The 72089-nt window shown below is 29.9% G+C and overlaps 1 non-coding gene across 1 annotated transcript; it reads left to right on the top strand.

Moving 5' to 3' along the window:
* Window positions 1–53077: 53077 nt before the first annotated feature.
* Trnat-agu lies at window positions 53078–53151 on the top strand. The gene has a single exon. It is a non-coding gene; the product is annotated as a tRNA-Thr (tRNA).
* The last annotated feature ends 18938 nt before the right edge of the window (window positions 53152–72089 follow it).

The following is a 72089-nucleotide window of genomic DNA, read 5'->3' as shown; positions in this document are numbered from 1 at the left end:
TTTTTTTTTTTTTTTGTAGTATAAAAATATTTATCGTAATTTTTTCTGTATGTCGACTTGACTGTGTGATGACTGTACACTGTAAACACTGTAAACTAAGTAAACGTCGCCCTATTAGCTAAGTTGGTTAAGGCGTAACCAATCTCGTCTTTGTATGCTTGGGGTAGCGGGTTCGATTCTCGTCGTCACAACAAAATTAATTTAATTAATGAGCATGCTTTAATTTCGCATGGCAAATTTTTGCAGAATCCCGTTTAAAAAATGCTCCTAAACGTTACATTTTTACGTTTCTGATGGGTTACGGGGTAGATATGGCTTAAACTAATTTTTTTTTAAACAAATAAGTGATTTTGACCGAATAGCTTCGGAAGTATCATATAACAGGGGTCAAAAATTTTTTCTAAACCCTCCAGTTTTTGTGTTAAACATAAGCAAAATTTGAAAAAAAAAAGATTTTCACGATGAAATTTTTATTTGTACTGTAAAGCTTAATCAACAATCGGGGTTGCGTTGTGAAAAATGAAATTTTTCGAACTCTTAGTACTTTTTTTTACAGTGTAAGTATGTGTGTGTATTACACATATGAATGTATATACCTACGTTTGGTAAACTTATGTGTATAAATACAAGCGAGTAATTACAACCCCGTTCTACAGGATAATTTCTCGAATCCGGTATCTCGCTGCTACACACACGTCTGTCTAACGTTATTTTTCACATATTTATGTAAACAAACTCATGTATACGGTAGTTTTTCGTTAAATTTTCGACATAAACAATTTAAGGATTCCGTACCTACTTGGAATAAACGTTCGAAAATAAACTCTTCATATAAACCCACAAATATTAACCACTAACAATGGAATTTTAAGATGTCCTCTCTCTCTGCGAGGGTGCAATCCATGCAATTTTCTATCATTCACTTTTGGAATATTTTCTGTGAAAAAATCCATGTATTGTGTGCGGGGTACATGGTCCGCTTGGATTCAAAGCCACAACCTCGCAGTCTAAGTAGTCAAACGGCTAAAGTCGGTTGTGCCTTTACTCGTTCGGCCACTTATCCGTTTCTATCTGGGCGAAATTCTGTAAGGATGAACATAGTAGCCTTATTTTGTTAAGCGTCCTGACATAACAAAGTCAGCGGATAAGCTCGCATGGGATCTGTAAGTGCGAAAGTTTGATTATATATCTATGAAAATCCCATGAAATAAAATATTGGTCCTTTTATCGTTGTACCGAACCCTTAATTTTTTACATTTGCAACACAACTTTTTTATTTTCTGGTAGCATTTAAGAACAGTATAAGCTTCTATTTTAAACTTTGTAATTTTTCCCTTTTTGAAATTAATTACATTAAGTTTGTTTTTAGCATCATAAAAAAAAAATATTTTTTCATACATAAAAAAATTAATTCAAACAAAACTTCTCTCATATTCTACATATCATTGTTTCCTGGATAATCGAATCAGCTTTTCTTTGTATAATTTACGAATTCACCTTTCTTGGAATAAAACCTATTTGGAATACTTGGGATAATTAAAACCTAAATATTCTTGGCTTTTATGATTATTTATATATCAAAATGAAATATTTTGGTATTAAATTTTACAATTACAGTTTTAGGAAACCACAATCCGAAAATTTTCTAAATAAATCTATAAAGGATAACATTACCGAAGGCTATATTATAAATTAAAGAGGGTAGTAGAACCGAAGCGGTGGGTTGAAAGCTATTGGGGAGATATTGTCTATTGCATATACAGGGTGTTTTGTTATTGACTGCAGATCGTTATCCTGCAGAATAAGCTCATAAAGACGAAGGAAAAAGTTATTTTCCACTTTTGGATCTGAGCCCTAATTTGCGAGATAATTAACAAAATAAATTAATATATCTTTAGCGAATCACAGTTCAATAACATTTTGAATGAAAACAATACTTAAAGAGAGGATGTGTTTTATCATAGTGGAAGGAAAAAACTCTATTGGGCTACTTTTGTTATAAAAACTAACCCATTAAAACCTATATATACACTATGTTTCTTGGTAAATTAAGTATTGTACGCAACTAATCGTGCGAATATCACATATGTAGGCATATATTTGGCAAGACGGACAATTGTCCGTTTTGAGAATTATATATGCTGAGATACAAATACACCGAGACAAACCAAAGTATATATGTTGTGTGTTGAAGTTGTAAAGTGAGACAATGTTTAAGATTTTGTGTTCTGTATTACACAATTTATTCCCCTCATCCCGGACTTATTTTAATATATAATTTGATACCTCCCACATCTAACTGGCTATTGGTGAATCATATTTTTGATTTCTTTATAAATAATAACAAAATATTTTTTTTAGTATTCACTACCCAATTATTGTTTTATGATAGTCCCCTCTATATTCTAAATTGACACCTACTAACTTAATGAATTTGATAGGTCTGTGAATTCATAAATCTTTCTATTTTCCCATAGTCACATCTTCCGCATCAGGCCTCAGATAGAAATTTGGTATAGAGCTTTTCCATATGTCTTAACAAGCTTAATTTAGGGCTATCAATAACAGAACACCCTGTATATAGTCCATTTTCGGTTGTCTGTCCGTCTGCCCGTCTGTCTGTCAACACGATAACTCAAAAACGAAAAATGATATAAAGCTGAAATTTTAACAGCGTGTTGAGGACATGAATACATCAAATAGTTTTGTTATGCTCATCAAATCAATAATATCCGTAACATCACTAAAATATATAAAAACTAATAGATAACATATATAAGAAATTTTAAGGGTCCATCATCGTATGTCTATTGATCACCAACACCAACACGTCAAAGTTCCCAGATGAGATTAAGTGTCGTCTTATGTAAATAAGTACATTAGTTAATAGTTGATACCACCTGGTGTTTGGTGTAAATTTATAAACTTCATTCAATTCATCACCCTTCACTCTTCTCTCTTATATAATCATTTTTTTTCCTCTTATGTTTTGGACATCTACAGAATGTTTTTGTTTAACCCGTTTAACATTCGCGTTATGATCACTTTGATCACGCACGATTTAAAACTTTATTTTTCAAGTGGTTGATATAATAATATAAATATCAAAAATGTAGTAATATAAGTATATTAGAAATTTGCACATTTTGCACGAAAACTATCAGTCAGTTTGTTTTGGCATTAATCCTTAAGTATCTATCAACTTTAAATCATAAGGTACAGACAATTTTACGCAAGCATGACTCGAACAAATCGAACAAACATGGTAAATTCTGCACGAACGTGACTCAAATAGAACGAATATAAAAGTTTTACAACTGAATTCTTATCGTGATACCAACAAAATAAGCTGAAAAGTCCTTTAAACACTGAAATCATGAACAAAATCAATTCTCACTACTTTAGTTAAATACTGAAGTCAAATCCATCGTGGTGGAGATTCAGCAATCATAATGCTAATTTTTGCTTTTTCGATCCTGAATACCCGGTGGCCCGAGCAGCTGGCCTCCCCTATATGTAATCATCCAATAATAGTACAATTTTAATTAATCACCAAGGTATTTATATATTCATGAAGTTTTGTCGCCCTATTAGCCCAGGCGTTACCAATTTCGTCCGCGGTATGCTTAGGGTAGCGGGTTCGATTCCCGTAATCGCAACAAAATTAATTTCATTAATAGTTGTGATGGGCTGGTGTAGAGCATGGTATATGCATAAAGGAGGTGTACTCAGCCTCTGAAATTGAGGACCTAATAAATGAAATTATCAGCGGAAAGGTGGTAAAGCACATATATATGGTATCACAAAGGTTCTCTATAGCCTAAGTGTGTCCTTCGTGGACAGTCAATAAAACCTAACTTAACCTAACCTTCATGAAGTTTGGGCTTTCTATATGTTTGAACAGAGAAAAATTTTAATATTATGTTTTTAAAGACATGCTGTATATATAGATTCTTTTAAGAAGTTCAAAATAAATGGTTAAATAAATGAAGGTTTCATATATTTTTATGATAATTAAGTTTATTAATAATATGTAAGTCTCACAAAACTATGTTTAAAAAAAAAATTAGTGATGATTGAAACTTTTCAAAGGATTTTCAAACAATCTTAATTTTTAAAACATTTCAAAAAGTATATATAGGTAGTTCTAAATTCAAGCAATTTTTTTTGTTCTTACTTAAGGTAGTACTATCGGTAATAGACTTTGCATTCAAAATTTAATGAAACTTTGCATAGTTGTCCATTATTATATCATAATTAACGAGTTACATTTTTAGGGGCCTTCAGAGAACTAAGAATTTGAACGTCCAGTTTTGTGAAATAAAATAAAATCTGTGATTTCCCATAAGGATCAATGTTATAATATCTTCAAAATATATTTTTTCCAGTTCTCTGAAGGCCCCTAAAAATTTAACTATGCCAAGTTTCATTAAATTCTGAATGCAAAGTCTATTACCGATAATACTACCTTAATTTAAGTATTTGCTGACTTTTTTTCTTGTAACATAAAAAAAATTTGATATACAATTTTCCATCTCAGTGACGAGTTTATAAGTTTGTAACATTTTGGGTTTTTCTGGTAGTTATGTAAATCGATATTTTCAGATGTATTATCGTAACATATGCAGTATTTTTTCTTGTGTGGTTTTCTTGTCTTCTTAGTGAGATTGAAGGGGTTTCTGAACTCTTATCTTAACAATAAAAACATAAAGAAAATTTAAAATGTCTTGAATTTTCATCCATTATTGTTTCTTCATTAATTTTTCGTACTAATATTCGCACGCTTGTCTTTACCTCGTATCCATACTCTCGCGGAATATCCACGTCGAGTATTATGGCTGGTATCGAAGTGGCAACCGCTGCTACGAAACCTCTCTGTGCGCAAGCTACTACACAAACAAAGTAATGGCGATAATGTGGAGATTATGCTAGCCTGTAACAGTCTGAGTGCCTAATGTTCTCATTGAGCAGGTCAGATACCACAAGTATCACCTCCACATCATCGTTCCTCGCACGACTTCGTGCTAGTTCGCGAGATTGCAGACGAGGCTTTATAATTTTATACTCACAGTGGCTCCTGGCCTATGAAGAAAAACAAATCTTGTTTTATGAATTTTAGCAAATAAAACTGAGGCATAGCCTCCAAGTTAAATTTTCCGGCTACGCCAGTGGTGAGATAGGCCTAGAAATGATTGTTTTAAGAAGGAAAACCTTTTTTAGATTTTTGGACAGTTTTTGGAAATACCAATCATAGGCTGTACTTACCCCTGTATGTACCCCTTAATCCCTTAGAAAGCTTCTGGATTGAAATAATGATGTCTGCTAGGCACAGATTTTCAAAGTTTAATTAACGAAGTTTGAAGAAAATTACGGTTACCATTGCTTAGGTACAAGATGTTTCAGTTATGTCTCTTCATTTCTTAATAAGAATGGTGAACGTTGTACATTTAAGTAAGAACCTCTTATAATATTATTTAATGCCTTTCTATATTTGGGTATAGAAAATATGTGTGCCAATATGCAATGTTATCCAAAATATGGTAATAATATTGCAACAACAATAAATTAAATAACATTCATATATCATTTCAATTTCATACTTTTGTATAACAAGCAAGGCACTACACAAATCTATATACAGTCGAATTCGACTATACTGACATAGTGACATCGCTTAGAACGACGAATTGGATCGGTTATTATCACGAATTGGCAAGGTCCTGAATAAATCAAAATATAAATATATAACAGGAAATGGAAAACAGTGCTAAATCACATTCTGTTTTTATACCATGTATATGAAATATATCAAGGCATACTAAGTTTAGTTCCAAGTTTGTAACTCTTACAAATATTGATGCTGCGAACAAATTTTTGGTATCGGTGTTCATAAAATCATCTAATTAGTACGTTTTCGATTGTCTGTCCGTCTTTCTGTCAACACGATAACTCAAAAACGAAAAGTGAGGTTGAAATCGTTAATGAGTCAAATAGGTAATTTGGGTCCGTAGGACCCATCTACTAAACGGTTAGAGATAGAACAAGAGTTTAAATGTAAAAAATGTTTCTCATATAAAATTAAACAACTTTTGTTTGAAATGTTTTTTCGTAAGCATCACTGTTTACCGGCGAGGGCGCAAATTTTTTAGTATGTATTATATGGGATTATCAGTTACATGTGTGTGCCTATCTGTGTGGATGATATCTTTCTTTATTTACATGACGTAAAAAAAAAACGATTGGATCATCAACACTGTCTATACATGGTATTTCAACAATAAACTCAGTCAATTGTTTCTTTTCACTTGTTTTTTTCTGTAGTGCCTGACAACCCAAAATGAATTTTGAACATAGCGTTGATTATTTAATGCTCTTGATTCTCTAGAGATCCTTTAATGTTACTTTTTGTTTTTGTTTACAATTAGTCATGTATACGATATTTATTTACATCATGGTCTCGATTATAATTGATGATTTTTAATACGATACATACAGCGTAAACTAAATATTGACAAATATCTTGTCTAGTAATCTTAATTAAAGAGAATTGCACTCTGTGTCTAGAACTCGAATGGCCCAATTGAATGTATTTTTTTCAATCCTTTAAGGATGTATGAGCATGGCAGTGAGGGCACAAATTTAAAAATAGATATTTTCAATTTTGATGATAAATATATATTATTACTTGACGATATAAGACGAAAAGTAAGAATAAAATTTTTCGATATCTGGTTTAATTTTCAAAATATCGAAAATTGAAAATTTTGTTTAATTATTTAGCTTTCGATATTTCGAAAACCAAGACACATATCGAAAAATTTTATTCTTATTTTTCGTCTACATTCATGAAGTTATAACAAAATTCATCATCAAAGTTGAAAATAAGATAAAAATAATTTCAACCCTTAATCTACCCTGCTCTTACATCCCTTATATGGACGGTGACACTTACTTTTTTTCTTTTCTAATTCATTGCTAATATGTTTACTTTCTATTAAAAAGTTTTTTTTTAAATTTGTTTTCATGCATTCCAAATGAAAATTATCAAAAACTTCCAAAATATGTCGTTTTTTGAGATTCCTCCATAAGAGCAAATGTATTTTATATCGATTTTTAATGACTTTTTTCTTAAAAATTTGCATGGATACCTAAGCTGAAATTTTAACCACATATTCTTTGAGTAAAAGACTACCTACAAACAAATTTTGAGCCTTTAAATCAAACATTGTTGTCATGCTCATACATCCTTAATATCTTTAAAACTAATTTTGACTGTAGCATATAATTCTACTGTGTAGTTCTACGAGTACATCGCATTGGAGTCTACGACACAACGATATGTAGCATTAGATTGTATTGTAATTTATGTTATTACATCTAAACTTGACTCTAGATATTAGAATATATAAATTCCCACACTGATATTATATGAACCATTCAAGAGAAACAAAGACACTTTTGTGACTGACAGACAGACAGACATGTAAGTTATGTAATATTGTATATGAGATGAGGATGGATACAATATGTTTTGTATAAAATACACGATATATATATACTTCTTCGTATATTTTAGATGGAAACAAATGAGCAATCAGTGTCTCAGACATCTGATTTTTTTTTGCATATATTGATAAAAAAATTATGTAACCTAAAAAATTATTTAAAATGAAAAGAAGTTAGGAGTAAGTCTGAGAAGTCTTATTCCTGAAATAGGTAATGTATCCTTTCAATGTATCTTTAGTTGTATAGATGGAAGATCTGAAATCAAAATTATAATCATAAACAAGTGAAAACAAACAATTGACTGAATTAATTGTTGAAATACCATGTATAGACAGTGTTGATTACACAATTATGTTATGCAAAAATTGATTTCACAAGATGTTTTGGCTCGATAACGAACGTCCTTTTTAACCCGTGCAAGTTTACCTTTTTTGCAAGTTTTACCGGCCCCCGTGCAAGTTTTACCCGTGCAAATTTTACCGCTCTTCACAGTCTTCGAAATTTTTTTGTCTTTGAAACATTTTGCTTTGCTTCTCGATGGTTCTTCGAACACGTTTTCGATTTTAGTATTCTGTTTCCTGCGTGTATTATCATAAATTAGTCGGGTATCGTAAATTTATTGGGATAAGATCAACTAGCGATTTCCAAGACAGCTGGAATTTCCGTTTTTTAAAATTATTTTTGTAAGAAAACGTAACGAGGTAGCCTTTTTTTACACATTATCCAATTTCAGTGGATACAAATCCATAAGAAACAGTTTAAAATCCTATGTAGTTTTTGAGTTGCAAATCTTCAGTAATTTTCACCAGATTGCAGAAAATATGAGAACAATTCTTAAGAATCATAATATACGTATATCATTTTCCGAATTATTATATATATCATTTCTATTTCGAACAAACAAATTACGAAACCCATTATAAAACTTTTGTTAACAAGTAATTCAAAATTAATACAGTGTAATCGAACATCGAATCTCCATAGAATGGCCGAAATATATTCACGAACTGTAAAGTTTATCATGGTTCGACTATATTGTATATAAACAAGTGAAAACAAACAATTGACTGAGTTAATTGTTGAAATACCATGTATAGTGTTGATTCTTTTACCTTTTTTTGCAATTTTTTGAAGGGATACCCCAAGGAAAAAATCGAGAAATTCAGAAAATTTTTTCTGTGTCATTGGGATATCGACAAAAATCGATCCAAGGACTCATTTTATTCAAAATCTACTAACTCAATCGATAACAACCTAGGATATTTGAATAGTTTTTGATTTTTCACCGTAGAATTATTAATTGATAGCCTGAAATCATCCAACCAATGGGCATGAATATGAGTCATATGCTTAGGATTTCTACATAAGAATGTATGTCAACTCTTTAGCTCGAAATGTTTTCAGAATATGTATTTCTAAACAAAGTATAGGTCTGTTAGATTTTTTTATCTTATCTATTATTATCAATTAATCTTAGATTTTTCTACGACTTAAACGAATAAAAAAAGTGCATTTTTCTAAGTAATTAGTTTTTGCAATTTTCATAAAACAGTATGTATAATTTTTAAGAAGAACAGATCATTATTACAACACAGAGTACGAAAAAAATTGTAGCAAAAAGTATGACTAACAATTTGTGTAATTAAAATGGTGAAATAAATGACTTCGCACGTAAGGCTCATTTGTATAGTGTGGACGTTAAAAAATTTTTCCTTTAGGAACATAAAGCTAATTAAAGTTTATTTTCTTTTTATTTTTTGTTATCAATTTTCTGTGGATGAAGTTTTCGAAAGTGTATACGAACGATATATCGAAATAATTTTAAAATTTCGCTTAAGAATTCGATTTTTCCTTGTGAAGGTTTTTCAAAGAAAAGTCGATGATATTATTATCGACAATTTGACCGAAAACATCGTTTTAGTGCTGACAAATAGCGATTCTTAAGATATTGATTTTTCAGCAATGAAATTGAATATCATAGGAATCAAGGATCTCGTATTGTGAATCGGGAAAGTCAAACATTTAAATAAACCTGATTTTCCTAACTTTGGGGTCAAAGTTACCTTGTAAAAGATTTTCAGTATCTATCATCGGAATCAAAAAAATGTTTTCTCTTTTTCTCTTTTTCCTGCGTTAATTATAACTGAGATTGTTGTTTGTCTGTAGCACCATAAGCGGATTTGGAAGATCATCGCCAATTTTTTGGGTACTTTAAATTACCTTTCAAACGAAACAAAAGAAATTAAAGTCGGTTCATACGTTTAGGCTCTACGATGCCACAGGCAGACAGACAGACACACATACATAGCGGTATTAATAACACACCTTTTTTTTAGTTCGGGGGTTAAAAAATAAACAAAGAACAAAATTAAAATACAACTAAATGTTAACTTTTCGCACTTGGTTTTATTCTTCATTGATATAATATTTTATTTTATTTTTTTTTTTCGCCAAGTATTAAATATCAAGTTTAAGCATCTTAAAAATAAAATCTTTTTTCTTTTTTTTTTGTTACCTTTAAAAGTCAATATGTTGAAATAAATAAAAATAATAATTCAAAAAGTTGACTGACTACTATTTAGGTGACAAAACTGCTTAAAATAGCCCAACATATATAATAAAAATTTATCAATTGAATTAATTAATTCTTTTTTTCTTGAAAGACGACAGCTTTCGACAGTCGTACTACACTACACATGTATAAAACATATGTATACTGCTTGTGACTGAAATATTATTCAAGACAGTTTGGCTACATTCAATAGGGTATTATCGTTAGTCAAACATAAATCATGAAATTTGAAGAAAGTTAAAATTTATGTAAAAATATACTTCAATATTCTGATTTCGGGTCATAAAAGCACATTTTTCTTTTAAAATATTAAAATTAAAAATCGTTATTTTTAAACTGTATATCACGTGACCTAAAACGCGGGTAAGCCCTGCTGTGATGTCATAGCGGTATGAGTCATAGAGCATCAGTTAGTTCAGTGTAGACAGCTGGGTATAATATATACATAGATAATAAGTATTAATATTTACTATAATCAGATGTCTATGAATATATCTGTCAGACTTATTTGTGTTATTTCGTACAGTGATACCCATATTACGTCATCAAATTGGATGCCCGCGTTTTTGATAGTTTAAAAAAAGGTTTAAAATTTAATTTTAGTTTTTGGAAGAAATTGTGTGTATTTTTCCGAAAAAGATTTTTAGTGGCTTTTTATTTGCAAAATCAACATTTTGAAGTACTTTTTCAAAAATAAAGGAATACCCTATTTTTAAAAATAAAATATTTCTTGAGTTGTTTCGAGTTAGCAAGGAAAATTAGTATAGTATAGTGTATAAAGAGTGTATTAATAATTTAGTATTTTAGTTCTTATTTCACTTTTTGTAAGTTTTTATTACTATATTTTTCTATAAATATTCTTACCCTATTTATTTTGTTTTGTTTTAGGTAAGTCCAGCTTTTATTAAAATTACTTTAACGTAGTATTCAATCACGTAAGTAAGAAAATTTCTCAAAAGTTTTGACGCTAATTCTTTCCTATTCCGACCAACCATGGAAGATAACAAATCAAAAACGATAAGGAATAGTAATTCTAGAGAAAAAACTTCATTTAAATTTGTAAATAGGCGAAAAATAATCAATAAATTTTACCAAATAGAAGATAAAAGACACTCTGTACTTGAATAATTGTAATATTAGTTTAAAAAGACATATTTCTGATTTAGTAGTCAACCCAATATGTGCCTACATTAACCGCAATTTGTTTGATTAGGATATTTAATATGATATAACATAAATTTTTGCACTTACTTTAAATTATCTCTATTATGTTTAACTTCTGATAACTCACTACTCATTTTTTTGAATATATGTTGTACAAAAAATACAAATTGACGTATTATAAAATATTTTTGCATATTCTCAAAATTCATGGCAAGCTGAATTGATTAAAAATGTTTTAATTTTCGAGGTCACCTCGGATTTTCGGGTCGTTTTTATTTGTTGCATTTTTTTGGTTTTACCTTCAAACCAGCAAACAAATCATAACGTGCGATAAGAACATAATGATAATAAATGTGGAAAAGTGTTGAATACACAACGAGTACATATAATAACATGGGTATGATGTTATATAGCAGTTAGCTATCACAACTTGAAATAATTAATAATATAAGATACACTTACACAAATACAGTCGATGACACACACCAATGACATTAAAAAACTGCGTGTCAACACAACAAATAATACTCTTGTATAATGTATTTTATTGAATAACAATTATAAATGTGTCTAGAACATAAGATAAAACGGTATGTGTCCGTATTCAGTATTGTTTTAACTTTATTAACTAATATACCCATTTTATAAACCCATGTATTGTGAAAACATTACTGTGACTTATGAACTACCAGCTGGCCCGGCAAACTTCGTACGCTCTGACAGTCAATGAATATCGTGTTGCCGTGAATGACGAGCAATTTCAACTTTAAAAAGTAAGAGTATCGCTCTATAGCCTTTACTTACACAGCCCTCACCACTTCCCTCGTGATTTTTAATTTTTTGGTGTTGGGCCCTAATTTTTTTAGATCATATAATATTGCCCATAATATTTGTTGACATCGTTTCATTCTATAGGCGAAATAATTTTTAAAATCGGTTGAGTATCCATACAATCGATTGATTTTTTATACAAACTTTCAACTCTGGCCCTCCCCCTCTTACTCCGAGGAGGAAGAGATTTGCTCGTTACTAATTACTCTCCTATTCGGGGCAGTGGTGAATCCAACAAGTTATAGATCCTTAAAATCGACCCATTAGTTCTTGAATAATTTTAAAAGAAAAATCAAAATAATAATAATCATAGTCATTAATTATACTGAAATGTATATTGAATTAATTCTTTGCCTATTAAAAATGACGATTTTATTTAGAAAATAAATATACTTAAAGGCTACGTGCTAGTAAGAATGCTTTCAATAAAAATTATATTATAAATAATTCTACTAGTAACGTCATCTGCATTTATTAAACTTACTAATAAAATTAATTATTAATTATTATCATGAGCGTGGGCAAGATACTCATAACAGGAGGGTAGTAGGGTTGATATCATGAAACAAATGAACTATATCGTGTCCAAATAACATTATTTTTTACAATTATTTTTCACAACAACAGACCTTGACCATGGTTCAACTAACATACGTAAACAAATACATAATTGATAATGAACCAATTGTTATCCTCATTTATAAATAAAATAAACTGAATTAATTTAACATAACAAAATAAAATATTGTTAAAAACAATGCATAGATTACACAAAGCTACTAAATAACATATTAAATTCATTGTAATTAGATATTGTTAACAATTGAACAAAATCATGGTAGAAAAAAAGTGTTTTCAAAACAACAAACTACAGAAAAAATCTGGTTAAAATAGTCATACAACCTCTGTACATAAGTTAATAGGTCGTTTGAACACTCGAAATAAATTCATTTAAAATAGAATGAGTCTTTCTGCTAGTAGGTTAAATAGGGTATTATCGTTAGTCAAAAATAAATTATGAAATTTGACTAAAGTTAAAATTTATGTAAAAAGATACTTAAATATTCTGATTTCGGGTCATAAAAGCACATTTTTCTTTTAAAATATTAAAATTAAAAATCGTAATTTTTAAACTGTATATCATGTGACCTAAAACACGGGCAAGCTTTGCTGTGATGTCATATCGGTATGAGCCACAGACCATTAGTTAGTTCAGTGTAGACAGCTAGGTATAATATATCCATAGATAATAAGTATTTATATTTACTATAATCAGATGTCTATGAATATATCTGTCAAATTTATTTGTGTTATTTTGTATATTGATACCGATATTACGTCACCAAATTGGATGCCCACGTTTTTGACGGTTTAAAAATTAAATCGAATAATAGTTCTATTTCCTATCTACATAATCAATTATAAATATTTATAGTTTATATAAATTTTGAGTCCCCCGAACCAGTCCGTTTTTTGTTTACTCCTGCGAACTAAACATAGAGGTAAAAACAAGACTCAGGCTCCCACTCACAAAAAAAAACAATATGTTGATTAATTATGCAAGAAATTTGTTGTTAAACATTAATTATTCGAACTAGATTTTATATTCATCAATTTTATGAAAATAGTTTACAATAAAACAATATTTATATGGGGGTAAGGGGGTATAAGAGGGGCATATGGGGGTGTTGGTGGCTTGCTGAATGGATAGATGATTGTTAAAAAGGTAGAAACGTGTGAGTTTATACACCATGTTTATTGTAGGTAGAGAAGGTATTTATTATTTGGTCTGAAAATATTATTTATAGAAAAAAAACACTGGTTATTGAAAATTTACAAAATACCATCATTAATCATATCGATCAAAAACTTTTACCAGTTTTCCCTATATACTATGAATAATAAAACATACTTTTTCATATTCGGAAGGTTTTTTAATAGTTTTTCATATGGTCCGTAGGGTTAAAACAAACAACGTTTTAACTCGTTTATTGAATTTGTTAAATTCAAAATTGAATTTTTTAGTAATTTGTCGATTAAATTGTAGTAATATCAAGTTGAAATTTTTACAGCGTACTCAGGACGGAAAAAGTGAGGTCATGTGCGTAAATGAGCAACATAGGTCAATTAAGTCTCGTAAACCGTCAGTGATAGAACAAAAGTTTAAACATAAAAAAAATTTCTTATAAAAAAATAACTTTTGTTTGAAACATTTTTTTATAAACATCACTGTTTACCCGTGGGGGCGCAAATTAGGCGTAAATTGTATAGTATGTATTATATGGGAATATCAGTTATGTGTGTGTGACATGTATGTATGTGTTATGTGAGAGAGTAATAGTCACTGTCTATACATGGTGTTTCAACAATTAACTCCTGGATCGTTGAATGTAGTCTTTCTTCATCACTTTTTCTTCTAATATATTATTTTCTATTATTTCTTATTCCGTTTCGTGATTGTTATCTGATTATTAATTTGTGTAAATATAATCAAAAAAAAAACCTACCATCGTATGCATCGACCGGATGATTCATGAGTTTAAATTAACTTTCAAAAACGAATTTCATTTGATACGTAATCGTTATGGATCAGCTTTAGATATAGATGATCGTCAGATCTAGGGTTACCACCTTGGTCAGAACTTTCGCTTGCCACATAATGAAGTTGGTTTTGTGGGGGGGGGGGGGGGTTGTGTGGATGCAATGAGAAGAGGAAAATTCAAGTCCAATTTCGTCATATTTAATTTATTTCGACTACATTAAAAATATAAGTATACAGGAATATGCATATATTAGAAATTTGCACATTTTGTCCATCATTTTGCACGAAAACTATCAGTCAGTTTGTTTTGGCATTAATCCTTAAGTATCTATCAACTTTAAATCATAAGGTACAGACATACAAAATTTACACAAGCATGACTCGAACAAAACGAACAAACATGGTAAATTCTGCACGAACGTGACTCAAATAGAACGAATATAAAAGTTTGACAACTGACTTCTTATCGTGATACCAACAAAATAAGCTGAAAAGTCCTATAAACACTAAAATCATGAACAAAATCAATTCTCACTACTCTAGTTGTTGAGGTCAAATCCATTGTGATGGCGATTCAGCAATCAAATGCTAATTTTTGCTTTTTCGACCCTAACCACGCGGTGGCTTGGCCCGAGCAGGTGGCAACCTTAACTAGATTTGTTTTAGTGATTGGATTCGCATTTGATATTTTAAAACGAAATATTTCGATAAAAAAGAATCCAATGAATTTTTGGTTATCATACTAAACTTCCTTAGGATTTCGTTAAGATAAGACAATAGTGTTTTAAATAAACAGAGGACGATAGTTATCATAATAATAATAATAATGGGGTTTAACCTCCGTTTATTTGACATATACACCTATAAGAGAGGCCACCCACATTATTATTTGTTAATCTTTATTTATTAAATTACAAACATATTTACAATTACATTTTGATGTGGGTGGAGTCGGTTACTTCGTTCTTATCCAAGCGACGACAATCTGATCAATTCTGCACTCCCATTAATTATAAATTGTTCACACTGCCGCTGCCTGGATTCGAACCCGCAACCTAAGTCTAAATGGACAAACAGACAAAGACAAATGCCTTAGACGATAGTAATTATTATTTAAGAAAATTGCGTATTTTGTGTGCCACCTTGTACGTTATAAATACGAAAACGATTAACTGTTATTTAATTAATGAAGTGAATTTTATTGTCAATGTTTGAGAGTGTTTTGTAAGACAGTTAAATGACAAATTAGAGGGTGAAATATTAATTGAATTAAAATCAGATCAGCGATTACAAATATGTTGTGTTCCTTGTTCCTTATTTAAATTTAATTTAATGCCTTTAAACATTTTGATGTAGATATAATAATAGTTTTGTTTGACAAAGTTTTGTGCTTTTAAAACTTTCTACATTTGATACAGAGTCACTTAGTTATGTTTCTAAATGCCACATGGCATTGTAATTTTATCTAGTCCCTTAAAAAATTACAAGAAATTCCAAATTATTTTCTTGCTGTTTTCGAAATAAGCAGGGTATTTGGTTAAAAAGCACAATCGTTTATTTGAACACCAGGTACCCCTTAAGAAAATTGCAAAAAATCGAAAAAATTTTGATTATTTCCGATTTCGATAAAACTTAGTTTATAATGTAATTTTGACCCAAAAATTACGAATATCGTGTTTATTTTCCGATTGGATGGATAGTTTTCGAGATATTGCATGAAATCTACTTGAAATGAAGGATATCTTAAAAACTACTCGCCCTATCATCAAATAAACCCGATTTTTGAATTTTTTGGATCAAATTAGCCTTATAAACTGAGTTTTATCGAAATCTGGAACTAAAAATTTTTTCCGATTTTTTCGATTTTTTCTAAGGGGTACCCCTTAAGAAAATTACAAAAAATCGAGAAAATTTTGATGTTTCCGATTTCGATAAAACTTAGTTTATAAGGTAATTTTGACCCAAAAATTACGAATATCGTGTTTATTTTCCGATTGGATGGATAGTTTTCGAGATATCGCATGAAATCGCTTTGAAATTAGCGATATCTTAAAAACTACTCGACCTATCATCAAATAAACCGAATTTTTGAATTTTTTGGATCAAATTAGCCTTATAAACTGAGTTTTATCAAAATCTGAAACTAAAAATTTTTTCCGATTTTTTCGATTTTTTTTAAGGGGTACCCTTAAGAAAATTGCAAAAAATCGAGAAAATTTTGATGTTTCCGATTTCGATAAAACTTAGTTTATAAGGTAATTTTGACCCGAAAATTACGAATATCGTGTTTATTTTCCGATTGAATCAGTATTTTTCGAGATTTCGCATGAAATCGCTTTGAAATGAGCGATATCTTAAAAGCCACTCGCCCTATGATCAAATAAACCCGATTTTTGAACTTTTTGGATCAAATTAGCCTTATAAACTGAGTTTTATCAAAATCTGAAACAAAAATTTTTTTATGATTTTTTCGAGAAATCCCTTTTTTATATTTTGACCGGAAATTTGGTATAAATACTCCACTATGTTCCGTTAAGAAAGCACCAAATACATGTATCGATTACAACACTGCAGTTCAGGCTAAAAAAAATGTGTAACCCATAGAATGATAACAATAATTAACATACGATGAATAGAAAGAAAAAAAAAAAAACATTTTCACTGTCGGTATGTGTGAGCAGAAGAAATGGAAGTCGGAAATGATGATTATTATGATAATATTATTCTCCCATTCGCAACAATAACAACAACACCAACAAAGAGAGAATATTCTCTGGCAGAAAAAAAAAGAAGTTGAATACGAAAAATATTTATTCCTCCCCCGAAAGTAACAAATTTTTATTAGAATAATCTATTTAGTACAAAAATACTACATGATGACTATAGATATATGTATAGAGGAAAAATTTTTATATAATAAAAGCGAAAAATGTTTTGATGTCATTAGCAGGTGTTGAATCTCATAAGTGTTTTATTTTTTTTATTTTTTTTTTTTTAGACATATTTTCTCTTAAAATATAAACTTATGTTGTTCATAAATGGTCAACAAGGTGGATGGACGATGTATTATGATCCCCTTTTAAGGATGAACTTGTTTTTATACCATGTATATGAGATATATATACCAAGGTATACTTAGTTTAGTACCAAGTTTGAAACGCTTAAAAATATTGATACTATGAACAAAATTTTGATATATGTTCAAAAAATCACCTAATTAGTCCATTTTTAGTCCATGTCTGTCTGTCTGTCGCCCGTCGTCTGTCGTCTGTCCGTCTGTCATCACGATTACTCAAAACCGAAAAGAGATATCAAGCTGAAGTTTTTCTAGCGTGCTTAGGTCGTAAAAAATGAGGTCGAGTTCGCAAATGAGCAACATAGGTCAATTGGGTCTTGGTTCTGTAGTACCCATCTTGTAAACCGTTAGAGATAGAACAAAAGTTTAAATGTAAAAAATGTTCCTTATAAAAAAAACATACTTTTGTTTGAAACATTTTTTCGTAAACATCACTGTTTACCCGTGAGAGCGCAAGTTTTGGAATAATAAAAATAATATTTGTATCACGTAAATGTTTTTAATGCTTTAAATATATCGTAAAAGATAAAATTTGTTCGTCAATTAGTTTTTTTATGTTTTTTATTTGAAAGTGCCGTAAATCTAATTTTTTTTAAAATTGAAATATTATAGATTTACGCGGTTTTTTTTATATTCTTCGAAAATTTGTAGTAAGTCTTGTTAGTTTACTAATGTCGTCTCCTCGACTCTTCTTACCGCCTTTTTATGTAAATACTTTCATGTGCCCGAAAACTAAAAAATTGGATAATAATAATCGCACCTAATAATGAGAAGTACCCAATGAGGGAGAATGTAACTTTAGGGATGGAGCTCTGTTTGCTCGCAAGTTTTATTTTTTTGAATGTTGGTAGTATGCATACATACAAAAGGGTTTTGGTGTGCGCGTTCTCACTGCTTGCTTGTTCTCTGTGTTATATTTCATCAATCAAAAAAATAATAATCGGTAATAATATGGAAAAAAATATAAATTTTTTTTTTTGCATATTATGAATAAAAGAATGTTTTTTGTGATTATACATCCATGTCGTCTTGAAAAATTACAATATTTATACCTTATGTTTACATCGTATTCGTTTTTATGTTTGAACGCTTTTCTACAATATGTTTTAAGGTTATTCGGTTACTGTTAAAAAGTACTAAAAAGTTTGTAAAGTTGAACGCATAACAATTAAGTACAAGTGAAATTTACAAAATTTAAAAAACCCCCGAAATATTTTCGGTTATGGACCCCTAAACTCGCATTGGAACTTTATTTATTCTTCCAAATCAATTTCATCGAAACGCTGGTTGTAATCACTTTCCGGGAATGCCTTCAGTTCCGTCTTCGCTGCGGCTTGAATCTCCTCTATCGTATCAAAACGGTGTCATCGTATCGGAGCGGTCTTTTGAGCTTGCTGAACAGCCAGAAGTCGCACAGCACCAGGTCATTGCTGAACGCTATGGGTTGAGTTTTTAACGAAATTATTACGAACTATGAGTGCAGTATGGGATGGTGCATTAATTGTCCGAAACCCTGAATTCTCAGTCATAAATGCAATCCATACAATTATATATGCATCTATACATTTCAATAAATAAAGTAGTGTATCGTTACCATGGAAACGCCTCCTATAAAACTCACGCACGGTGCGAATAGGTTTATTGTGAAATTAAAATTTACAAAAATTCTGCTCATTTAACTCATAGAACGAGTATTTTAAGAAATTGTGTTAAGTTCAATGTGAAGCTTCTCGAAGCCAAAAACAAAACCTTCTTCTTACTTGTGCTTTCCAGTTGTTACATTTGTAATATTTTATGATATATAAATGTTTATGGCTAAACTGAAATCCTTTAAAAAAATAAGTTTACGGATGAAGTACTTGATTTCTAAATCTGTAAGTATTTAGTACGGTAATCATTTCTTTTGATTCATTTGATCAGAATGCATTGTCGATAATGATAACATGCCTTTAGCATAAAATATAAAATGATTAACCATCAGTTAGTAACAGAACAAGTTAAACTTATGATTTGTTCATTTTCAAACATACATATATGTATATATTTATCGATATACAGTCTAAATCGGCTATATTGACATTGAAAGGACCAACACTTCTTGTCGTTATAACCGATAATTCTTCATATGTTTACTATAACCGATATATAAGTTATAAAAGTTGCAAAATAAAGTTAATAAAACTCAAAATAAAGTAATAAATAGTGTTCAAAGTTGTATAATAGTTTATTTCATAAAAAATATACAAATTTGTACATGAAAATTGTCAAAGAAAAACAGAGTTTTACATATCCAAAAATTCGCTACCATAATAGTACTACAACCGTTTTTTGTTTGACTGAAAAAGTATGCCCATATAATAATATGTTTGAATATCCTTGGGTTGTTATAAACGATATGTCGTTATATTAGATACATTGACATAATTTTTCTCGAATTTTACCGATTTTTCAACGGGACTTCTTCAAAACATTTCAGAAAATCGTAAAGAAAATTTGTCCGGTTTTGTTATAGTCGATATATTAATGTAATTTTTCCCAATTTTAGCTATTTTTTAAGGGAGTCCCTTTGAAGTTTTCTACAAAATCGTAAAGCAATTTTTGCCCTCGATCACAATGAAATTCATTTTCTTAAGAAATTTTGTCCTAAAAATTACAAAAATCACGTTTATTTGAACGACTGATTTTTTATACCATGCATATATTTAATACTATGCTTAGTCCCAAGCTTGTAACGCTTAATAATATTGATGCTATGAACAAAAATTTTGATATAGATGTTCACAAATTCACCTAAAATAGTCCATTTCCGGTTGTCTGTCCGTCCGTCTGTGGACACGATAACTCAAAAACGAAAAAAGATACCAAGCTGAAATTTTTACAACGTACTCAGGACGTAAAAAGTGCAGTCGAATTGGTAATTTAGCAACATAGGGAAATTGGGTCTTGGGTCCGTAGGACCCATATTGTAAACCGTTAAAGATATAACAAAAGTTTAAATGTCAAAAATATTCCTTATAAAAACAGAACCAACTTTTCTTTGAAACATTTTTTCGTCACTGATTACCCGCGAGGGCGCAAATTAGGGGTAAATTGAATAGGATGTATTATATCAGTTATATATGTGTGACATGTATGTATGTGTAATGTGATAGAGCCATCAACACTGTCTATGTATGGTATTTCATCAATTAATTCAGTCAATTGTTTGTTTTCATTTGTTTTTCTCAAAATATCAGTTCCTCAATTTTATATATTTTGGAATTTAGTTGGTACCTACAATGGGTCGCTTAGTCTTTGCCTAACCAAAATGATGTTTTTATCCAATTTAATGACAAATAAAGTTTTTCTCGAATTTTAGCGATTTTTTTAAGGAGATACATAAACAAATTCGGTCGGAATCTTTCGTTGATATATTTCGTCGCTATAAGTGATTTTGACTATACATAAATACATATGTATATATATACAAAAATATATATTTATAAATATATAGATTATTCGATTCAGTAGTAAAACTAGTAATTAATAGATATATATTTCTATTTAGTAATTTATGCTGTAAATATTATTTCATGTTTATGTTACATACAAGCGTAAAATTTTATATTTAATTGATAATTTGCTAAGCACGAAGTATAATTACCAACGGGAGTTGAATAACTTGTAGCCGTCTATTTAGCAAACTATACAAAATGATCCAGTAAGATTCCATGTATTTTAATAGGTTTATTTAAAAAAAATAGACTTCTTCAAGTCGAATTACTATTGATTTTAGTGTTCTAAGTCTACAACTTAACCAACTGCGCTATCGATGCTAGTTACATGTGTACCAAAAAACATAGTAAATCTTATAATTATGATCAATATGTTTATTTCAAACTCTCTGTTAACTGGTTACAAAAAACTTCATGAAGTTGCCTCAATCCCATATAGACTAGACATCATAGATATGCGACAAACGCAATGATACGTTATTTTAATTTGTATATTTGTTTTATTTACACGATTATATCAACTAAGTACATTTTATTTTACAACAATAAAATGCATTACTTTAAACTAAAATCAATCTCTTTCATAGAAATAATGATTTTGTTTATTTAACTTCAGTGGTTTTGTATCCATGAATTCATATTTTAAATTCAATCCCATTCTATTGTAAATAAAAATATTTAGCTGTACTTGTTCCAATCATAAGGAAATTGTTTTAAAGTATTTTTACTTTATTTCAATATGAAACAGCCAACTTCGGAATGAGGTTGTCATTATTTTAATTTTTTTTCAGAGTATCTTCAGAGCCAGTTTCTGGTATGCTTAGGGTAGGGGTATGCTTAGGGTTTAATATTTGTGATAGGCTGGTGTAGTGTATGATATATGCTAGAAGGAGGTGCACTTAGCCTCTGAATTTGAGGAGCTGATAAATGAAATTATCAGCGGAAAGGTGATAAAGCACATATATGGTATCACAATGGGCTCTATAGATCTAAGTGTGTCCTTCGTGGACAGCCAATATAACCTAACCTAACTAACCATCTTCAGAGCCACGATGCAGATCGCATTATTAACTGTTCGCAAAAATGATCTTATATCGATATTTTTGTTCAAATTCATAAAAACTTAATTTTTCTCGATTTTGTTTGATGGTTTTTTTATAATCATTATGTCTAAAATCTAAAAAGTATATCATAAAGTGTATAAAACAATTTTATGTTTATACATATTTGGATTTGGTTGATTTTGAATGACATTCAGTCGTACCAACAGACACACTTTGTTTACCAAATACACCAATAAGAGAAAAGCCATTATATATCAACACATAAATCAAAGCATATTTTAAAGCTTATAGTATGGTGGGTAATAAAGATGATGATAGAAGTCAATGTCAATTCTAATTTGTCATTTTCTCAGAAATTCCCCGAAAATTTTGTGTATATTTCTAGTTATAGACTGGGTGCGATAGACGCTGACATTCAAAAATAAATTTAAATTGAATGTTTTTACTGGAATCAAAACTGGAGGTAGTATCGATTGTGGGTCTATCAGTACATCGATGATTATTGCAAAAGCTGTAACATTGGAGGAGGAAACGATTTCTCATCTTCTCTGCCACTGTCCACCTTCTTCCATGAGAAAATGGACTCATTTATTTGAGTCTGTCTTTCTTTTACGACCTCTCCGACCTCAAGTCCGTTGACGTCAAACACTCCTGCTGTTGTAAGACAGCTCCAAATGAATCAAGGAGTAGTGGCTGGGGATGGGCCAATCCTCCTGGGGATGGACAGCCACTAATACTGATTATGAAAATCCAGACGGTACGATTATCTTGGACACTGTTGTGAAAAAGAGGGAAGAGTAGGGCTACACCTCAAAATAAAACGTACAAATATTAACCAATTGGATGCGTTTTAGACTACTTTTCTTATAAAATCCTAAGCGAACGAGTGAGTGCATTATGTGGGCTTAGCTACCAAAGCAAATACAAAATTTGATTGTATTTTGACACGTGACATTCACTTGTTTTTAATAACATAAAATTTAATTATTTGATTGTGACCAAATAGTACATACATACATTTAAATTAAATGATGTAATTTCTGATATAATTCTAATAATTATTTCAACGAAAATTTATTTCGAAATATCAGTGTCCACATCATTTAGTCTAAAACAAATCACCCCACATCATTCCAACACCATTTTATTAATCTTCCCGCATACATAATATATACAATATATATATATATATATACTTCACACTCGATGATGGTGAAATGCAGCATGGATCATCAGCTTTTTGGAGGTAAAATCTATTCATTTTAAAGTAGATACCTAACCTACTTCCATCGTATATACCATCTACCTTCCATGTTATTGTACGAAATTGTGGAAAAAAAAAATTGAAAACCAATATGTTATGTAACTTTGATTTAAAATTGACAACGAAATACTATTGGCAATATTACTTATAAATATAATCCCTATGGAATATGTGAAGATGTGTTGTGTATACGAAGTGAAAGGTGTTTGTAAATAATCCTCCCATTAGTAAGAAAAACGTTGAACATTTGCTTTAAAAAGATCGAGGGGAAAATGAGTTTATTGCAATCTATGATTGAATTTAGCAAGATAGTGTATCGCCTCGTCTCGCTTCGTGTCACATATGCAAGGAGCGTGATAAGGTTTAAAAAATTTTATACTCGTTACTAATCAAAGGGAATTGTACCAAAAACGTCGCCTCGAGAGGTCGAGACGAGCTAAATTCGAATTTGGATCTCCGGTACCTACATGAATCAGACTATTAATTAAACAAACACATTATTTAATGTTGTATAAACAATACACAAACGTAAAACCATTATTATACAGATTATGTTTGCTCCATTTCCACATCCCTGTTAAATTATAATTGAACTACAAGTTGCATATTAATTTTCAACCACTTTTGGTCATTTTAAAATAAAACAACGTATCTAATTTCAATTTTAAACTTAAACAACTGAAAACAAACAGTTGACTGAGTTAATTGTTGAAATACCATGTAAAGACAGTTTTGATTACTTTGTCACATCACACATACATACATGTCACACATATATAACTGATATTCCTATATCAAATATATATATAATACATACTATACAATTTGCGCCTATTTTGCGCTCTCACGGGTAAACAGTAAACTCTAACGGTTTACAAAATAGGTCCTACGAACCCAAGACCCTATGTTGCTCATTTACGAACTTGATCTCACTTTTTACGTCCTGAGCACGCTATAAAAATTTCAGCTTGATTTCTCTTTTTGTTTTTGAGTAGTCGTGATGACAGACGGACAAACGGCAGATGACAAACGATTTTATGAACTTCTATACCAAAATTTTGTACCTAGTATCAATATTTTTAAGCGTTACAGACTTGGGACTAAAATTAGTATACCTTAGTGTATTTCATATAGATGGTATAATAAAATTATTTGCTTTTAGCCTTTATGAAACCAAAGTTTATGAAACCAAATACAGTGAATTTTTTTAAGGTAATTATTTTTAACATTTTCGTTAAAAATTAAATTCGTAATGAGGCGAATTCCCTCAAAGATTGAAAAAAATAACACGTTTTTCTTAAAATCGAATAATATAGCATTTTTAGTTTTCCAAGAATCTTTATTTCGAAAACTGTCGAGAGAAAAGCGTCTAGAGAAAAAATCGCAAGGGTAATTTAGGTAGGATCATATCTATTAGGCAGGATCAATGAACATTTGAAGAAATTTGTTCTAAATTTCATCTTCAGTACAAAAGCAATAGCTTCATTTCCTTCGGCAATAGGGAATATACATATGCTGTAGTTAAGTTTAAAAAAATATTTAAAATAGTGAATAATTTTGAGATGTTTAAACGCAGTCCTTTTGGTGCTCTCTGTTGATGGCATATTAATATGTGAGCTGTCAATTGGTGACAGTTCAATGTAGAATTTACACATTAAAAAATGAATTTACAACACGGAATTTACACACGTTATTATTAAGTTTTCTAATAAAAAGCCGTAGAATAATATAACTCGATGTAATATCAAACAAAATATAAGTAATTAATACCATACAGTATGTCAACAAATCTGACAAGCCACATACTATGACGTCAAGTCAGTTTAAAAATTTGAATTTCCGTTTTAGAAATTTGAATTTCTCACTCTAAATATGTACTTTTATTAATTAATTTTAAGTAATTAAAAATATATTAATTACTAAAATAATGGTTTAGTTGAAATGTCCAACCAATAAAAAAACGGAACAAATTTTTTTAACCAAATTTATATTTCATGAATATTCTCTTATTTAATATTATATTGATTTTGTTCTTTAGTTTGTAGAACAACCCGTCTATGAATATTTTTGCAAAACACCCTGTTTTAGTAAGGTATCTATACATACTCCTCCTTCCAATACGGTATATACGAACATATGATTTAAAAACACATATAAACATATTTTCAATAGACGTTTGTGTTCTTTAAAGTTCTTATTACAAGCTAAACGTTTAGTTGGTTGCTTGCTTCTTGCTTGTAACCATTATTACCCGCGACCTATAAATACTTGCGAACGAAACTTTACTCACAACTGTAATTAACTCATTCAAGACTCACACATACATATTTCTTTGTTAATGAACTTCTTTGCTCAACTCCTCAACTCATTCCATAATCAGCAAACTACTTCTCTTCTCGCATGTGTTATATTCATTTTCTAAAGTATTTATTGCTTTGCACAATTTACACAAATAACAAACTTGCCAATATACAGGATTGGTCTACATCTATTATATTATAAATGCCAAAGTAAGCATGTTTGTTTGTGTGTTTGTTTGTTTGTTACGTTTTCACGCTAAAACTAGCCAATGGTTTTTAATGAAACTGTGCAGCAATATAGCTCATACTTCAGAATAACACATGAGATATAATTTATGAAGAAATATTTATAAAAAAATAATAAAAATTTAATTTAATTTGACATTTGAAATTACCATAAATTACAGATTTCTGTAAAAGTATTCATTTGACATTACCATAAATGACAGGTATAAAAATGTAAAAATAGTCAATATAAAATATTTCACGGCCATCTTTCTGATATACTCAATGAATAATTACTATTATACATTAAAAAAAATAAAAAACTATACACATATTTTCGTCATTCAATAAATACTAAAACTGTCTAGAAATATTCGAAGTTCATGTTACGCTATAAGTACCGTCGCGTCGTCCAGGTCTGTTTTGACTGCTTCCCGGTCACTAAAATATGCACGGAGTCAAGCAAACTGACAAGGCTGATAGATTAGATTAGAGTGGTTATTCTGAGATGGAACACAATCAGACCATAGGGTTCATTGTGATACCACCAAAGTGGGCCCATCCACGCCCACTACTCCATGAACCATTTGGAGCTGTTTAAGAATGCTTTGACGTTAATGGACTTCAGGTTGGAATGGTCATCAATATATAATTGACTCATATGACTTCATCGCCTTTAAGACATTTCCCTCCCCTTTGTAACAGCTTCTGAAAGAATTCTTAAGGGGGTACCCCTTAGAGAAAATCGGGAAAAAACTATTGTTTCCGATTTCGATCAAACTCATGCATAGTTTCTGAGAAAATCGCTCTTCGTGTCCAATTTTGGATTATATCTCAAAAGCCCCACATCTAATCATTAAATAAACCCTATTTTTGGATTTTTTGGGTCAAAATTATCTTAAATAATGAAATAATGCAATTTTCTTAAGGGGTACCCCTTAGAAAAAATCGAAAAAATTGGGAAACAATTTTTGTTTCCGATTTCGATAAAACTCTGTATATAAGGTAATTTTTATGTATCGATTGGATGCATAGTTTCTGAGAAAATCACTCTTTGTGTCCAATTTTGGATTACATTTCAAAAGCGACTCAGCCAGTCATCAAATAGACCCGATTTTTTAAATTTTCTTTCAAAGTTATCTTATATAATGAATTTCATCGATATTGTAGACAAATTTCTCGATTTTTTGGAAATAACTTAAGAGGTACGAAGGAAATCTTATATTCCGTAGGACCATTAGAGATAGAACAAAATGTAAAAAATGTTCCTTATAAAAAAAAATAAACAACTTTTGTTTAAAACATTTTTTTCGCAAACATCACTGTTTATTCTCGAGTGCGCAAATCAAGTGCAAATTAAATAGTTTGTATTTTATGGAAATATCAGTTCTGTGTGGCTATCTACTTACATGACTTAAGAAAATCAACGATTTCATAATCTGTCTTTACATGGTATTTCAACAATTAATGCAGTCAATTGTATGTTGTCACTTGTTTTTATTTTGAAACTTGAAATCATAATCTATGTTCTTAGAAACACATTATTACTTTTAAAGGGATTTTTTATTATTTTGTAAATAATTTAAATCTAATTTTTATTGAGTCTAGGTCCACTCTGTATCATGTATAAACAAAATAATGTATTATATTGTAATATTATGTGTTCTTTGTCTATTTACGAATTGACTTAATAATAAAATATTTGCTAACTTTTTGTTGAAATTCTTGCCGCCAGAAAAGGATTACGTTTCGTATAATATTGCCGGTTTTTACTTTGAAGAATAGCGTTGTTGTGATGAGACAAGATGTAAGATTTCTAGAAAATAACTACTAAGTAACTACCAACTACGTAAAGTAATTACTTAATGAAAATAAGGATTAAAAACTTTGCATAAGATTCAACTTTCATTTCAAAAGGTATACCATGTTAACTTTGCATCTTTATCGAACTTACCCCTTTCAAACTGAACGAAAAAAACTACAAGTTTTCATATTAGCATTTTATACTCTGTATACATGTGATATATTAGGTGGTTAAGTTTTTACCGCTTAGAAATATTATTGGTAGAAACAAAAGATACAGATACATCCATGAATACGATAACTCAAAAATTAAGAGATAGTGAATCGTTGAGGTGAATACGAATCTGTTTTCTAATCCCAAGAAAATGATTTCCTGAGTTTTGGGAATTTATGATTCGTTAGATTAGAGCATCTACAGTGAACTCCTTTTGACCAAATAAGCTGAAATTCACCATAAAGGATTCTACATTAGGAAGAAATATGCTATAAATCGATTATTTTCAGCAATCTGGTAGATTTTCCAGGGGAAAAAATTAGTATTTAAGACGTTTTAGTGGCTTTTCGCATCTCCACAGTCCTTCCAAATTAAGATACATTGTTGAAAATTTGTATGCAGGCTCAGTTAGTTTAAATAAAGCGTCTTTAATGAGAAAAATCGTTTAAAAAATCAACAAATTCAGGAATTCAGAAATTGATCATAACTCGGTAAAAATAAACATTAGAAGAATGCATTTTCAAGACAAAACAGGTAAATTGACAATTCAGGGGTTATTTAACGTCCAATTCAATTTCAGGAATTAGGATCATTCCTGTGAACTCTTTCAATTAATCGAATTTCCGACTTTTTACAAGAAAATCTGACGTGATATTATTCGTTGTGTGCGTAGTCATGGTAGGGACAATAAAAACGATGCCAGCGTTTCCAGTGAAAAATTTTGGCGATAAAGGAGTCTGTTATTACTAATTTGCAATTCTTTACATATTAATATTATAGAAAATGTTAAATTAAAATTATTGAAAAACACTAATTAAATAAACTTAATTAATGCATTAAAAATTGTTAAAATAAGAAATCAAAATGCATAAATATTATTTTTCAAATGTAAATTATCATAATTATTTATTTAAATTCGTGAGACAATAATATTAAATTTTCAATGTAAGTCATAAATGCAATACATACAATTCTATAATTAAAGTAGTGTATCGTTACCATGGAAACGCCTCCAATAAAACTCACGCAAATACCAAATATATACCATGCAAAAATAACCAATTTTTCTTGCTGTAACCGGTCTAATAAGAAATATTTAATAAGAGTGAAAATGATCTTTTACTTTTTTAGTATAATAACAGTAAATACTTGAGCGAAGCTGCGGATGTGACATGCTAATTGACGATAAATAAAGTTTAGTTCGTGCATCCAGGATGTAATGCATGCAAGCAACACAAGGTATATAGTTTTTTACACTATTTGAATTATCGTATAAATAAATTTATAATTGTTATTAATATTTATTAATACAAAACCGTACATATTTTATCAAATAATTTACAATTAAAAATATCGTGAAACATCCTGCCCACTGTGTTATTTGTTACTGACTGATGATGTTACTGACTGTGTGGTTCAGGGTTCAAATCATATAATCATTTTCCATACACACATTATATTTTAAACTGTCTGAAAGGAAAGTTTATGTATTCGCCCGGAAAGCCTTGGTAAATACCTTCACCGGTACCACAAAAATAAAACGAAACTCCAAAACTATTTTGGAGTGTATCGAATCACTAAAAATCTGGGTAAACATATCAAAGTCATAATTAGTTGAGTGCTCGTATGGCTCGAAATCGGTGGGAACGAACAGGCTAATAAACTACCCAAAATAGAACCAATTCTTGGAGTATCGAAAAGCACAATTAAAATGACCAACTCTATGAACTAGAACTTACAATCTAGACTATGAGATTTTTCATGGATAAAGGTAAGAGATTTTTTTGCAATATTTACTGGCCACTGTAAACGGAATAAGCACATGTACAAAATCATTCTCACAGTGAACTTTTGTAGATTTTTCCATGAGAAAACTGGAATACTCATTCTGTGTGAATGTAAAAGCCTCTCTCGCAAACGATACCTTCCCTTGGAATAAAAAAGATTTCCTCTCAAGTGAAATAAATGATGCGTCACCCAGGAATATCCTGAAGTTTATTAAAGCTGTAGGGTCTCAGGAGCGCCTTTGAAACAAAAGGAAGTGCAAGGAATCGAACTGGTGGCAGCACAAAAGGTCTTATGTTACAATGTTATTTCTCATAGTACTCGGAAGTTCAGACCGTAGACCACTGATTAAGACAAGTCAATCTATGTCTAGAGATCATATAACCGAACAGGAAAAGGCGCTTGGCATGACTCCAGGAGGTCCGGATTCGAATCCTGGTGCGAGTGTATTTTTTTCAATTCTCTTTTACTAAGGATGTACGACCACCAAGGTAATTTTAAAGAAAAAGCTTGACTTTTTTTTGTATGAAATTGCATGAGGGGGCGGGGGGGTTGTTAATAAATAAATGACTTCAAAAATAGGCATATTTAACATTGGTTTTATGGTACAACGGTAGCTGGATGATATGTTTTCATAGATTTCTCCAAAACTAGTCGGTGAAAATTAAAAAAACTATTTAAATTAAAGTTAAAACCTTAATAAGTTATTGAAAACAAAAAAACTCGTTGTGTCCGACTAATTAAGGATGTATGAGCACAGTAGTGGGGACACAAATCAACAAAAATTTATTTTTTTAACTTTGATGGGGAATTATGTTATAACGTGACAATATAAGACGAAAAGTAATATTAAATTTTTCGATATTTGAAGTTATTTCCAAAATATCGAAAATTTAGTTTCATTATTTAGCTTTCGATATTTCGAAAACGAAGGAAGATATCGAAAAATTTTATCCTTATTTTTTGTCTACATTCATAAAGCTATAACAAAATTCATAATCAAAGTTGAGAATTGGTACCAAAAAGTTACTGATCTGACTTGTGAGCTCATGTCCACAATTTTATTACTAGATAAAAGTGATGATTCGTTTAATTTTAAAATTTATATTCTGATAAAATTCTTCGTAAAACCGTTATGTATGTACAACATATACACACACATATAGCACAGAGGTAACCATTTCATAATAAACATAACAACGCAACGAGTCAATATATTTGAGATCAAAACATATAAATTTTAATAAACACATTTTGCAAACATATGAGTAATAAATGATAGGACGTATTAGCACGATTGTTTTGAGGCATATGAAAATATACATTGAGAAAAAAGATATTTTGAGTCAAATGAATTGATGTTGTCTCAACTGCGCGGCAGAGTTTTATACGGCGACGCCCGTATAGACACTTACTTAATAAGGAATCCGTAAGGAATTGAGATACAGTCAAACTTGGATAAGCGACAGTTCAAAGGAGCACAATCTCATTCTCGCTTATAGAGGTTTCTCACTAACCCGAGTTTCTCGCTAATGCAGGTACATGGGTAGCGTTTCTCTCTTATAGAGGTACGCAGCAATAACAAGCCACAACAAGTAAGAATGTAGTAAATATGTCTCCTAAATAATATAAATAAATAAAGCTCGACTGTCGCTTATCGTAGCAGTCTCACTTACAGAGGTCCATGAGGGAAAAACGACTCTCTCTTACAGAGGTTTCTGTTTCTCGCTAATAGATGTTTTGTGAGCTTAAAATGGCGGGTCATGGCTATTACTCTCACTTATAGAGTTTTCTCACTTATCCAGTTCTCACTTACCCAGGTTTGACTGTATATCATTAGCGGTTCATCCTAATAATTATTAATTTAGTTTCATTATTATTATTATTGATTCAAAAAAAAAAATTTGGTTCTATTGAAGAAATGTGTTCAATTAAAGTTATTTTTGCAACAAAATATAATCCAATCGTTGGTAGCTTTGTTTTGAAGCGAAAGCATTTGACGTTAATTTGGTTCGATTTGAAAATCAACTCTCGGAGTTCTATATTTCAGAACTGTCTTTATTTGTGTTATTTCGTATTGTGATACCCATATTACATCATCAAATTGGATGCCCGCGTTTTTGACAGTTTAAAAAAGGTTTAAAATTTAATTTAAGTTTTTGACAAGAAAGCGTGTGTATTTTTCCGAAATAATTTTTGCTGGCTTTTTATTAGTAAAATCAACATTTTGAAATACTTCTTCAAAAATAGTAGAATACCCATTTAAAATTTAGTGGACTGAAGCCCACCTAAAACTTAACTTCAATTCCCTCATGCAGTTGGTTTAAAAGAAGCTACATAGTTACTTTGATTACGATAGTAATTAATTTGTATGAATCATAATTCAATTGACTCAACTTCCAATTTGTCAATCAGTATATCAATTGAACCTTCCAAACACCAAAATCATTACGTATTCCAACCCCAACTTTCTTGATCAATGGTTTTCGAATTTGAGAATGAATAAAATTAAATAGCCTATCCTGTGTAGGCATATACATATATTTATATATGTATGTAAAACAGAATTTCTATTGTTTCTAAATGAATCTTATATACCTTTTTCCATTTATTTAATTAAATTTTCAATTATTAAATACTATTGTTCACCGTATTGTCGGCACAAAAAGTTTATTCAATTGAAATTTTATGGTTATATGTGTAAAACCTATTTACCCTCTACCTATACGAGTATTTATATGAATAGTTGTTCATATGTTTTCATCATACATAGACATAAAAACACGTGAGCAGCATGGTTCCATCAATAAAGTCACATTACTCCCCCCCCCCATCCCCATTTTAATTAAACTTTGTCTATTTCAAGAGATCCGGTTGCGAGTTCTGATATGAGTGTTTTCTTCAAAAAATGATAAAGTTCTGTCTATCTGATTTTAACTAAAGCACATCTTCCCTCAATTTTGTGAAATAATGCTTATGCAAAATTTGAAGTAGATTGGAGTAAGGAATCAGGTTATCTCATACAAAGTTTACCCTCCTTTTTCTTCCCTTGAGGGATAGAATTTCATAAAATCCTTTCTTGTCGGGAACTAACGTCATATAAAGAACACATCCTCCAAGTTTCAGCGGCTTAGACTGTGCGTTGATCTGTCAGTCAGTCATTCAGGACAAAGCATTTTATATGTGAAGATATATCAAGATATACTAAGTTTGCGGTTGTCTGTCTGTCTGACAACACGATAACTCAAAAACGCAAAGATATCAAGCTGAAATTTTTATAGCATGGACGTAAAAAATATAAAAAAAACCAGGTACCCATAAATTGCCTTTTGTGGGTAATAAAAAGGATTTGTAACACATCGCTACCCTTCCCCGTTAACCTTCGATTACATTTATAAGTATATGTTTTCGGGGAAAGTGTGACTAAAAATCGTTTAACACTAAAGTCAAACGGATATAAATTTATGATTTTTCAATCGAAATATATTTTCATTCACAAAAAAAACAGTTCGTTTGTAATTGAAAAGTTCACTTGATTATCTATTCGTAATCCGTAATTTATTTGATCACCTCTCTAATAAAAATTTATCAAGAATTAGTTCTAAATTATGATTGGATGTTTATCCAGCCTTAAGACAAGTAAATAAATCAAAAATATTAAAATATTGTCTTTAATAAATAAAACTTTATTAGAAAACAGTTCGAAATAATTTTTCTAATAAGTTTACCACTTCCAAATTCCGTTAAGTTTTTTAACTGAACTCAGGAGCTCAAATTACAAAATTATTAATATTTGGCCAATGGCGGATTTGTTTCAAAATTTTATCAAAGGGTCTAGCCGGATTTTCATAATAAATATTGACTAACATAATACGTCGAGTTGCTAAAATTGAACATTTTGTCTGGATCATATAAGGTCATGACTCCAAGAAACACGAAAATTATCACAATTTTTAACATTTTGTGAAAATGTTTTTGCATTCTAAAAGAAAATAAGTTTACGGGCGTACTACCTTTGTCTGTTTTGCATTGAAACAAACAAGAAAATTTGTATGACACAAGAACACATTTTTAAATTAATCTCTTTCATGACCGTCGGTGAACCTCCAAAAAATTTGTATATAAACTAAACGATTCTTACTTTCAAGAAACACAATACCCCGCTTTTCATGTGATCATAATTCATATACGATATTAATTTAAGTGCATAATTTAACCATTATAGCACGAAGCTTTTATAAGCTTCACTGTTATAGTATCTAAAACACAGGTAGTTAGGAACCCCAAATTGAATCACATACAAAAGTCTACTTGAATTTATGTATACGAAAAGCTATTAACAGCAAACTAATATATGAAATACGGAAAAACTAATTTTAGCCTATACACAATTTTAGTATCTTAAAATATTGCTATAAATTATAGTGGTTTTAATTTTCTAATCCTAATTTTCCGTTCCCAATATACATTGAAGAAAATACTTACTGTGTTCCTGTATTATATACATTTTATATACGATAAATTTTTTAAATATTTTGTGGTCCTTACTCCAAATTTTCATTTAATACTTGTCTATTTGAAACGAAACGAAGAATTTTAAACGTATTAAATTATTTTATACTCTTTAGGACAGTAAAAGTATTTTTTATTTAAATTTTTAATCGAAAACTTAATATCGTATATACAGGATGTTCTATTATTGATAGCAGAAAATTATACCAGTAAATTAAGCTTATCAAGACAAATGGAAAAGCTCTTTACCAAATTTCGATCTGAGGCCTAATTAGAGGGATGTGACTATGGGAAAAATAGACGAATTCAAGCATTCACAGACTAATCAAACTCATTAAACAAAGTAGGTGTCACTTAAGAATATAGAGGGGACTATCATAAAACAATAACTGATTTAATTGGATAGGCAATACTAAACAAAAAACTATTTTGTTAAAATAAAAATAAGCTTTAAATGTTACATATTTATCAAATTATTTCACCAATACAGAGACACTTAGATGTGGGAGGTATCAACATACGGAGGAGATTAAATTGTGTATTTATATTAGTACTTGAGTACTGGTTTAAAAGAAATTGTTCGCATTTATGTTTTTTAAATTTGACTACGGACCATATTAATCGAAATTTTCACAAAATAATTGTCAACAAAACAAAAACGAGGTAAAACCATTGAAGAGTATATTAATAGTTGAATATTGATTAAAATTTTATGATATTCCAATTAAAATCAAACATAAATGTACGCGTATGGTTTACGTATGATATGATAGATTTATTTAAAAGGAGTACAAGCAGGCTCCTACCACCATACACCGTAAACTCTTAACTCGTTCTCATATATTCATGTATATGTTACCAGTAAATCACATAACACAGAAATTCTTAGCAATTTTTAGTCATGTTGTAAGTCGTATCCACCAAGTTTCAACGTCTTTTAATGAATTTTTTATTATTTTACAAGTACGTTTTTATCACATATGTAATACTGTCTCACATGTGGACAGCCAAGAGAGAGGCTCGATGAATTTTCTTTCCTACTGCGTATCCTTTTGCGCATATTTTGACAGTTCTCATATTTAGTATACATAACACATTCATATAAATGTGTCTGGCTATCTTTTTACAAAAATATATAAAATGTTGTGTGAAAGTGATGCTTATAGATTTGATAATATAGATATCGCTCTTCAATCATCCATACTCTAACTATAGTCGTCTCTGTTCATCAAATGATGGATCTTCGATGAACTCATAGAATTAAAATTTAGTTTTGATATCATCGACAACCTTATATTTGTATGGTATTATTATAAACTACAAGATTGTCTAAATATTTTAGATAGTTTTTTATCACACTCTCTTGATTTTTTGATATAGAAATATCCGATGGAAAATGATGACCTACATGATTCATCGTTTTTTCAACGCACTTTGAACGATAAAAAAATTAATAAAAAGTCCGATGACCTAGAAATTTGTGATTTTTGGAAACTTTCTTAATCAAAAAATATATTTATAAAGTTTTATTGAAATCCCTCGTATTATCCAATCCCTGCATATCTCCGTAAATATTGTATGAAATAAATAATATTTAACAGATTGCCTGAACGTAATAGTTATGGTTGTATATAATTCCGCATTATACATATTGACGGTAACATATATCCTATAATATGTGTTAGAAATACACATATATTTTCCTAGGTAAAATTTATATATAAGCCGCCACTTATAAACACAAAAGATATGGGGAGATGATAGGTGTTTTACTTTTGATATAAAATTAATTAATTAACAGCCAATGTAAAAAACAGATTTTCACTTAAAAACAACAACCTGTCAATTCCATGTTATACATGAATTCATAATTAATAATATTTTGTTGTTATTGAAATATTATTATTTTAAAATATTTAAATGATTGGTGAAATATGGAAAATATAAATTATTATTAATAATCAAAAATATGGTGGTAATTATTCATACTTCCTCTATGTACGAAAATTATGAAATCAATCAAGATTAAACTTTAACCTTAGCATTATTGCAACCAACTCTGTAAACTATCGAATTTAATAACACTTTAATTTAATCTTTCCGGTGGCTCCAAGTATATGAGGATAATAAGAGATTTGTCCCAAATTTGTATTTGGACCAAATATATTATAAAAAATGATCAATCAAGTTTATTTCAAACCCTCTGTTAACTGGACACAACAATCCTCATAAAGTTGGCCCAATCACATATGAACTAGACATGATAGATACGCAATCATCATAATCAAATTCACTATTTAAGAGGCTGTTAATTTGCAATTCTTTACATGTTAATGTTATAGAAAGTGTCAAGTAAAAATGATTGAAAAACAATAATTAATTAAACTTAATGCATTAAAAATTGTGAAAATAAGAAATCAAATTGCACAAATATTATTTTTCAAATGAAAACTATCATCATTATTTATTTAAAGTGAGATAATAATATTAAATTTTCAATGTAAGTCATAAATGCAATCCATACAATTATATATGCATTCATACAATTCTATAATTAAAGTGTATCGTTACCTTGGAAACGCGTACAATAAAACTCAAGCATGGTGCGAATTAGTCGATGTCTCCTAATTACTTAAGTTTGATACATAGAGGTAAGAGTTTTCCAGTTGGTCGAGGATACCAACATAAAATGATTAAATGATTTAACAGTTCGAGTTTATGTGTTTATGTTTTGTATTTGTTGCTTTTCTCCAACAAAATTATTCTGATATTCAAAACTAATTGTTTTATTTAGAATAAAATTTAAAAAAGTTTTCTGTATTACGTACAAGTCAATAACATGCACACTCCATACTTGTTTTATGTTAAACTTTTAGTTTGTGAAAAGTCATAAATGTTAATAAACTACCTTGCGAGAAAAACTGTATTTTATTGGGAAAAAATACTTGCTTCAATTATTCGAATATTTACCTACAAATGTTTTTCATTCTTATTTTTTAGACAGAAAAAAAAATAGTGTTAGTACTTTTTAATCCCCGAGAGAGTGTGATAAAAAACTATCTAAAATATTTAGACATCTCTTAGTTTATAATAAAACCATAAAAATATAAGTTTGTCGATGATATAAACACAAAATTTTAATTTAATTATGAATTCATCGAAGATCCATCATTGAATGAACAGAGATAACTATCGTTAGAGCATTGATGATTGAAGAGCGATATCTATATTATCAAATTTATAAGCATCAATTGCACACAATATATTACATATTTTTGTAGTTGTGTGGTAATGTAAAGCTAAAAATAACTCATTATTTGACTACACAACATGTATTTGGTTTTATATGTATGTACCGTCCAATAATCCAAAACTTTTTTGCAATACTGTAGGTTTACAATCACCTTAAATTCAATAAATATAAGTTAGTTGGCAACTTGACTAGTCACGTGACGACCGAACTACTTTAATATACCTTGAAAAATCACTTAAATTAGGTAACATATGTATATATGTCAACATATTGTGACTACATTAGACATACTAACACAGAACAGTACACAGTTGACATGTATATAAACATATGATATAGCAAAGGGATTGGGTTTTTGTGTATGCGAATTTAAGTGTGAAAAATTAGGGTGCTACTGTCAAAATGTGATCAACATTTATGTATATCTGACAACTTCATGAACACTGAATGAATACAAAGTTATCACATCAACATCATATATGAGCTACATGGGTAGCTCTACTATGCTCATAGTAACTTCATTTACACCACTCAATTAATTGAAATATTTTGTGTTTATTTACTTACTATTAAATATTATTTCAAAAATTTTATGTTTCAACTGTTTTTATTTACTCTTTTAAAACGTTCTATGTTTTTCACTGGACAGGAATGTTGTATTAAAGTAGTTCGGCCGTCACGTGACTAGTCAAGTTGTCAACTGATTTATATTCGTTGAATTTAAACGTAAGTTAGGAATAAAATTACTAAACACTAATAATGAAAACATTCGTATCACGGAAAAAAATGATTTAAAAATATCGTAAAAGATGAAATTTATACGTTAATTTGACTAGTTAAGTGATTGAGCCCGCCATCATTATAATAATCTTGGGATAAAATCGGATCGCAGCCCCTCTTATGCCCGCCATGCCGCTACCGGTGGCACTAGTGATAGCATAACCAATCTATTACGAAATTATTTGTTATTGATAAAAAACTAATATTTCCACAAATAGGGTATTATCGTTGGTCAAAAATAAATTATGAAATTTGCAAAACGTTAAAATTTATGTAAAAATATACTTAAATATCGTAATTTTTAAACTGTATATAACGTGACCTGAAACGCGGGCAAGCCCTGCTGTGATGTCATATGGGTATGAGCCATAGACTATCAGTTAGTTTAGTGTAGACAGCTGAGTATAATATATCCATAGATAATAAGTATTTATATTTATTATAATCAGATGTCTTTGAATATGTCTGTCAAACTTATCTGTGTTATTTCGTGTAATGATACCGATATTACGTTACCTAGTTGGATGCAAGCGTTTTTGACAGTTGAAAAAAGGTTTAAAATTTAATTTAAGTTTTTGGCAAGAAAGCGTGTGTATTTTTCCGAAATAAATTTTTGGTGGCTTTTTATTAGCAAAATCAACATTTTGAAGTACTTTTTCAAAAATAGTAGAATACCCTATTCACTAAAGTTGCATTTTCAATCAGATACCCCCTAAAACGTAAAATAGATTTTTCATCAATTTTGACGAATTTCTCCAGATTTTTCAATACTCCAGAACTCTTTCCATAAAATAAATTATAAGAATATTAAAGTAATTATAATAACTTCTATAAAAGCAATCATTTCATGTATCAATTTTACTCACTTTATCACTAATTTACAAATTGTAAAGTACGAAAAAAAAAAAACTTAACGAAGAAAAAGAGAAGACATAAAGTAAACAAATAAAAAATAAAAAAACATTTAAAACAAACAACAGAATGTTTAAAACAGTTTGATATAAAATTGAATAAATATTAATTAAATTACCAATAGAGCGCAAAGCTTTCATGTTTAAAACGGGTTTTCCATTGAGAATGATATTACTTTAAGCATTTATAGAAAATATGGTATTCGCACCGTGCGTGAGTTTCATTAGAGGCGTTTTCATGATAACGATACACTACATAGAATTGTATGGATGCATATATAATTGTATGGATTGCATTTATGACTTACATTGAAAAAATATTATTGTCTAACAAATTTAAATAAATAATTATGATAATTTACATTTGAAAAATAATATTTGTGCAATTTGATTTCTTATTTTCACAATTTTTAATGCATTAAGTTTTATTAATTAGTGCTTTTCAATAATTTTAATTTGACATTTTCTATAACATTAACATGTAAAGAACTGCAAATTAGTCATAACAGCCTCTTTTATCGCCTGGAAGCGCTGGCATCGATTTTATTGTCACTACCATGACTACGCACACAACGAATAATAATTTAGCTATGTTTAATTATATATTAGTTCTAGCTAAATTTCAGACGCAGCTTCGCTGGACAACGTGTCTTGTATGGAAAAATTCGTCATGAAACATTACACGCAATGTTAAACACATAAATTATTGAATTTTTTTTTATCAAAATGAGTGTTCAGTTCAAATTATTTACCGTGGACTGATTTGATGAATATGAGTGGAATTATCCATCGTTTGATAAGAAAGTTCAAATTAACTGGTTCAATAAATAAATTGATTAACACGTGGACGTTGTCGAAACGTGGGCTTTTCTTCTTTTCTTACTATTTAAAGACAATTTTCTTCTTTTCTTTTTTTATTATTTATAGACAAAGAGCCGAGCGCTCTAAGGCGACAGACTTTGGTCGTTTGTCTACTTAGGCTTAGGTTGCGGGTTCGAATCAAAGCACCGTCAGTGTGAATTATAATTAATGGAGGCGGTAAAATTGTCGTCACATTGTCGTCGCTTGGTTAAGAACGAAGTAACCAACTCCACCCACATCATAAATGTAATTGTAAATATGGATGTAGTTAAATAAATCAAGATTAATAAATAATGATGTGGGTGGCCTCTGTTATAGGCGTATATGTCAGAGAAACGGAGATTAAACCCCATAATTATTATTATTTATTATTATAGACAATTTTAATACAAATGATATGCAAATTTCATAATGAACAAAATAAAACGTTAATATTATTTCTCTAGCCTGATAAGCTTGAAAATAAGGAATAAGTTTATTGCCTTATTAACCAAAAAAAAAAACCAAAGATTAACTATTTTGTCCACACTGCCGCTGCCTGGATTCGAACTCACAACCTCCCAGATAATAGTTAGGGCGCCTTATCTCATTCTTCTACTCAGCTGATTGATATCTGATATACAAGTTGTTTAATTTAAATTGAAAGTTGTATCATTCTTAATGGAAAACCTTTTTGTTGATAGTATGCATGAAGAGTTGCTCTAACTAGAGAGCTGTTTGTTAGTTGATTGTCTTTTTTTACCAACGATCATACACACATCGTCGTCCCGCGCCTATTATTATCATGACGTGTATACATTTCTGTGGTTTGGAAACTTCATGTCAGCAATTATTTTTGAACACGTTATTAGCATCTGTTAATTAAGTTTAACCAATTACAATCAATACCCTCTACACAGGCTATAGATACGTTTACCCACAGAGAATGTGTGTTACAAAGTGATGAGGACCGTAACACAAACAATCCTCGTACAAGAGATTTTAACCAAAATGTGTGTTTGTGTTTTTAAGGGGGTATTCTGTCAAACCAGTGACGGATGTCATATAATTGATTGTTTTAATGGAAATATTTGTTTTAGTATCAAACTTCTTTTATCTCTTTATAAACACGCTACTGACATATTGAGAGTTTTTCAGGTTGGACGAAGAAACAAAGCACAAAAAATGTCGGAAAAATTTGAGCAGGAAGTCGGATTTGAATTCGGTTTTCAGTATTCGATTCGTTAGAGCTTCAGGAAATTTAGTGACCTAGTATGATTTATAAAAAATGAATTAAATGATTTCAAACTTGTTGCACGGGGATTTTTGGGGTCACTGAACACGAATATTATCTCAAAAAAAAAAAAAATTGGTCTCAATGATACCTGGTGCTCAGGCTAAAAGGTTTCTCTTCGTCTAGTGGAGTTCTCGGAAAATTTGTTATATAATCGATTCAAACTCATTACGCGAGAGTTTTTCTGGTCACTTGGTTTTTATTGGTACCTGGTGCAACGCTATCCCCATCGCTTCCTGGAGTTTTTGAGAACTTCGTCATATAATCAATCCAAACTCGTTATTAAGAGGTTTTTGAGATCACTAAACACGAACATCGCTATAGAATTGTTCTCAGAGGTACCTGGTGCAACGGTATCCCGGCGCCTCCTATATAAGATTCTTCTGTGATTAAAAACCACATTTTAGAACTATTGACCTGTATTAATATCGCTATCTCGAAAACTAAGAAAATTTTTTAGGATGTTCATGGCTGAAAATGGAATTTTAGTTGAGTTAGCCGAATGATACATATAGACTTTTCAAGCAACGTAGAAAATCTTGAAAACTTGTATATAAGAAGAAATTTGATACTTCTTTTCAAACTCACGGAATTTAAATATTCAATCTTTGTGAGGGAGATCATCATCAAAACGATTTCTGAGTTTTTGAGATTGGATTCGGAAGACCTTTTTTAAGCAGCATTAATTTTGGTTTCAGAAATCGATTTCTTTGGTAAACAATTTAGATCAGAACCTGTGGCAAATAAAGAGAGAGTTTTTTATTCTTCCTATAATTTTATTCAGATTTTATTCAGAGATTTTTGACCATCACTTAATGAACCCCCCTTAAATCAAAGATTGATAAATATTTTTAAAGGCGTTGTTTTATAACACATTTTTGAAGTGCCTATGTGTGGACACATATTTCTGTGTATGTTTATTAATTTTGAAAATTTTACTTGACATATAATCGATCAAACGACACATCTTGTTTATTTAAATTGAATTTTTAATATACAAAATATTTTTCGATTGATAATTATCGGATATTCTTCTCTTTTTTTTATATGGTACATTTTTTGACACTTCAAAAAAAAGAAAAAAAAATTAATAATAATAATAATAAACAACGTGAAGGGCGAAAGCCAAGCGAACGATACGAGATATGTAACAAGTTTTTTAGTTTGTTTGTTTTTTAATCGCCTACTTAATGTTAACACTGATTTTTTTATTATGAGAATTGTTTGTAAGTGATAATTTTTTAATGTATGATGGTTTTTATTTGTTAATGATGCCACTAGAAGGTTGTTTTACTACGGAAGCCTGAATAGCTCATAATCAATTAATGAGAAAGTGGCGCTACACTAGCTTTTTAAATATGTACTACCCACAAATATTAAACCCACTTTTAAAAAGCCACTAGTTCACTTTCAAGAAAGTGAAAAACACTAATTAATTAAACTTAATGCATTAAAAATTGTGACAATAAGAAATCAAATTGCACAAATATTATTTTTCAAATGTAAATTATCATAATTTTTTTTTAAATTTGTGAGACAATAATATTAAATTTTCAATGTAAGTCATAAATGCAATCCATACAATTATATATGCATCCATACAATTCTATAATTAAAGTAGTGTATCGTTACCATGGAAACACCTCCAATAAAACTCACACACGGATCGAATAAGTCTTTTAAAGGCTTAAAAAAAATTGATATTATGATTTATGTCGTTAGTTATAGTTTTTCTAATTTTTGTTTTATATTTGTTCTAGGTGAGTACCTGAATTTTCTTCAATTTTTCCTTCAATCTGAACCAGTAATTTTACAAGAAAGAGGTTAGATTATTTTTGAATTATTTTACATTAAAATAACGATTTGTTCAAAAATATTCAAGTCTGGTATTTTACAGTCAAATTTTTCAGAATTTGTTCACAAATCTCTGTTGATGACGTATTATTAAGTGACTTGTCAATTGGTGACAATTCATTTTATAATTTACACGTTAAAAAAATGATTGAGAACACATTTACACACGCTATTATCAAGTTTTCTAATAAAAAGCCGTAGAATAATATAACTAAATGTAATACCATACAAAATATAAGTAATTAATACCATACAGTATGTCAAAAAATCTGACAAGCCACATACTATGTCGTCACGTCCGTTTTAAAATTTGAATTTCCGTTTTAGGAAGTTGAATATCTCTCACTGAATTTGTACTTTTATTAATTAATTTTAAGTAATAAAAAAGATATTAATTACTAAAATAATGGTTTAGTTGAAATGTCCAGCCAATAAAGTTACGGAAAAAAAAATTTGAACCAAATTTAAATTTCATGAATATTCCGTGTTACTAGCCCGTTCTAAAGTTTACCACCTTTTTTTAAAACTCTTTCTAAACCTATTTTTTGCTTATCCATTGCCTAGGGGTTTTAATATACTATTTTTCCACTATCTTTTGTTTTTCGGTAAATATGTCTAAACGTTACAAATTTTGTTCTTTCTTTCTAAAATCTATACACGGTGTTGAACAGGGCCTCTGCATCAAATTAAAGTTGAATATGGCGGCATCACTATAAGTGTAGCATAATAAACAATCAACTATAAACACAAACTTTGGTAAATTTCAAAATAATCATAATAATAAGTAATCAAACATCTTACACACAAATGTATGTTAGACAAAGATAACAATATATTATGGTTGGATAATTAAATTTTATGTTGTATATAATAATAATTCAGTAATAAAAAACCAATAGGCGGCCATCAACACCAAACCAAAATTTTATTTACAATTTAAACTATATGTAGAAATTTGGCCCTTTATGTACATAAATAAAATACAACTGGATAAATGCAACTTAATTTTAATACCAATGTATAAGAAATATATACAAGGTATTTTAAGTTTAGCCCCAAGTTTGTAACGCTTGAAATATTGATGGTACCAACAAAATTTTACACGATAACTCAAAAACGAAAAGAGATATCAAGTTGAAATTTTTATAACGTGCCCAGGATGTAAAAATTAAGGTTCGTAAATAGCAATAAAAATAGGTCAATTGGGTCTTAAGTCCGTAGGAGTCATCTTCCAAACCGTAGAGATAGAAAAAAAGTTTAAATGTAAATGTTCTTTATAAAATAATAAACAACTTTTGTCTGAAAGATTTTTTCGTAAACATCACTGTTTACCCGTGAGGTCGCAAATTAGGTACAAATTTTTTATTATGTATTATATGGGATTATCAGTTACATGTGTGTGGCTATCTAAGAGTGGATGGTATCTTTCTTTATTTATATGACGTAAAAAAACAAATGATTGGGTCATCAACACTATCTATACATGGTATTTCAACAATTCACTCAGTCAATTGTTTGTTTCTACTTGTTTTTTGAGAAATTTACACAAAAAATTTATATTTTTACCTATTTATAGCTCAAAATGATGTAATACAGTGGAACCTCGAAAACTCAAGGTAGTAGGAGTTAATGAGTTTTTGACTTAACAAGTAATAACAATAATGATAATAATGGGGTTTAATCTCCGTTTCTCTGACATATCTGCCTATAGCAGAGGCCACCCACATCATTATTATTAAACTATATTTATATATACCATTACATGTATGTTGTGGGTGGAATCGGTTACCTCGTTCTTATTCATGCGATGACAGTGTGTTCAATTCTACCACCTCATTAATTATAATTGCTCACACTGCGGCTTTCTGGATTCGAAAAGGTTAAACTTTATCGCTCTTGACCACTCGACCACTTAGGATCACTTAACAAGTAGTTCAAGATACAGAGAGATATTATACTAACTACAACGACATTATATTTTACTACGGCTTACGCAGTTTGCTTCCTCCCTGGAAAAAAACAATTTATTCGAGTTACAAAGTCTAAATAATTCTAGGCTCGAGCTATCGCAGTTCTACTGTAATTTTTCACAAGCAAGGATTGAAATCTTATATTACTTAAAACAAGAGAATGTCATATGTCAAAATACCTTTTCTTAACCTTTGAACAGTGGGAATGTATATGAATGATACATTTAATTATTTTGATAAGTATGAAAAAAAGATTATTAGTTTCTTACTTTTTGTTAAAATTTGATAATTTATGTTAGAATTAAACGTAAAATGTTTCAAAATAACACTTATAACTTTATTACACCTGTAACCACCGATATGGTTAAAATAAAAATTTTAGTGTCTCCCAAATAAGTAAGGTAACGCTAGATTTCTTGTCATCCGAAAAGATAGATATTGAATTGTAAATTGAGGGTTAAATACAGTGGTTTTTATTATGTGCCGATATTAAATTTGTTTATTGGTTTATGTTCAGCAATAAGATAAATTAATAACTAATAATTATAAGAAACTAGCTGTACCCGGTATGCATTCCAATACTACATAAAGTTGAAAAGTTTGATTTTATATTCTGTTTAATAAAGTGTTTCTTGATATATAATATTTTTGGTTTTTCCGTTTAGTGCGTGCACGAATAAATTAAAATTCAAAGTGCCTTACAGATTGGCTGTCTTTATGAGTTTCGAAATTTAAAAAAACGGTCTATTCTATATAAATCAAACGGCCAAGTTGCGTGCTTAGATGATTCAAAGTATTAATTTGATTTGCTTGTTTAGACGTCAATATAAACAAACACTCAATACTGTCATTTAAATTATCATTTTTAAGGTAGTTGCTCCATTACGATATTGTCAAAAGTATGAAAACTTAAGAATATTTCGAAATCAATTTCTGCTTGGTAATCGAAATACGTATTTACATAATAAAACAATTGATCTAGGAAATTGGGGCCAAATCGAAAGTTACGGGAAGAATATCTATTAAGATTCATACATACAATCAGTGACTGTTAGTATGTGATTAATTGCTTTCAATCCTTCTACTATAGTTGTTTCTGTTACAACCACAACACTCTACTATAATCTTGTGCACAAAATTCTAAGTTTAAATGTGTCATGATTTTGGAGCTTCCATTGAAACTATGTGGTGAATAATTTTCAATTTTTTTAGCCTGTAATTCTCGATGGTATCAGTTTTTGATAACGGTGGTGATATTTCTTATATTTTTCACGATTTTCTCATGCTGTACATGTAAAATATGTCAATTTTAATCGCAATTGTCTCATAAAGGGTGTGGTCTACTTGAAATTTTTAACCCCCAAACTACAAAAAAAGGGGTGTTATAAGTTTGACCGCTATGTGTGTGTGCCTGTCTGTCTGTCTGTTTCATCGTAGCGCTTAAACAGATAAACCGATTTTAATTTTTTTGCTTTCGCTTGAAAGGAAATTTAACGGAGAGTGTTCTTAGCTATGTTTCAAGTGCGAGCTTAGGGTTCCGTATCTGAAAAAAACAAAAACATTGGCGACCATCTTCAAAATGCGTTAAGGAAAAGGGTAATTAAATAGAGAGCGTTCTTAGCTATGTTTCAAGCTCGGGCTTAGGGTTTCGTACCCGAAAAAGACAAATAAATTGGCGACCTTCTTCAAAATACTTTAAGGAAAGAGGCAATTTCATAGAAAGTGTTCTTACATATGTTTCAAGTACGAGTTTAGGGTTCCGCACCCGGGAAATTTGTGGGGGGTTTTTTAAATTGTGTGAATTTCATATATAATTTGATATGCATTTAATTTTTTATTTTCCTAACTTTGTAAATTTTGTAATCGCGGAGCAACTACCACAGGGACGATATCGTTTGAATTCATATTACAAGGTACTAAAAACTCCTCTATAAAATATCTTTTGTTTACAATTGCATAAATTATCTGGTAAAACACAAAGTAATTTTTCGCATGCACCATATTTACCGTTTAATGTCAATCCGTTTATCAAACATAAAAAGTAATAAAATAATAGGAGACTAATAATAATTTGAAAATAATAAAAAATTTAACCAAAATAAGTAATTATGGACGCGTATTAAATATTCAAATGAAAAAAATTATACGATTTTTTTAATTTTTTTTTTTTTTTTTTTGACATGTACAATGATTTTCAATAAACGATTAGGTTGGTAAAGAAAATTATATAAAAGCGTAATAAAGGGTTATTATTTGCTCTATTCGATTCAATTCGAGGTTTAGTTTCTATTCGAATGTAGGTAAATCTCATTTAATATTCTTTATTTCAATTGTATGTATGCATGTATGTATTGCATAGCCTATTAGATTGGTTATAGATAGCCAACGTTTTCTGTGTGTTCGATTGTAATATTGTGTTTCTAATTTAAGGGTTGTATATTTCATAGAAAAAAATTTTAATAAAAAATTATTTTTAAGGGAGAAGCTTTTATTGTACTAGGTTAGGTTAGGTAGGCTTATATTGGCTGTCCACGAAGGACACACTTAGATCTATAGAGAACCTTTGTGATACCATATATGTGCTTTAAAACCCTTCCGCTGATAATTTCATTTATCAGCTCCTTTTCAGAGGCTGAGTGCACCTCCTTCATGCATATAACATGCACTACACCAGTCCATCACAACGAGTAATTAAATTAATTTTGTTGCGACGTCGAGAATCTAACCCGCTACCCTAAGCATACCGCGGACGGAATTGGTTATGCCTTAACCAACTAAGCTAATAGGACGACTTTATTGTACTAAAAAGTATAAAATAATTTTATCTATGAGTCACTCATACCCGAAACCCGTAAACACTATAACTCAAAAACGAAAAGAGGAAAAGAGATCAAAAGAGATGTCAAGTTGAAATTTGTATAACGTGCTTAAGGCATAAAATGTGAGATCGAATTCGTAAATGAGTAACAAAGATGAATTGAGTCTTGGGTTTGCAGGACCCGTTTTGTAAACCACTAGAGATAGAACGAAAGTTTATATAAGCGACTTCCATTCCTTATAAAAAAATAAGCAACTTTTGTTTGAAACATTTTTTTGTAAACATCACTGTTTACCCACGAGGGCGCAAATTAGCTGAAAATTTTATCGTTTGTATTAAATGGGAATATCAATTTTAAATGTGTGGCTATCTAAGAGTAGATATCTTGTTTTACTTACGTGACAAAAAAGAAACGTTTGCGTCATCTACATGGTACTATTTATACATGGTATTTCTACAATTTACTTGTTCAATTGTTTGTTTTCACTTGTTTTAAATATTATTTAAGAATTCTCAGGATGAGACATGAAACTAAGAATGTAAAAAAAATGTGGCGCCGACATAAGACTCATTTTTTTTCTTAGCTTGTTGAACAACCCATATATTTGTAACGAAAATCCTCTCAAGATACACCGCTACTGTACCTCTAAAATAAAAACTAAGCGTGAAAGATATTCGACTGTAATTTTATCATAAATAGAAAAAAGAAAATTTTACTGTACGATGATATAAAACCTACTAATTATTCTAACAAAACGATATTCAGTATTTTTTATTCACAATCAAAATTTAAAAATAATTAAACCTTTATATAAATAATTTCTTTATGAAAATATAACAAAACTGCCCATATACAGGATGTAAGAGAAAAACGAGGGTTTTCATATTTGGCATATTTGGTCTGTAAAACTATTCTTTCATGATATAAACTTTTAAGTAGCTGTTCAGAATAACCGCTCCCGTGAGAAATGCTTAAATAATTTTCGCTATAAAAGTTGGAAATTTTTGCTACCCTCGGACATTTTATCTTAATTCATAAGTAGAAAGTGCATTTTCCAAGACGAGTCTAGGAAATACTTTATGAACTTTTTCTCGGTTCTCTGTTTGTGTGACATTGCTTGTTTTTTTCCAGTGCCCTTCAATTGAACAAGAACCGTGAACTCGAAAAAAAGTTTTTAATTTTTAATTAATAGAAAAGTTTTAATTAATAGAAAAATATATGATAATTATAGAAATAAAATTACTTTTCTAATGATTTCTAAGTTCTAAAAATATATACTTCAACGTATTATTTTTAAACGTATATAAATAAAAAAATCTCCCATCCTTGTTTCTTAAATTCAACCTGTATGTGTTATTTAAGGAGCTGACATGCGTTTTTATGTTTAAAAAGAAAGTTCGGCAGTTGGTACGTTGATGGGTGGTGATAGAATGAGACTTTTGTTTCATCTTTATTTGGCTCGAAAACTTAGCATTTTTGAATATTGTCGACCACAAAGTAAAAAAGGTTAAAATTGGATTGGCTGTCGAATCGCGTAGTTTTAGTTTCATTTTGTAATCGATAGCACCCAGTTAGGATGTTAGATATTTTTAATTGAATCCAGTTTGGTAGCCAGCTAGATAGAAGTAGATTATGGTACGAGTCGCTATGGGGAGAATGAATTACTACTTCGAAATGTTTTGGAGTAATGACTGTTGATAATACCAATATTACGTCACCAAAATGGATGACAGCGATTTTGACAGAATCAAAAAGGTTTAAAATTTAATTTGTTGGCAAGAAAGTGTGTTAATTTTGCCAGAATATAATATTTGTGGTTTATTATTAGAAAAATCAACATTTTGAAGTACTTTTTCAAACATATAAGAATACTCTTATTTAGAACATAAAAAAGTGTGTCAGTTCCTTAACTAAATGTCGAAACAAATTTTCTATTCGACCAAATACCATTATGGTATTTGAAGACATAAAATACCTTTGTTTACGTTTATATACAGAAATAATACACGATACATAACAATTGTAAAGTATCGTAACATTATAAATAACTAATACAATATTATGTTGCAGAAGAATCAATATCTACCCAATACTGAATTGAATAAATGCTAATACATAGAAACGATTCGATGTATATCTGTCGCAACTATCTATTTAAATCAAATTTGTTATAATCAATCTAGAAAAATTTCGGAAATTGTTTTATTCCACAAATCTGTAACCAAAAAACAGCATAAGGTATTTCTATCAAAGTAAGAGAGAACGCAATATCTTAGAAAGAGAAAAAAATAAAACTCTCTAAATAATAATTGTATTAGTGCATCTGCGAAAGCTAAAACAAATATTATCATATATTGCTCATTTGTGTACACAGTATAGCAAGGAACACATTGGTAAATTGAAAACAGCGTTGCCGCTTGTACTATTCACTTTCTATGGAATGATGGATTCCTATCCTTTACGAACTAAATTACGCGGCTAATACAGATGATAGATGTTTCTACAATTTCCTTTGTAATTTCATGTCATCGAAAATTAACTCTTTGCACTATTTTGTGCAAATCTACTTTTAATCACATGTTGTTAGAAATACCTTAGTCTTAGCTAGCTGTATTTTCATAACGTTAGAGGTATCATGGTAAGGTTAGGTTAGAGTGGCTGTCCTGGGGTGAGACACACGTAGACCATAGGGTCTGTTGTGATACCGAAAAAGGGTTGGCCCATCCCCGGCCACTACTCCATGAACTATTTGGAGCTGTTTAAGAACAGCAGAAGAGCTTTGACGTCGACGGACTCCAGGTCGGAGAGTTCGTCAAAGAGAGGCTGGCTCAAGTAAGTTCATCTGCTCATGACAAGAGCTGGGCAGTGACAGAGAAGATGAGACATTGTCTCCTTCTCCTCACCACTGTGACAGCTCCTGCAGTAGTCGTGATACACTGCCAGGCCCGGGCGTTCATGCCTGCTGCCCAACCAGTGTCCTGTAATAGCCGCAACAACTTTGCGAACAGAGGTCCTTGGAAGTGATATAAGATCTTCGGAACGCCTACGATTGTATTCAGACCATATCGGTAGTACCACAAGTACGTCCCTCCGTCCATCCGTCCATCTAGAGCAGGGCTTCTTAAACTATGGGTCGCGACCCCATTTGGGGTCGCGTAGCAAAATTCTAGGGTCGCGAGAGGTAAAAATACAATTTAACAGAAAATGTTTTTTAACTTGTAAAATTATTGTTATAAAGATAAAATAACAATTATTGTAGATAAATATATCATAAAATCTTCTAGTTCGTAAAGATTGTTTGTACCTGCATTTCTATTAAGAGTATTATACATAATAACTTGAATAACATTTACTATAAATTATGAAATGTTATTGGAATTAATAAAAAATATAAATTTATTTTTGTCAATCTCTAAAAGCCAAAATAATCCCGAGAAATAATTATCAACAAAATTTCTTGGTATTCTTGCTGAAGAAACAGCTTTAACACATATTAAATCCCAATATCGTTCAGCGATAAAAAATGTTGAAGAGGTCTTACGTCCAGCAGTTTCAAACATTCCACCAAGATTTGGTTTGTTATGCAATAAAAAACAGGCACATCTATCTCATGAAATTTTTAACTTATACTTTAATTTAATACTTACCACGCAACTACTTGAATATATTCGAGAGAATTAAGACGGTCAGAATCCACTTTTATTTTTGAAACTATAATAAATACAATTTTATAATTTTTTGTGCAATTTTTAATTTTAGATTTTTGTATGTTTCAAAACGAATTCTAAACTTATATATTTTCATATGTATATGTATATTGTTACCTAATAAATAAATCATCAAAAAGTATTAATTTATTTTTCTTTTATATTTGTATGGGGTCGTCAAGAAACTCGCAATCATAAATGGGGTCGTGAATTACAAAAGTTTAAGAAGCCCTGCTAGAGGTATTATAATAAAACGTCTTTAAAATATATCTTCAATATATTTATATGAAAATATCTCTCAGTGGATGGTGTATGTGGTGTTAGTAATAAATAAAACGATATATGAGATAAATTTCCACTTGACTAGTAAATGTCGATAATAACTATACTTCTATATTATCTCATGTAAATATGGGTGACTATTTTTATTTATGACAAGTATTGGGTTTTGTCTCATTCAATGTGTTAATATCATTCGACTACGTTCCACAGACCACATGTGTCGTCTCGTTCGATTCTTCTCTCAACCAAATACCCATCTACAGTCGAAATCGGTTACATCGACATTAAAACTGTTGTCTCCATACAACACCTATAGTAGAAATGTTTTGGACTATAGTCCAGGCATGGAGATATGAAGATACAGAACGTCAGCCTTTAAGCGGATGCGATAAGCGAAGCGAGATAGAAGACGAATTATTACTAATGTTAATTATACCATGTATATGAAATATACCAAGGTATACTAAGTTTAGTCCAAAGTTTGTATCGCTTAAAAATGTTGATGGTACGAACAAAATTTTGGTATAGGTGTTCCATAAAATCACCTAATTAGTTCATTTACGGTTGTCCATCCATTCGTCCACCCGTCTGTCAACACGATAACTCAAAAACGAAAAACGATATCAAGCTGAAATTTTTATAGCATACTAAAGACGTACAAGTGAGGTCAAGTTCGTAAATGAGCAACATAAGTCAATTGGGTCTTGGGTCCGTAACCCATCTTGTAGACCATTTAAGATAGAGGAAAAGTTTAAATGTAAAGAAAGTTCCTTATAAAAAATTAAACAACTTTTGTTTGAAATATTTTTTCTTACACATCACTGTTTATCCGTGAGAGCGCAAATTCTATTATACGTTTATATCAGTTATATGTGTGTGACATGTATGTATGTGTAATGTGACAGAGTAATCAAAACTGTCTATACATGGTATTTCAACAATTAACTGAGTCAATTGTTTGTTTTGCTCTTGTTTTGGAAGTATATTACAAAATCATTTTTTGAAGTTAATCAACGGCGCCGTGGCTTAGTTGGTTAAAGCGCCTGTCTAGTAAACAGGAGATCGTGAGTTCGAATCTCGCCGGGGCCTAGAATATTTAGTTTTGGAATTTTTTTATAGAATTCTTCATGCATTTCCGAGCATATTTTCGTATGGGTCCTATGTTTCTCGTATGGGTTATCCCAAACTAATCAGATATCGTTTATTTGTTGGAATGCTTAAGCTACAATTTTCCCCTGAATTCAAACTTTTACTGAGTTTTAAAATTAATCACTTAGTTACTCAGTTTCAGTGTTCAAAAATTTGCACTAAGTAGTTAAAACATTCCTGTGTAGTTTTTTTAGTTCTAGACCTGTGTAATTTGTGATTTTAATCGATGTCGCTATAACCAATTTTGACTGTACATCAATCCATATGTATAATGCACATAAATAAACTCGTATTTTGTAGCTCTGTAGAATGTACGAATCGAATGAGAGCTCTGCCTCTTTTTTTTTGTGTGTAGAATTTTATTGCATACTGTCAACCAAATTAGAACAGGACATAATTTTGTTAAAATGATCGTTTTACACATAACTTATGTAAAATTTGTTTTTTTCCATGTGGTCGCGGTGGTGGGGGATGAATTTATATGATTTAATCCATGTTTAAATGTCATGGTTTATCCGATTTAATAATGTTTATAATCATATTATATTAAATAATTCTGGGTTTTTTGTTGTTGTTTGTTTGTATACTTTACGTTTAAGACTAACTCATTACATGATTTATATAGGGTGGAATATTTAAAAAAGAACTTCTTCATCTTAAATACTCGGTCTACACTGAAATTTTTCTGCCTTAACTTTGATCCTTTTTATTTATTTATTTCACTTTTATCAAAATAAAAGGCATCCAATAAAACACTACTTAAACAAAGGATGTGTTTTATCATAGTGTGAAGGAGTGACCTAAATGCAAAATTACTACAAACTTCAACACAATATAGATAGTCTGATTTGTCCGTGATTACACTATCCGTTTCGATCAACTCAAATAACCTTTCTAATGTATTACGAACATTCAAGAGTTTTTCAAGAGATATTTTGGAAGAATATTTTAAACAATTAGTATTTTACATAACTACGTGGAGCCTGGTAAAGTGAGACATCAAAGGACCTCCAACTTTGTCTCACTTGCAGAGGTATTCCACTTACTCAGTGTCTCAGATATCCAGGTATATAAATAAAAATCTGTCTCATTACTTTCTCCACAAATTGTTTAGAAAATTATAAGCAAACACTGTTCAAGTTCAGGATATTCTTATAAACGTTCACGTTTTAGTTTTCCTTGATCTTCAGGACATGGTGATTGAATTTTATCTTTATTCTGAATTATTCAACAAAAATATGTGGATTTTGGAATATTAAATTCGACACAGACATTGCGTGTCTTCCCAATTTCATAAACGGATATTATCTTCAGTTTTTCCCGTACTGATAACGATTTGAGCCTTCGTTTCGGCATTTTTCATACATACGTATGATAGTAAAGCAAAACTATAACTGAAGATCATTCAGGCTCAAAATTAGTTAAGTGCGGAATTTGGGGGTAGATTAATAAGAAGCTATTTTTTGATTGGCTAACTACAAAACGAGCTATTTGAGATTATAGATTAAAATGACTCACCCTGTATATAAAATATACAAAGGTATCTATTGTTATTTAACAAATTGTATAAAAAAATATTACTTCATTTGTGACAGTATGATCGATAATGTACCCGTTACTTATTTAAGGGGGGATTTATAATGATACATAAATGTAAATAATGGATCGGTAGGTAGACTTTCATATGTAACCACAAAACTAGGATCCAATCAATTTTTAACTATGTAAACTTAAATTTGTTAAGGTGACATTTTTCATCAATTTGATCATCCAAGTATTGACTTTTTTTTACGTAGGTTAGGTGGATAGTCATATTTGTTTTTTATACAAAGCGTGTGTATCATCAGAATATTTTTCATAAATTTAAAATGGTTTTTGTTGCTTTTGTGATTTTTCTTTGGTTGTTGGAAAGAAGTCATTATGTAATAAGTGATTGTAAATGATTGATTGTTATAAAACACAGTTAAGTCTTGATAATCGAAAACGTCCAACAATCGGAACATTTTTCATCTGACCACAGTTAGGTATGAAACTCAACACTGCTATACAACCTAAAATGCCTATATATAGGCTAGTCGTCATCGAAATAACTAAGGAACAAGAATTAGTCGAAAATTTATTACAAGTAATTCTTACAAAAATTTAAATGAAAATTACTTTTAATAGATTTGAATAATGTTCGAAAACAATTACTGTATACCGGGTGTTCTATAATTGTCTGCAGAACTTTCGCTTTCCGAATTAGCTGAGAAAAAAAAGAAGAAAATGATGAATCTACCAAATTTGGATCTAAGGCCTTATTTACGAGATAATATCCTACTCTTATACGAATAAATTAGTAAAAATTATATTCAAAATTAAATTCATCCAATAAAACACCACTTAAACAGAGGATGCGTTTTATCATTGTGTGAAGCAGTGACCTAAATGCAAAATTACTACAAAAAAAAAAACTCTTTTTTACGTTTATTTGATATAAGAGTAGGTTAATTATCTCGTAAATAAGGCCTCAGATCCAAATTTGGTAAAGAACATTTTTTTCTTTTTTTTTCTCAGCTTATTCAGGAAGCGTAAGTTTTGTAGACAATTTTAGAACACCCGGTATAATTACGATGTACATGAGTATACTTTTGTGTGTGACACATTTGTGTCACAATTATATGACACAATGTGTGGAAGACAAGCCAAGCAGAGCAAAGCAACGCAAAGCCATGCGATGCCATCATATCAAACAATAATAGTGTTGATAATGCATATAAGGATAATTGTTTAAAATATTTTCAACTTGATTCTAATGTAAAACAGGCCTTTACAAATTTACTAATTGCGTTCCATGAATAATCATAATGAATGTTATATACCGGATGGAATATTTAACTTCACTTATTTGAATTTGTATTACAAAATATCCTCAATTTGGGACTTGATGTTTTAATTCTTCGGGATTCTTCTGGGGCGTCACCAAAGGGAGGAAGATAAGGACAGCTGCCTTCTTTTAGAGATTCACAAAAATAGTTCAATGTCCCAAGAAATTAAGCTGACGAAATCTTGAAGTCTCTATTAGTTCACGGCCTGCACCCGCTTTTCGTAGAACAAGTTCATTTGTTGTTCGTTGAGTCCATGATATCCGCTGGGAGGGACGAAGGAACCACATTTCTGTCGCAGCTAATAGTTTATAGTTTTTCAGCAGCAGTTGACACTGTCTATTTAAGATTTCTTATATACATGGTATAAAAACTGTGTATTTTAGGGATAAAATACTTTAAATATGAATTGTTAAGCGTAAGATTTCCAAAAAGATTTCGGAAAAATCGTGTTGAATCCCTTGGGCGATGAAACAGAACCTGTTAAAAATGTTCCACTCAATATAAAATGATTCATGCAATAATGTTCACAAAATATTTTGAAAGGCAAAACAATTATTTGAAGAAATTAGATATTTTATGACTAAAATAAGAATAGCTATTTAGAAAACAGAGAATTCATTATTCTCACAAATACATCCATTCTCATTCGTATTGTACATGTAATTTGCATACCTTCACAATACTATAATCTATATGTATATACATTGTATTCAAAAAGTTTTATAGTATCTACCTATATAGTATATACCTATATAGTATATACATATACATACATAGTATATATTCACCTAACGTCGCCAATTAAATATACTAAAGTGTACTATTAATTATTACTAGATGTACTATATGTTTGCTATTGCGGTCGCTTGTCGGTAACTTGTTTTGTATTTAGCATTAAGAAGTTTAACTCCATATTATAATTATCATCTTAAGGTTATTCGATTTCATTATAAACAAGTGAAAAACAAACAATTGACTGAATTAATTGTTGAAATACCATGTATAGGCAATGTTGATTACGCCATCCTTACTTAAAAAAGGAAGCCATACATACATGTCACACACACAATATTCGAACCTAATTTGCGTTCTCACGGGTAAATAGTCATGAAGGAACATATCTTATACATTTAAACTTTTGTTCCATCTCTAACGGTTTACGAGATCCAAGACCTAATTGACCTATGTTGCTCCTTTACGAACTCAACCTTACTTTTTACATCCTAAACACGCTATAAAAATTTCAACTTGGTATCTTTTTTTGTTTTTGAGTTATCGTGATGACAGACGGACAGGCAAACAACGGACGGACGGACAACTGGAAATGGGCTAGTTAGGTGATTTTATGAGCACCTATACTAAAATTTTGTTCGTAGTGTCAATATTTTTAAGTGTTACAAACTTGGGACTAAACTTAGTATACCTTGATATATTTCATACATACATGGTATAATGAAAAGATGCAATCAAAAATTTGATATTAGAACTAAATTAAGTAATTAATTTAATTCTTTTTTACCGGAAGGTTAAATTAAATTGTTAGTATCTAGGTTAAATATTGATTGTTTATAAGGGTATTGCGAGTAAATCGAACAACCTTTAAAAAAGTTTAACGTATTATAATAATAATTATTATCGTCTTAAACACTATTTTTAAAATGAGGTTTTCTTTTTGTAATACTCGAATATTTTTTGTGTTTTCAAGAGAGTTTTTTTTCGAATTTTTTCTTTAAAAAAAAAAAAACAGTACTTAGAAAAGTACTTTATGAGAAAAAATAATGTTTTGTTTTTTAAGTGAAACTACTTTATAAAGATCTTAACGTGTTCTTTAGTGCTACATTGATCAACTTTGATTCATCTTATTGAATGTAGGTATCAAATGATTCAGTATGTTGACCGTTTACTCCAAATATATTACGAAACAGAAAAGATCGAAATTTTTGGGTACATATATAAAATAAATGAAAGTTAATTTTGGGAAATTAAAAAAGAAAATAAAACCTTCACTAGGTGTACTCAAATGAGACTAGATTCCACCAAATCTGGATCCCCTTCGACCATGAATTGTTTGAACATGTGATTCTGAAATTGAATGGTTCCCGCTGAGGCCTTTCATAAACAAATATACGATTATATCAGCTATAACAACATCGTTTAACAAAATTCATTGACGCTTTTGGTCGATATATCGGCTATAATGACCGGCGCAACCAGATTTGCCTTATTGCCTTCATTACTAGTTATATAATGAAAAATTTGATGAATTTACTAAAATTAATTAATTGTTGAATCAAAATTCGGAAAATGAACATACCAGCACTAATTTTCATTGTTTATCGGTCACATTATATAAGTATAATACGATATGCTTACGTAAGCAAGCCAGTCTGGTAAGTTTTTGTGATTTTGAATGGTTTTGTTATCAACATTGTAAATTTTCTCCACAAAGGAGTGGTTCGAATGAGAAACAACTCTGATATTTTTCTGAGGAACTCATAAATATTTGAAAAATTATCACTTTTCTTCACAATTGAAGTCTTCAAAATTCTACAGATACTAATAAGCTACAAATACTGAAAATACAGTCATTTGGGCTGGGTGCCTGGATAATTAAAAATCGATGGCAACGAAGAGGCAAACAAATTAGCCAAAATGGATGTACGTACCTACAACATTAAACGGTTCAGAACCATTTTATGGGGTATCACAAAGCTCAATAAAAGCCAAATTAAGAATGGAAAGTACATGGACACTTCAACCGCTTTTGTAATAATACAACGAAAAAACTTTTTCTCCTCCCCGCTTCGTTCCGCTGTGCTAAGTGGAGTTACCGTTATTCGCCTTCGTCGAGCAGAAATTAATTAGCTAGACCGATCGATAAAAATATCAAAATAAAATCAAGCAAATCAAAAAAAGGTAAATGAACAAGCGTACTTGTTTGAGAGCCACTGCTTGCAATAAGATTATATGTTATAAATGGGGAGTACTTAATAATTTGTGATACGGAGGGCTATGATTTTATTGCTCCTGCAGGATACTAGTTACCTTGCAGGGTTTGTATAAGTTGGGGCAGTATAATCAGCCCAGGTCTGTCACCTTTCATGGCTCACGTCATCGGGCTTTCTTTTCATTCCCTGATCGGGCCCTGGTTGCAAGTCGTGCAGTAATCGGGCACTTTCTACCAGGGTGATCCTACTTTAAAATACATATAGACAAGTAAACTTTGCCATAAACTTTATCGTGTGTCTATGTCCGCATTGCTCATAGAGGAGAAAGCGAGACGGGCTTACGACTCTTCTACCTATCTCAGTTTCTCTGATAGTAAAGAGATAAGTAGAAGAAAAATGTTGTCTCTCTGTCTTACTTCTATTTTTGGTTGTCACTATCTTACTTGTATTTTAAGTCCCGTTTGCCCATGCCTGACATAGACTAGTCTGCGCAATAAAAGACGAATTTTGGGGATCCAAGAAAGAAAAAAAGGAGTCTAAAACAAAAGAATGTTACCAACGTAAAGATTTGAACTCATTATAAAATCATTGTTTTTATTATACTTGGTTATTTTGTAATTTTTTCGTTTATGACTTTTAATATATTTTGTCTGGCTAAATAAAAGAACACAAATGATTATAAAAGATTCTTGATTATGGTAAGCATGTCCAAAACCAGAATTATTTTATTATGCACCCTTTTAATAGTTGGATCATCAATTTACTTGAATAATGTCAACAAGTCTCTAATTATATTGTGTACGATGTATGCTCTTACAACTAGAATTTCTAAACTTATTCTATTATATTTTAAAAGTTAATGATTGGAATGCATAACGGAAGTCTTGTTATAGAAACTTATATAAGTATAAATATATTAATGACATTATGCTTCTCTCTCCATATTATTCACCAAAATATCATCATTAATTATAATTAACGCGACAATTGATTCATTTCGGTGACATATTTTTTTATTCGACACATTCGAACCGTAATTATTATTTTAAAGTACCCGTATTTAGATGTATGATATAATAATTTGTCATCGGACTTTCAGATATAATATATTAGATTTGAGTTCGGAGCAAGTCTTAGAAGATCTCATTTTTTTAGACCGGGCTTTTTATTAATTTTTTTATTGTTCAAAGTTGGCTAAAAAAATGATGAATCATGTAGGTTATCCTTTTCAATTGGATATTTCTATATCAAAACATCTAGAGATTCTATCTCTAGAAAATTGCAAAAAATCGAGCAAATTTTGATGTTTCCGATTTCGATAAAACTTAGTTTATAAGGTAATTTTGACCCAAAAATTACGAATATCGTGTTTATTTTCCGATTGGTTCGAGTGTTTTCGAGATATCGCATGAAATCTACTTGAAATGAAGGATACCTTAAAAACTACTCGCCCTACCATTAAATAAACCCGATTTTTGAATTTTTTGGATCAAATTAGCCTTATAAACTGAGTTTTATCAAAATCTGAAACTAAAAATTTTTTCCAATTTTTTCGATTTTTTCTAAGGGGTACCCCTTAAGAAAATTTCAAAAAATCGAGAAAATTTTGATGTTTCCGATTTCGATAAAACTTAGTTTATAAGGTAATTTTGACCAAAAAATTATGAAAATCGTGTTTATTTTCCGATTGAATCAGTAGTTTTCGAGATATCACATGAAATCGGCTTGAAATGAGCGATATCTTAAAAGCTACTCGCCGTATCATCAAATAAACCCGATTTTTGAATTTTTTGGATCAAATTAGCCTTATAAACTGAGTTTTATCAAAATCTGAAACTAAAAATTTTTTCCAATTTTTTCGATTTTTTCTAAGGGGTACCCCTTAAGAAAATTTCAAAAAATCGAGAAAATTTTGATGTTTCCGATTTCGATAAAACTTAGTTTATAAGGTAATTTTGACCAAAAAATTATGAAAATCGTGTTTATTTTCCGATTGAATCAGTAGTTTTCGAGATATCACATGAAATCGGCTTGAAATGAGCGATATCTTAAAAGCTACTCGCCGTATCATCAAATAAACCCGATTTTTGAATTTTTTGGATCAAATTAGCCTTATAAACTGAGTTTTATCAAAATCTGAAACTAAAAATTTTTTCCAATTTTTTCGATTTTTTCTAAGGGGTACCCCTTAAGAAAATTTCAAAAAATCGAGAAAATTTTGATGTTTCCGATTTCGATAAAACTTAGTTTATAAGGTAATTTTGACCAAAAAATTATGAAAATCGTGTTTATTTTCCGATTGAATCAGTAGTTTTCGAGATATCACATGAAATCGGCTTGAAATGAGCGATATCTTAAAAGCTACTCGCCGTATCATCAAATAAACCCGATTTTTGAATTTTTTGGATCAAATTAGTCTTATAAACTGAGTTTCATCAAAATCTGAAACTAAAAATTTTTTCCGATTTTTTTGATTTTTTCTAAGGGGTACCCCTTAAGAAAATTGCAAAAAATCGAGAAAATTTTGATGTTTCCGATTTCGATAAAACTTAGTTTATAAGGTAATTTTGACCCAAAAATTATGAAAATCGTGTTTATTTTCCGACAGGATGATTAGTTTTCGAGATATCGCATGAAATCGTTTTGAAATTAGCGATATCTTAAAAACTACTCACCCTATCACCAAATAAACCGGATTTTTGAATTTTTTGGATCAAATTAGCCTTATAAACTGAGTTTTATCCAAATCTAGAACTAAAAATTTTTTTCGATTTTTTCGATTTTTTCTAAGGGGTACCCATTAAGAAAATTTCAAAAAATCGAGAAAATTTTGATGTTTCCGATTTTGATAAAACTTAGTTTATAAGGTAATTTTGACCCAAAAATTATGAAAATCGTGTTTATTTTCCGATTGAATCAGTAGTTTTCGAGATATCGCATGAAATCGGTTTGAAATGAGCGATATCTTAAAAGCTACTCGCCGTATCATCAAATAAACCCGATTTTTGAATTTTTTGGATCAAATTAGCCTTATAAACTGAGTTTCATCAAAATCTGAAACTAAAAATTTTTTCCGATTTTTTCGATTTTTTCTAAGGGGTACCCCTTAAGAAAATTGACAGGATGATTAGTTTTCGAGATATCGCATGAAATCGCTTTGAAATTAGCGATATCATAAAAACTACTCTCCCTATCATCAAATAACTATCAATCAAAAGCCAAAAATAACTCATTACTTCACTACAAAACATGTATTTGGTTTATATGTATGTACCGTGCAATAAACCAAAACTTTTTTAACAATACTGTAGGTTTACAATTACGTTCAGAAAATAAAAAAGAAAATAATTACCCACAACATTTTGAGTTCCCGTGTGACTTTTGAAACACATTGTGTATTTGATTGTAATAAAGTACAATTTTAAAATAAATTCTCATTAGCAAATTTAAGACAAAATAAAGTTTTTTGATTGCTTGAAACCATAATAAATTTTTACTCTTAAGTATATAAAATAAAACAATTCAATAACTTGAACAAATTGATTACAAAACATTGTGTGTTCTCATATCAAAATACACAAATTTTTGTACAATATAGACTTATTGGAGAATAAGAATAAGGAATAATAGGTAGATCTGTTGTTCTCATCATTGTTTGAAGTTTGTAATCGTATGTACCGTACATGAAGCTTTTGTAAAATATCTATCATCTGTGCTTTATGGATTTTCTCTTGTCGTTTATTTCAAAAAGTTTGTATGTTTAAAGTTGTTTTCTCATGCTAGAAAATTCTAAATTTTTGTATACTTTGTAAGGGCATTTTAATTCAATTACCTACCATAAATTACAATTCGATAAAAAATTATTAGAATCCAAAAAATTTCATTTTGCTCTATCACATCCAAATTTTATTCAATTTTGATAAACCAAGTATGTAATCCTACTAAATTTGGGCTATAATTTTCAAATTTGTTATAAAAATTAACCTAGCTCTAACAGGTTTCAATAGTGTGGAGTGCTGGTCCCGGAATTAAGAACATACGTGACAGCTAGCAAAAAACTGACATCACAGATGAAAAGATTGACCCAAAATTAGTGAGTTTCAAAAAAAATTCCAATTAGATCGGATCAAATTTGCTTGTGCTACCAAAAGAATAGAATTTTTTAACTTTATGACGTCATCAGAATCCAAAAAATTTAATTTTTCTCTATCATATCCAAGTTTTATCCAATTTTGATAAACAAAGTATGTAATCCTACTAAATTTGGGTCATATTTTTCAAATTTGTGATCAAAATTAACCTAGCTCTAACAGGTTTCAAGAATGCGGAGTCCTGGTCTCGGTATTAAGTACATACGTGATAGCTAGCAAAAACCTGACATCACAGCTGAAAAGAATGACCCAAAAATAGTGGGTTTAAAAAAAAATTCCAATTAGATCGGATCAAATTTGCCAGTGCTACCAAAAAAATCGAATTTTTTAACTTTATGACGTCATCAAAATCCAAAAAATTTAATTTTGCTCTATCACATCCAAATTTTATCCAATTTTGATAAACAAAGTATGTTATCCTACTAAATTTGGGTCATATTTTTCAAATTTGGGATCAAAATTAACCTAGCTCTAACAGGTTTCAAGAATGTGGAGTCCTGTTCTCGGTATTAAGTACATACGTGACAGCTAGCAAAAAACTGACATCACAGCTGAAAAGAATGACCCAAAAATAGTGGGTTTCAAAAAAAATTCCAATTAGATCGGATCAAATTTGCCTCTGCTACCAAAAAAATCGAATTTTTTAACTTTATGACGTCATCAAAATCCAGAAAATTTAATTTTGCTCTATCACATCCAAATTTTATCCAATTTTGATAAACAAAGTATGTTATCCTACTAAATTTGGGTCATGTTTTTCAAATTCGGGATCAAAATTAACCTATTTCTAACAGGTTTCAAGAATGTGGAGTCCTGGTCTCCGTATTAAGTACAAACGTGATAGCTAGCAAAAAACTGACATCTCAGCTGAAAAGAATGACCTAAAAATAGTGGGTTTCAAAAAAAATTCCAATTAGATCGGATCAAATTTGCCTCTGCTACCAAAAAAATAGAATTTTTTAACTTTATGACGTCATCGAAATCCGAAAAAATTAATTTTGCTCTATCATATCCAAATTTTATCCAATTTTGATAAACCAAGTATGTAATCCTACTAAATTTAGGTCATACTTTTCAGATTTGTGATCAAAATTAACCTATCTCTAATTGATTTCAATAATGTGGAGTCCTGGTCTGGGAATTAAGCACATACGTGATAGCTAGCGAAAAACTGGCATCACAGATGAAAAGATTGACCCAAAATTAGTGGGTTTAAAAAAAAATTCCAATAAGATCAGATCAAATTTGCCTGTGCTATCAAAAAAATTGAATTTTTTAACTTTATGAATCCAAAAAATTTAGTTTTGCGTTATCAGTAGATATAAACAATAACAAATTCGAAAACAAGAAACACTTTCAATTTTTCTTGAATATATTTTCATTTTTAGAATCATTTATTTATTTAATGTTTACGATACATGCTGTGTGCTAGTACATTCATTTCCTTTTTCTTGTGAAATTAGAAAGCTCTCTACTGTATTCTGGCTGACTGCAACATGTAAACAAACTCTCAAATCAGTAATAAAATAATAAAAAAAACAAGAAGCTTCCGTTGAAATTTTAATACAATAAACTATATACTACACATAAACTTAATTTGTGCTCAAGACAACTTCTTACCTACAGGATGTGTAAACACTCCTCTTTTTTTTGTTTTGGTTTTGTTTGAAAGCTCAATAGTATATTGTCTATTAATAGTCTGATCTCGTTTTGAAAACTTATAAACATAAATGTGTAACTTTAATAATAAATCATAAGTGTGTTAAAAATAACTATCTGATTTGAGCCTCACAGCACCTCCGTACATGTATACACATTTTAGACTCTTCTATGCTTAGAGTTCCGTTCTCGAAATTACTAAAAAATTGGCGATGATCTTCAAAATCGATTCAGTTTTGAAAAGGCATGAGATATAATTTTAACATATGGAAATGAATGGTCAAATAAACCTCAATTCATTTCGAAAGGATAAAATAATTAGGTAATTCAAAATAATAAGTCAAAACAACAAACTCAAATATTTTAATTTCAATTAAAATATTTTAAAAAATTTGTCCCAAAAAATGATAGCTCTCTAAGTGTCCTTTTCATCACATCTAATGTCCTTGACCATCAATTTGATATTGATTTAAGAAGGAGTGTTATAAGTTTAAAGCGTTTATTTGTGCGTCTGTGTGTTTCTCAGTGACATCGTAGACCCTAAACGTTCGAACCGCCTTGATTGAGAACATTTTATAGCTAAGTTTCCAAAAATTGGTTTACAAGGAATAAATCGCATTTGTTGAGGGTTTTTTAAATTTTATAAATTTCACTAAAATGGAGGAGGTGCACTCAGCCTCTGCAATTGAGAAGCTGATAAATGAAATTATCAGCGGAAAGGCTGTAAAACACATATATGGTATCACAAAGGTTCTCTATAGCCTAAGTGTGTCTTTCTTGGACAGCCAATATAACCTAACCTAACCTTTTATTTAAGGGTTAAATTTAGTGTAATTTGACATATGACATTCTTTTGTTTTAAATATAAAAATACTTATATTATGAAAAATTATTACATTAGTTTGAATTTTTATAGATAAATCATCTTATTTTGTTCATTAAAAAGAGAATCTCCACATTTGAATGAGATGCATAGAGGATAAAACAATGTGTAACATTGTAAATGGTACACACTGTAAACATATTTTACACCTGATAATTTAAACTATTTTCAAAAATGATTTATAACATTTAATTTATTTTTGTACTAACAATGTTTTAAAAACACCAAACAACTAATAACACAACATAACACTACACACACATCAGAATAAAATTCTTTTCAAATTATAAATATTGTTTATTTGCTATAGATTGAACAAGTTTTTTTAGTTTTATTTTTAGAAATAATCATAATAATTCTTTTCAAGCACGTTTCAGGGATTTCAACGTTAAATATATCTGAATATAAGCATTTTAATCTCGAGTTTTTTTTAGAATGTATTTATCTATGTTTGTTTCACATTTTCTTCTTTTTATAGTATGTATATGAAATATATCAAGGTATACTAAGTTAAGTCCCAAGTTTGTAACGCTTGAAAATATTGATGCTATGAACAAAATTTTGGTATATCTCTATCTCTATATATTATAAATGCGAAAGTAAGCATGTTTGTTTGTTTGTTACGCTTTCACGCTAAAACTAGCGAATGGTTTTTCATGAAACTGTACAGCAATATAGCGAATATATCAGAATAACACATGAGATATAATTTAAAAAGATATATTAATAAAAAAAAGAAAAAATTAAAAATTAATTTGATTTGACATTACCATAAATTACAGATTTCTGTAAAAATAGTCAATATAAAATATTTCATGGCCATCTTTTCTGATATACTCAATGAATAATTATGACTTATTATACATTTAAAAAAATAGAAAACCATACATATATTTTACCTGTGTAAAACAATCCTTGCCATTATTTCAAGTGTTATAGAAAGGGAATAAGCGAGGGCAATCTTTATCAATCTTTACTTTTAAACCCAGCGAAGCGGGTGGGTATCACTCTAGTGTGTTCATAAAATCACCTAATTAGTACATTTCCGGTTGTCAGTCTGTCTGTTGTCTGTCCGTCTGCCTTCACGATAACTCAAAAACGAAAACAGATATCGAGCTGAAATTTATAGCGTGCTCTGCACGTAAAAACTGAGGTCGAGTTTGTAAATGAGCAACATAGATCAATTGAGTCTTGGGGCCGTAAGACCCATCTTGCAAGCCGTTAGAGATAGAACAAAAATTTAAATATAAAAAATGTTCCTCATAAAAAAATAAACAATTTTTGTTACCCGTGAGAGCGCAAGCAATGCCCAAATTTTATAGTATATATTATATATGGATATATCAGTTATGTATGTGTGACATGAATGCATGTTTAATGTAACAGAGTAATCAGCTCTGTCTATACATGGTATTCCAACAATTAACTCGGTCAATTGATTGTTTTCACTTGTTTTTTACTAGTTTTTCCGTTGAATGATTAGCATATTCATTCCATAGGATATACACTTTTTTCGTCATGTGTCTTTATCTTAAACTTCTCTTATCATTATCTAATTTTCTTTTATCATATACATAAATAAATTATGTAAACATGAAAAATATGTCTAGAATATTGCATATTTTATGTTTTAAAACGCCCTTTCCCACTTTTCTATTCTCTTGTAAAATATATATTTTTTCATTCTCATTTTTACCACTATTTAAGGGTTAAATTTAAAATGTATTTTGACACATGACATTCATTTGTTTTTAATAACATACAATTTAAATAATTTGGTTGTGAATTTTTAATTGTAATTTTTTACATTAATGTTCAATTGTTTTTGAAGTATTCATAATTAATTTTTTTTTTCGTCGATTAGTTTATGAAAGTAACGGAATCCTAAAAAGAATCTCATTAAATAAAATGTCAAAAAAAACAAAAACACAAAATGAGAGATTAGAAAATTTAAATTTTCAAGATCTGTGAATACGATTAATAAATAATACATATATATCTTGAAACTCGCCTACTTATTTCACACAGATCTACAAACACTGATTGTTATTATTACAGTTGTGATAGATCCAATTTAAAAGTAACAGATTATTCGAACAGCCTTAAGTCTATGTGGTTTAGGGTTTAGAGTTACTTTTAGTGTATGGAGTTGCTATCTTTTAAAAAATGAATTATAACCTCTTTTTGTTTTAAAGATAAATGAACGTAGGTCAGTCTGATTGGTCAATGGCTTAAGCTGTTTACTAAATTAAACAACTTGTTTTTACGTCTGTATGCTGCTACAAAGTAGAAATGTAATTATACGACTATTGTTTACAATACACCGAAAAATCAAAAAGGATTGGTTCGGTGATTCAAACATGATTCCTCACTTTTGGCATATTCAGTAAATGATATTTATCTGATTCAATTTATTTTGTGGACTGTCTTTCAAAGCATATGTGTATTGGGTGATACAATTTTAACCTTCGAACTAAGAAGGGGTGTTATAAATTTTACCGTCTGTGTGTCTGTCTGTGGAATCGTAGCGCCTAAACGGATGAAACGATTTTGATTTTTTGGTTTTGTTTGAAAAGTACTTTAACGAAGAATTTTCTTAGCTTTCAAGTGCGAATTTAGGGTTCCATACTCGAAAAAACTAAAAATTGGCGATGATCTTCGAAATCGGCTCAGTTTGGAAAAGGTTTTAAGGAAAAACCTAATGTAATGCAGAGGGTTCTTAGATATGTTTCAAATGCGAGTTAAGGGAAAGTTTAAGAGAAGTTTTAAGGGAAAGTTTTAGGGATCATAATCTCTTTTGCGCTCAAGGACGCTTTTCACTAAATTAAGTTCTCGTTTATTATGTTTTCATAGATTTCCCCAACACTAGTCAGTGAAAATTTAAAAAAATTATTTAAAATTAAAACCTTGTGTCCGACTAATTAAGGGTGTATGAACACGCTAGTGGGGACACAAATTTAAAAAAATATACATTTTCAATTTTGATGGTGAATAATGTTATAACTTGACAATATAAGATGAACTGGCCGCAACTGATATTCCCATATAATACATACTACACAATTTACGTATAATTTGCGCCCTCGCGGGTAAAAAATGATCTCAACGAAAAAAAACAAAAGGTTAAAAAAACAAAAGTTGTTTTTTTTGATAAGGAACATTTTTTATACTTTACTCTAACCGTTTACAAAATGAGTCCTAAGGACCCAAGACCCAATTGACCTATGTTGCTCATTTACGAACTCGACCTCACTTTTTACGTTCTCAGCACGCTTTAAAAATTTCAGTTTCATATATTTTTTCGTTTTTGAGTTATCGTGTATAAAGACGGACGGACAGACTTGGAACAAAACTGAATATACCTTGCATATTACGATTTTAATCATTTTCAATTTTAGAAAATTTTGCAACGCATTGTATGAACATTGAATTTTGAAAGGAAATGTAATCAATTTGATTTTCTTTGTTTTTCTTATAACGTTGCTTATATTGTATCGTCGTATCGTTTTCTAGGATGATCATCGTTATCAAACGTCGGAGTCGGGCGACTTTGGTAAAGGCAAGCAGTAAGCACTGTTCTATAGTGAATTTGATACGATTATATACAATACGTGCACACTGCACATGTCATAAGAGGAAAATATAATATGCACTGTAATTAATAAGATCTATGCTTACATAGCTACTCCTTTTGTATAGATAATTTTCTTGCACAAATGCCAGGGAGTTTAAGTTTTCTTATGTGTACATTATGATTAGGAAAAGTGATAAATTGTATAATTTTAGTGTATATGAAATCAGTTTAGGTACCACTTAAAATTGGGTATTGTTTATTAATAAAAAATGTCTATAAAAGTAGTTCGGCCGACACTTGACTAGTCATCTAATCAATGTCTTGGTTCGAGTGTGTTTTCTTCAATTCTCTTTACTTAAGGATGTATGAGCATGACAACAATGTTTGATTTAAAGGCTCAAAATTTGTTTGTAGGTAGTCTTTTACTCAAAGAATATGTGGTTAAAATTTCAGCTTAGTTAACCGTGCAAATTTTTAAGAATAAAGTCATTAAAAATGGATATAAAATACATTGGCTCTTATGGAGGAATCTCAAAAAACGACATATTTTGGAAGTTTTTGATAATTTTCATTTGGAATGAATGAAAACAAATTAAAAAAAAACTTTTTAATAGAAATTAAACATATTAGCAATGAATTAGAAAAGAAAAAAACTAAGTGTCTCCGTCCATATAAGGGATGTAAGAGCAGGGTAGATTAAGGGTTGAAATTATTTTTATCTTATTTTCAACTTTGATGATGAATTTTTTTATAACTTCATGAATGTAGACGAAAAATAAGAATAAAATTTTTCGATATGTGTCTTGGTTTTCGAAATATCGAAAGCTAAATAATTAAACAAAATTTTCAATTTTCGATATTTTGAAAATTAAGCCAGATATCGAAAAATTTTATTCTTACTTTTCGTCTTATATCGTCAAGTAATAATATAAATTTATCATCAAAATTAAAAATATCTATTTTTAAATTTGTGCCCCCACTACCATGCTCATACATCCTTAACTACATTTACTGAGTATTTGTGGAACGTTACAGATGTATTAAAAGTTACACTTGGTGTCTAAAACTCAAATGACCTAATTGGTAGGGCGCTTGACATGAATCCAAGAAGTCCGGGTTCGAATTTTTTTTTTTTCAATTCTCTTTAATTAAGATTACTAGACAAGATATTTCTTAATATTTAGCCTGTTTTTCAGATTATAGATTCGGGGAGTAGTGTCTTGAGATGTAATAGCACTTTGTAAGATTAAAACATCGATCGACATGGATATTCGTAAAAGATAAAATGAATTAAAGAAACTAAATATATTTTCCAAAAGAGATATTTATTAAAGTACTTCTTTATTCCATGACATCTTTACCTTCGAGTGGTTAATTGAGTGAATACGTTTAAGTAACAGACTGTGTGTGTGTGTGTACGTGTAATCTTTCATTATGCTTTGGGGTTGTGGTGTAATAATGAACATTGATTTTACCAAATGAGGTATGAATTTCCGAACATTGAACGCGGAGTAATTAATAAGATATCGAGAGACTTTTTGACATTTTTTTTTTGTTCGTTTTCGTCATTTTGAGAGGACAATACATAAATAATAAAAACAATATATGAACAAAAAAAACTGCTATGAACGTTATTTAACCTCTATGTGTACAAAATAAAAAGCATGGATGGAAAGCTTACACCATAGAATTGTTGACTTATACATGGTGTTCTATGATTGTCTACAAAACTCTCGCATCTTGAATAAGCTGAGAAAAAACAGAAGCAATTGTTCTTTACTAAATTTGGATTTGAGGCCTTGTTTACGAGATAACTAAGCTACTCTTTCATCAATAAATTAACAAAAAATATATATCAAAATAAAATTCATCCAACAGAGAATGTGTTTTATCATAGTGTGAAGGAGTAACCTAACTGCAAAATTACTACAAAAAAATCCATAAAAACCAAGTTTTATTACACTCCCTTTCTTTCTAAATTTAGTTTTGTACGCAACCTATCGTGCAACCGTGGCAGTGAATTTTTTACTGTAGATTAATTTTAAATTTATATTATAATTTTATTATACGTCAAATATGTATCTAAATCTAAGCACATAAGTAAGTTAATTAATATGTCTAACATAATCTCGATTCCTATATTCTTGTCGACAAAAATAATAGAATCGTCTGAGTGATGACTTTTTTATCGACAAAAAACTTGGGGGCCCCGAATTTGAGTTAGCTGCAAGACCTTTTCAGCTCTTCTTTCGGCCCTGTCGAGAACATAACCTCTATTTTGTTACACAGAAGTAACAAAAATCAAGTTTTTATTCCGAAATATACACACAGTCAGTGAATAGAATTTTATACATACATATATATTGATGATATCTAAGGGTTGAGGTTTTTATTTGGGGGTGTGTACCTCCATCATATAGATGATATAGACTTATAGAGGGTAATCAATCACTATATATACAAGAAGACACTCAGTGGCTGTCAAACTACAGATTTGCTGCTGTATTCGTCTACAAACCCATTATATTGCTTCGTTTTATATTTTTTAACGTACATTACATGTGAAAATCATAACCGCTTGTTTTTTTTTTGCTATCTACACTTTTTGTTCATTTTTCACGGCAAGAAAAGATTTTCTATAATGGAATTTTCATTGAAAAAGTGGATCGTCAAATTTCTTTTAATTAATATAAAAATAGTTTTAATTCTACGAGTCATTCCGTTAACTTAAACCATTAAAACATACTTTCTTATTTAAACCATCCAAATATTCGGTGAAAAATTTGTTTAAAGCGT

This window comes from Chrysoperla carnea, chromosome X (assembly GCF_905475395.1).
Source record: "Chrysoperla carnea chromosome X, inChrCarn1.1, whole genome shotgun sequence".
NCBI classification, from domain to species: domain Eukaryota; kingdom Metazoa; phylum Arthropoda; class Insecta; order Neuroptera; family Chrysopidae; genus Chrysoperla; species Chrysoperla carnea.
Note: the sequence above shows the minus strand (reverse complement) of the source record. Positions and strands in the feature narration are given on the sequence as shown.